This window comes from Acomys russatus, chromosome 10, assembly GCF_903995435.1.
Source record: "Acomys russatus chromosome 10, mAcoRus1.1, whole genome shotgun sequence".
NCBI lineage: Eukaryota > Metazoa > Chordata > Mammalia > Rodentia > Muridae > Acomys > Acomys russatus.
Window position 1 is genome coordinate 57,475,715 of NC_067146.1, and position 72,089 is coordinate 57,547,803.

Consider the following 72,089-nt stretch of genomic DNA (forward strand, 5'->3'; position numbering starts at 1 on the left):
TTCCATCTTCTGATATCTTCTTCAATTTATTTCTTCAGAGACTTGAAGTTTTTTTTCATACAGGTCATTCACTTGTTTGGTTAGAGTTACACCAGGATATTTTGGGTTTTTTTGTGGCTATTGTGAATGATATGCTTTCCTTAATTTCTTTCTCAACCCATTTGTCATTTGTATACAGGAGGGCTATTGATTTTTTTTTTTTTTTGAGTTGATGTTTTATCCAGCCACTTTGCTGAAGGTGTTTATCAGTGGTTGGAGTTTATTGGTAGAATTTTTGGGGTCACTTATGTATGCTATTATATCATCCTTGAATAGTGATACTTTGACTTTTTCCCTTCCAATTTGTATCCCCTTGATCTCCTTTAGTTTTCTTATTGCTCTAGCTGGGCTTCAAGTACTATATTGAAGAGATGTGGAGCGTGCAAACAGCCTTGTCATGTCCCTGATTTCAGTGGAACTGACTTAAATTTCTCTCCATTTAGTATGATGTTGGCTATAGGCTTGCTGTGCATTGTCTTTATATGTTTAGGTATGTGGCTTGTATCCCTTATCTCTCCAAGACTTTAAATATGAATGGGTGTTGGATTTTGTCAAATGTTTGTTTGTTCTGTTGGTTTTGGCATCTAAGGAGATGATCCTGTGGTTTTTTTCTTTCAGCTTATTTATTTGGTGGATTACATTGATGGTTTTCTGTTTATTGAACCACCCCTGCATGCCCGAGATGAATCCTTTTTGGTCATGGTAGGTGATATTTTATGTGTTCTTGGCTTTGATTGTATTTTAATTGAGTATTTTTTGCATCAATATTCATAAAGGAAATTGGTCTGAAATTCTCTTTCTTTGTTGGGTTTTTGTATGTTTATGTATCAGGGTGACTGTGGCCTCATAGAATGAGAAAAACTCCACTTTCTATTGTCTTCTTTTGTGACTCACTCATTCACCTAGAATTTTTTATAGTACAGTCTGCAGACATACCTTCCTCCCCCAAATTTTGAAAAAAAAAAAAAAAACCCCACAAAAAACCTTCTACACATTGTCTCAGTTACTTTTCTATTGCTGTAAGGAGAAACCATGACCAAAGCAACTTATAGAAAAAATCATTGCTTAAAATTCCAGGGGTTGGAATCTGTGACCATTATGTTGGGGACAGCAGGAAGACACACGCAGTAGCTTTAGTGCTTTTGCCCGCTTCACAAGCAGGAGGCAGAGAGAGCTAACTGGGAATAGCATGAGCGAGCTTTGAAAGCCCAAAGCTTGCCGCCATGAACACACCTCTTTTAGTAAGGCCATAGCTTCTACTCTTTTCCAACTAGTTCCACCAACTTGGCACCAACACTCACGTATATGAGCCTGCGGGGCCTCCTCTCATTCAGTTCACCACCCACGGTCCCTCCAATCTGAACTGATGAGTGAATAAAATAATGGTACTGGCAATGAGATAAGGGCTCATATTTCTCACTGTTACTCCAGATCCAGGCAAATAGAAGGGTCTGGGGTTTATTTTCCAGAGATTATACTGCTCTCCTTCTTGTGTTACATCTTCCCTAAGTCAGAAGAAGAATTGATAAAACAGCCTCACTGGAATAATTGATTCTCTGAAGCAGGCGGGTACTTTCTCAATTACATACAAAGGTCTTATAATTTCTTTATGTGGTGTGTGTGGCGTGTGTGTGTGTGTGTGTGTGTGTGTGTATGTATGTGTGTGTGTATGTGCGTGTGTGTTTGTGTGCGTGTGTGTATGTGTATATATGTGTGCGTGTGTGTACGTGTGTGTGCGCGTGTGTGTTTGTGTGTGCATATATGTGTGTGTATGTGTGTGCATATATGTGTGCGTGTGTGTGTATGTGCGTGTGTGCATATATGTGTGCGTGTGTGTTTGTGTGCATGTGCGTGTGTGTATGTGTATGCATATATGTGTGTGTATGTGTGTGCATATATGTGTGCGTGTGTGTATGTGTGTGCATATATGTGTGTGTATGTGTGTGCATATATGTGTGCGTGTGTGTGCATGTGTGTGTGTGCATATATGTGTGAGTGTGTGTGTGTTGGCATGAATGTGGAGGTAAGAGGACAACTTGCAAGAACTGGTTTTCCCTTTACCATCCGGGTTCCAGGGGTAAAACTTGGGTTATCAGGCTTGATGGCACGCACCTTTGCCTGCTAAGCTATCCCACAAGCCCCTTCAGCTTCCTTAAGGAGCAGCTCTCTTTTAGTCTTAAACTCTATAGCAGAGAGAATCTTTGCTAAATCTTCTCTGGAGGAATGAAGAGAGCTCTGTGCTCCACTTGCTGTGTTTGGATGAGGGTTGGAGTGTGGGTCCGTTTCTTCTGAGAGAATACTAAGAAAGGAAGCCAAGCTGCCAGGGGTGGCTTTGTATTTCTGCTCAGCTCAAACTACTTTGGCTCCACAAACTTAGGTCCTCTCAGGCTTTCTTCTTACACTTCCTCCTTCTTCACAAAGACTTCTCCACAATCACCCTGGAACCTTATTGTTCTTGGCTTCTCATGAACCAGATATGGATCTATGGTCACGGTCACCTAGACACCCACCTGGCCTGCCTCTCTCAGTCAACCAGGTTTCTGAAGTGGTTTCTCAAAATGTGGCTAGCTATGAGCTCAATTCCCCTCCCCCCTCCCCTTGACCGTAATTGATATAATTGATATAATTGATATCCTGCACAGCTGCAGCCAAGATCAATTGCTTCTCACCTCCTCATCCCCCCTCCCTACATCCTGCTTTTAAAGTATATAAGCAGCCTAAGAAAATAAAATTTTGTCAGCTTGATCAGATTCCTTGACTTGCTGTCCGTTCTTTGCATCTCTTGTCCCCCATTCTCTCCTTAGTTGATTGTCCGGCAGGCCTAGACAGCAAGCCATATAACAATGTCCAGAATCCCTGCAAAGATTCTGGAAACTTTTAAAGAGAGTTGGAGAGTAACAAGACCATCCTGTCTACCTTCTCCAAATGCCATAGGCCTCTCCAAGCTGCGTGCACCAAAATCCTAAATGTTATGATAACACTTTGAATACATTCAAATGCCGAAGAAAATGTTGAAGTTATTTTTACAAGGAAAAAGAGATATTAGAAGTAAAAATATAGTCAATAGTAATCTATGAGCCTACATATTATTTTGTCAATACTAATCTGGGGAAAAACAACCCTCTGGGAATTTCCCTTCTCTCCCCCAGAATACATATAGTGGACTGTTCATGGGCATCCCTGGAAATGGTCAGTAGACCTTGCATTTAGTTCTAGAAAACAGGTAAACCACTCTACAAGAAGAATTACATCTCACACTAAATAATCCTTTTTCTTAATAAAACACATATTGATACTCTTTAGTGAGACTATAGCAACATTAATTATTTATATGGTTGAAATAGCTTTGCTGTAGTTGACATGGAGTTTTAGATTAGAATGAAAGATTTTCACATTCTAATTCACTGGGACAATGTCTATGCATCAACTCAGATTTTTATCTTTGAGAAGATACTACTTACTGCATTCTTCATTACGCAAAAAAATTAAAGGTCAGGGGTCATGTGGGTCCACTAGTAAGGGGAGCAGGGGCTGTCTCTGACATGGACTCGATTGCCTATTTTTTGATCACTCCCTTCTGGTAGGGCTGCCTTGCCAGGCCACAGGGGAAGAGGCTGTGCTCAGCCTTGATGCAACTTAATGAGCTGAGGTGGGTGGATGTCTCCTTTTCTGAGGAATAGGGGTGGGGGGAATGAATGGTGGAAGAGGGAGGGAAAGTGGGAACAGGAGGAGAGGAGGGAGAGGGCTACAGTTGGGATGTAAAGTGAATAAATTAATTAATTAAAAAAACAAACCAAAAAAAAAAAAAAAAAAAAAGGAAAAAGGAAGAACACTCTAAGACAACCGACCATTCAGCTTGTAATGGTGGCAGAGAGAAATGGGTTAAAGAGCAAAACAAGAAGGAGTAGCTGTATTTAAACAAGCAAAAGACGCAAGAAGCAACAAGCCATGGATGAAGTCACCAAGCAACATGGAGGTTGCCCTACTGAAGGAAGGGAGCTGTGTGGGCTTTCACCAAACACCAGTGAGCTTTGTTACCATCTAAAAATAGGTTCCAGGTGAAAGAGCAAAGTTTGCATTCTAGAACTATCATCTAATCTAAACATTCATTGGGGCAGATTAATGGCTTCCAAAGATGGATGGGTCCCACCTGTTGGAACTTACTAACAACTTACTTTATGTGGCAAAAGAGACTTTGCAGATGTGATTGAGCTGAGAATCTCCAGGTTATTATCTTGTTAACTACTGGCTACATTACTTGAGCAGTCCCAGTGTAAGTGCAAGAATCCCCGGAAGAGGGAGGCAAGTGGTCCCAAAGGAAAAGAAGTGTAACAGGCATATCAGAGAGTCAGAGAGGGGTTTGAAAGTTTGTTTGTTTGTTTTTTTGTTTTAACAGGCTTTGAAAATACAGGAAAGGACTGTTGAGCCAAGAAGTGCAGGTTGTCTCTAGAAGTCAAAAAAAAAAAAAAAAAAAAAAAGGGCAGGAAGTGGATTTTTATCATGGAGCTTCAGAGGGAATGAAGCCCTAACATACCACTTTGAATTTAGCCAAGTGAAACTGATTCTACTTCTGATCTTGAGAGGCACAAGACGATAAAGTGGTATTGGCATAAGTTACTCCATATGTAGTCATTTGCTACAGCACAGCAGTAGGCTAATCCTTAGCCCAGGCCAGCGTGAATTGCTGATCTCTCCTCTCCATTGCAAAGGAGATCTTCTATGGACCTCTCATCTTTTCCTATGGAACAGGTACAGGTGCATATATGGGGCGATGCCTGCACCAAATGCAGATAAAAAGTAGTTGAAGAGCTGACTGCATCTCAGGCCACATCTATAGACCAGAGAGGTGAGGGGCTGAGGGCCACTGTGGGCTGCTATTACCTGTCAAATGACAGTTTCAAGATGACTTAGTGGAAACCCCAATCTAACTTATTTAACATTTTTCTTCTCCTTTCCTAGCCAGTGAAGATTTAAAAAAAAAAAAAAAAAAAGTAAAGAGACTTTTCTCCACACACAGATGTCTTTAGAAACGTGCCCAGGAATGGCTTCCTTCCAGGAAAGACAAGCGCTATTATACTCATTTCCTGGACCCGTGACCAGCATCGAGAGCCTGGAAACAAAGCAGCTATTCCTGGAAAGGCATTTAACATTCATCGAGGTCCGATACAACCACCTGGAGATCACAGGAAGCTCAGGCCACTAGGGAAGAATGGGCTAGCTGTAGCTGGATGAGGAGATGGGTGACCCCAGCATCCCATCCTGCTTCTGGGTCACACTGCTCAGATTCCCACAGTGTTGGAATCAGAAGCACCCGAAATCTCTGCCTCAGCTTCTGCACTCGACCTCCCATCGCTGAGGTCATCCTGGCCTCCAGGTAGCCAGCTCTTGGCCTGCCAGTCTCAGCCCTGAGCAGACCGCTTTCAGGCTGTTTGTTTCTCAGCTCCATCCATGGTCCCACAGTCTGCTTTGTTCTGATCTGGCTCTTTCTGAAATCCCCTTCTTGACCAGGAAAAATGTAGTAGAACTTTCTAACGGTTAAAACTGGAACCCACTGGCACGTTACATGTGATCTACTGTATTCCGAGACTAAAAAAATAATTCCTAAAATATTTCAAACATAAACATCTACAAAAAACAGTATAATGAGCAGAGGCCTAGACTCTAGAGCAATTGTTGTCCACGTCCTTCTGTGTGTGAGAGAGGGAGAGCACCTTAGCTGTAGATATTACCATTGCTAAGCATTTCCACATATGGCTCCGAAATATTCCTGAACTTGCATTCCCTAGTCACAACACCATAATTATACCCAATAAAGCAAATACTCCCTCTACCACCCAATACTCAGTTCATATGCAAATTTCTACCACTGTCTCCAAAATGTCTATTTTGGGTGATCTGTTTCAAACTAGCCTCCCAAACATACTTGGTTATGTCTGCTAAGTTTCCTCAGCTAGCCAGGTGTGGTGGCCATGCCTTCAATCCCAGCACTTGGGAGGTAGGCGGACCACTGTGAGTTCAAGGCCAGCCTGGTCTACAAAGCAAGTCTAGGACAGCCAAGGCTACACAGGGAAGCCCTGTCTCAAAAAACCAAAAAAAAAAAAAAAAAAAAAAAAAAAAAAAAAAAGGCTCCTCAGCCCTTGTCTAGCCAATGGTCAGAACATTCTCCACAGTTGAGTGGAGAGTGTGATATGACTTTCTCACGTACTCTGATGCCTCACATTTGACCATGTCCCCTGGAGGGGGAGACCTGGTGGCACTCAGAGGAAGAACAGCAGGTTGCCAAGAAGAGACTTGATACCCTATGAGAATATACAGGGGGAGGTAATCCCCCTCAGGAACAGTCATAGGGGAGGGGAATAATGGGAAAATGGGAGGGAGGGAAGAATGGGAGGATACAAGGGATGGGATAAACATTGAGATGTAACAAGAATAAATTAATAAAAAAGAAAAAAAAAAAAAAAAAAGAAGGAGATGTAACAGGGTTATAAAAATAAATAACTCAAAATTAAAAAAAAAATAAATTGAAAATAGATTTTGTTTCATACAATATATTCTGATTATGGCTCCCCCTCCCCTTACTCCTTCTAGTTCTTCTCCACTTCCCTTCCTATCCAGATCCCTTTATATCTCTTATTAGAAAAAAAAATAAGCTCCTGGGGCTAATAATAAAATAAAATAAAACGTAATAAGACAAAACAAAAACAAACTGGAATAGAACAAAATAGAAGGAAAAGAGCCCAAGAAAAGGCAGAAGAATCAGATATAAACACAGAGATACACTTGTTCACATAATCAGGAATCCCACAAAAACACAAAGCGGGAAGCCATATTATATGCACAAAAACCTGAGGGTAAAAAAATAAATAAATAAAACAAACTAGATAAAAATGATAAAAGGCCTTGACATGCTATCATGAGACAAGAAAACTCTAAAGATGCCACTGAGTTTGTTGATTGTCTACTGCTGGGCAAGCAGCCTACCCTTACAAGCAGCTTCTTTCCCCAGTGAATCTCCCTTGGAGACAACTGACCTTTTATTTGTAAGTGATTATCAATTGGAGATAGCTTCCGAGTTATTCCGAGATGGGGTATGTGTCCATTTGTCTTTTCAGCTCTAGGACCCCATTTGATGCAGAACCAAACCAGCCCTGTACCTGCTGCCTGCCTGTACATGAACTCTGTGAGTTCATGTTTGTATCGGTTCTGCTACGTTCAAGTTTTGATTCCTTGGTTTCCTCCAACCCCTCTGGCTCTTAGACTCTGCCTCCTCTTCTTGAGCCCTGAGGGGAAGGATTTTATAGAGGTATGTTGTTTAGGGTTGAGTGTTCCAAGGTCTCTCACTGTCTGCATATTTTCTGGTTGTGGGTCTCTGTATTTGTTCCCATCTGCTGTAGGATGAAGCTTCTCTGATTTTGGCCATGCATACTCACTGGTACGTGAGTATAGCAGAATGTCACTTGAAGTCATTTTATTGCCATGTTCCTTTTGTAAAACAATCATACCCAGTTTTTATCTACGTTGCTGAGCTATCTAGCCTCAGGTTCTTGGTCACTCAAGCAGCATCGGGGTATTAGTTTTATATCACAGAGTGGGCCTTAAATCAAATCAAGATTTTGGTTGGTTACATCAGAAAGCTTTGTGTCACCATTTCACTACTTTTTCCTAGAGAGGAGGACACCATTGTAGCGGAAGGGTTTGTAGCTGGGTTGGTGTTTTTCTGTAGCCCACAGAGTACCTCTTGGTATCAAAAACATTAGCCATGCTGGTCTGTGGTGGCATGTGCCTATAATCTCAGCACTCGGGAGGCAGAGGCAGGTGGATTGCTGTGAGTTCAAGACCAGCCAAGGCTACACAGAGAAACCTTGTCTTGAAAAACCAAAAACCAAAGCAAAACAAAACAACAACAATAAAAACCCCAAAACAAAACAAAACAAAACAAAACCCCCAAAAACATTAGCCAGTAAAGATGAAGACTCTAGGTAGGTAGCACCTCGACTTTTCCATGTTCACTGAATTCTTTCGGTGCTATTTTTAGCAACAGCGCCCCACTGTCAGTTTGTGAAGAACAGTCTATAGCCTTTGCAACAGCCTGAGTTATTTGCTTCCCATTTGGCCAACAACTTGATTAGATATAACCCGCGAGCAGTACTAAAGCTTCATTTGGTGATGAGAGATGTTCAGTTGGGGTGCTACCACCCCTATTATTTGTCAATTTCATTGAGAGAACCTTCATATATGTACATAATTTAGGAAGCTTCTACTGTATTAGGTTTCCATATGACCCCTGCAATGACCCTTAATCTTAACTACCTCTCCCTGTATTCCCTTCCTTGACCCCATCTTCCCTGTGGCTTCATAAAATGAGTTGGACAATATTCCTTCTGTTTATTTATTGTAGACTAATTCAAAGAGTATTGGCATTAACTCTTCTTTGACTGTCTGGTAGAATTCTGCACTAAAACCATCTGGCCATTTTTTTTTTTTTTTTTTTTTTTTTTTTTTTTTTTTTTTTTGCTTGGGAGACTTTTAATTACTGCTTTCATTTCACTTGGAGTTATAAATAATTTTCAATTGCTTATCTGATTCAGATTTAACTTTGGTAAATGGTATAAATCCATTTCTTTTTGATTTTTCCCAATTTGGTTTTTAAAGTATGTCCTTATGAGTCTTTCTATGTCTTTTAGTTAATTTGGCTAAGAGTTTGTAATTTTTACTGATCTTCTCAAAGAACTAACTCTTTATTTAATTGATTCTTTGGTTTTTTTTTTTTTTTGTGTTTGTGTGTGTGTGTGTGTGTGTGGGTGGGGGTTGAGACAGGGTTTCTCTGTATAGCTTTGGCTGGTCTGGACTCACTTTGAAGACCAGGCTGACCTCGAACTCACAGACATCTGCCTGGCTCTTCCTTTCCAAGTGCTTGTATTATAGGCATGTGCCACCGTGCCTGGCTGTTAATGTATTTTTTTTTTTTTTTTTTAATTTCAGATCTGAGTATGATCATTTTTTGCTGTCTACTCCTTTTGGCTGCGGTTTCTTCTTTTGCTTCTAGATCTTTCAGGTGTACTGTTAAGTTACTAGTATGCTTCATTTTTAAAAATCTAGTCACATAGTGCTCAGAAGGTGCCTCTTAGAATGGCCTTCATTATATCCCACAAGTTTGAATATGTTCCGTTTCATTTTCATTCAATTCTAGAAAGTTAAAATTTTTTTTCTTGACCCATTTTTCATTCAGTAGTGAGTTTTTAAGTTTCTATGAGCTTTCTGTTATTTCACTTGTTGCTGACATTCAGCTTTCATCCATGGTGGTCAGATAGGATGCAGTATGTTATAGCAATTTTCTTGTATTTGTTGAGATTTGCTTTGTGTCTATGTATGTGATCAATTTTGGAGAAAGTTCCATGAGCTGCTGAGAAGACAATATATTTACCTGTGTTGGGTCAAATGTTTTATAAACATGCTAGGTCCATTTAGTTTATGATACCACTCAGCTCCAGTATTTGCCTGTTTAATTTTTGCCTGGATGACCTGTCTATTGGTGAGAGTGGGGTATTGCAGTCTCCCAATAGCTGCGGGTGAAGGCCAATCTGTGATTTAAACTGTAGTAGTGTTTCTTTTATGAACTTTAGTGTTCTTGTGTTTGATACATAGATGTTAAGAATTGCAATGCCCTCTTAGTGGATATCCATATATATCTATATATTTTTAAATGAGCATGTAGTGCCTTTCCCTGTCTCTTCTGACTAGTTTTGGTTTGAAATGTATTTTGTCAAATATTAAAATGGCTATACTGGCTTGGTTCTTAGGCCCATTTTTTTTTTTTTTTTTTTTTTTTGGTCTATCTTTTTCCATTCTTTCACACTTAATATCTTTGATGGTAAGATATGTTTCTTAGATGCAGCAGAAAGATGGATCCTGTTTTTGCATCCATTCTGTTAGTGTGTCTTTTTATTGAGGATTTGAGACAACTGAAGTCAAGGGACTTAAAAAAATCCCATTCCTCTGTTCCTATTATTCTTAGATTTGGTTTTTTCATAGTGTCTCAGACTTCCTGGATGTTTTTGGCCTTTTAAAAAATTTAACATCAATGAGCAATGTTTGTTGATTTCTGTTATTTTGTTCTTGTGGTGTGTCCCCACATTTTGATCTGATGATTTGGAATTATTTATTCCTTGTGTTTTTTTGGGTGTGGCTAACCTTTTCAGGTTGATGTTTCCCTTCTAGTGGCTTTTGTAGGGCTGGATTTATAGATAGATACTACACAAATTTGGTTTTTATTATGGAATGTCTTTTGTTCTTTATCTATTGTTATTCAAAGTTTGGCTGGATATAGTAGCCTGGGCTAGTATCTGTGTTCTCTTAAAGTTTGTAAAACTTCTGTCCAGGTCCTTCTGGCTTTTAGAGTCTCTACTGAGAAATCAAGTCTTATTCTAATAAGTCCAACTTCATACATTACTTGATCTTTTTTTTTGCAGCTTTTAATTTTTGCTCTGTATATATAGTATTTTGATTATTATATGCCAAGGGGACTTACTTTTTTGATCCAGTCTATTTGGAGTCCTGTATGTTTCTTATATTTTGATAGGGACCTCCTTCCTTAGGTAAAGAACATTTTCTTTCTTTCTTTTTTTTTTTACATCTTTATTATGTTTTTATACCATTTACTTTTGCTTTTGACAATTTCATGCAGGTAAATAGAATGTGCTCTGCTCATGGCAACACTTCCTCATTCTTACCCATGTCACATTCCTGCTGAATGTTTGAATGAGTACACAGTCCTCCAAATTTCCCCCTTGACAGTCCTATGTTCTGTGGAAAGGGCCATGAGATCCTGTGTAGAAAAGATGAAAGTCAGTGAGTGCCTCCAAGACTCACCAAGACTTCTGAAGTGATGACAAGAGATGCTAGGTGTACGAATGCAGTGGACCACAACTGTTTCTTTTGTGTTTTTGTCGAAAATACTTTCTGTGCCTTTAACCTAGGTTCCTTCTCCTTCTTTTATTTCTATTATTCTTAGATTTGATCTTTTCATAGTGTCACAGGTTTCCTGGATGTTCTATGCCTTTAAAAAATTAACAATTTCTTTGACTGAGGTATTCATTTCTTGTGTCTTGTCTTCAATGTCTTGTATTCTCTTGGTGAGGTTGCTTCTGAGGTTCCTGTTTGAATTTCTAAAATTTTCACTTCCAGATTTCCCTCAGTCTGGGTTTTCTTTATTGATTCTATTCCCACTTTTAAGTTTTGGATAATTTCCTTTCACTATTTTGCCTTTATAGATTTCTTTAAGATACTTATTCATTTCTTCTTTAAGAATCTCTATCATATTCATAACAGCTATTTTAAGATTTTTTGTCTTGTGATTCAGCTATGTTGCTTTTCTGAGGGCCTACTATAGTAGGGTTGCTGAGCTCTAGTGGGACCATATTGTCCTGGCTGTTATTGACTGTGTTTTTACGCTGGCATCAAGGTACCTGGGTTTGGGATGATACTGAAATTCTAGGTGCTGATATCTAGTCTTGTCTTTGTTGGGTGAGTGCTTTATTCTTTGGTTTTTGTTCTCCTCTCTGGTTTTTAGGAGAGTGTATAGGCTGTGTATTGCCTAGCAGGGAATGCTTTTGGGATCCTGCTAGGTGTGGTCACCGGGATTTCCCAGCAGCACAGTATGTTTCTACTAATAGGGGAGCTGATATTTGGGAATGGAGATGAGTTATAAGGGCAAGCTGAGGAGGTCCATACGAGGGAGGGAAAAGGGTATTTCACTGGGATCTGCTTAGTTCCCTGGGAATGGAGGCCAAGAGTGAGGAGAGGCCACAGCAGGGAGTCTATTACCGAGCTGGGAAATGAGACTGGGTGTTTGGATTTGGAGAGGAGGGAGGGTGAAGATCTGAGGCTCCCCACTTGCTTGGTCAGTGAGTTCCCCAGGGAGTGCCTGTTGGAGTTAGGGTCTGGGATGAGTGGGGAGGTTGGAGGAGAAGATCTGCTTGATTTGCTGGAGGTGGGAGGGGGAGGACAGGCTGCAGGTAGTTTGCTACAGAGCCTGCCTGCTTCCCCCCAACCCCTTTAATAATGACTGACATTAAAAAAAAAAAAAAAAAAAAAAAAAAGACAAATCCAGTGTTCTCTTAGAAAATGGCCCATGTTGCGGGCATACTTGGTTTTGCCCTTAAAATGTTATTAAACTAGTAACCTATGTTTATAATTCAGGCAATTTTACTTAAAATTATAAGCGTCTGGCTTCTTTTGAAAACAAACCTGCAGTGCTCCTGAGCTATAGTTGATATCAGAGTGTAGGAAGCACTCACTGCTACAGAGAGCAGCCAGCTGCAGCCTAATGCCAGGTGCTGCTCTCACTTTCTTCACATTAATCCCAGAAGCCCTCATCCATCTGTATGATCCCCAAAGGGCAAAATTCTGCCTACTGCATGCTACGTCAAATTATTTCAGGACCTCATATTTTCTGTATTTGGGGAAAGAAAAGAATGAATTACAGTGAGATGTTGAAAACAAACTTAAAAACAAACCCAGTTTCTTAGTTAGAAAAGAAAATAGCTGTGCTAAACTACCTCTTTTCCTCTTGGAAGTAGGACAGACAGATAGAACTGTGCTAAGTTACACCATCTCATAAGGTGAAAGGGGATCTCCCTTTCTTTCTCTCCACAAACTCCACCTCGAGAGTAAGAGTTTACTCATCTTTTCCCAATCTCAACTTTACTGGCAGTTTCTTGTAAACCGAGCCCCAGTTACAGCCAGATGAGTGGGCACAAAAGACCTATGAAAGCAAAACCAGAGGTGAGATGCGGAGATGTCCTCCTCCTTTGACATTGCATTTTGAAGGAACCACAAGGAGAAAGGTGAAAAAATTTCAAGTGGGGTACAGCAACACCCAGGCTGCTCTGTGTGGGACTTGTAGTGCTGGCTCAAGTGTCTTGTAATGATTTCTCTATGTACTGCTGTTTGGCATGAGATGTACAGCTGGAGGGTATAGACGCACTGCTTGAAGAACAGGTTAAAAAAAAAAAAAAAAAAAAGCCACACCAACAGAAGTGGTCATGGGGCCAGGAAGGGAGCAACCACATTCTAACTTTTTTTCTGCATTCTTTCCAGATCATTTATCAAGAGAATCTATCCATTCTTCTGCCATGTAAGACAGCAGCAGAAAAAATATATATGTCCAATTCATTTTATGTGTGGACCTCTGCCTCTCCCTGAAATATTGTTCCCCACCCCAAACACTGTTTGAAAAGACATGTGCTTCCATTTGACATTTTTATTACTAGAAAACATGAACATATACCAACTGGAATTCATTCATAATCCCATGCAACAGAGAGTAGTCAAACAAAACAAAACAAAACAAAACAAAACTGTTTCTTGAGTATTCTCCTATTCCTGTTTCAGCTTGCTTTACCATATACTACATGTGACCATGACTCCAAGATCTCCTGAAATGATCTCTTGGAAGTCCCCTTAGGAGAACTTTTCCTCAGTGAGGAGCCACAGGTAATATCTCACTTGAAGTGATTGTGACTAGAAGAGTTTACAAGGAACTGAAATATTCTTGTGAATTTCAGTGTTCAACTTAAGCATATGTTCCCGCAGAGAAATCCAAACAGAAACCTTGCTCAATACCTCTGATAGGCAGCGAGCGAGTCATGGAATCTTCTGCCAAGTGTTCAGAGAGGCTGAGAACAAGATGGCCTCCTCAGGAAAGCTTTAGGTTGTGGCTGCTACTTTCAGCTCCTAACCTTCTGAGGAGCTTTCTATATTCTTTGTGTCTAGGGTATTATTATGTTTATTGAATGATAGGAGATTGGTGGGGCAAAGTAATTGTGGATTGCATGGTGCAATCCACAGACATGGTGGGGTGAGGAAGAGCTTAGGGAGCAGAGCCAAGGCAAAGGCCAAAAGCTGGGCAGGATCACTGATGGCACTTAGCTGTGCATTGGCTCCAACCCCAGAGAGTTCTGAGGAGGAAGTGGCAAAGGTGCCTGTTTTCTTTTTGCTTGACCTTTCATCTGTCAATAAAAGACATTTTCACCCCAGACTTTCCTTCAAGGGAAGGTGTGAATAAGAACCTCATGCATGCAAGACTTCTTGACAACATGCATCTCTTTCCAGAACCTTCCCTCCGGTGTTCCAGTGTTCTCCTGACTAATGCTTCTTGCAGTCACAGGCTGTTACCCTGCCGAGGTCTGAAAGAAAAGGTGAGCTCTTTATAGTGACACCTCCTACGGAGCACATAGTTTCTGTTTTTAATTTTCACCCATCCATTGCTTCCTTCCTCACTACACTCCCTCTTCTCCCTGCTGACGAAGAGTGTCATGCAGGTCTCCTTCTCAAGCCTTCCTGTCTTATCTCTCACCACTCTAGCTTAGGTTTACCTCATTTTTCCCTGGTGCTTTATTTTCCACTCTCAAACTAATCACCTTCTTCCTATAATTAATTATTATCACACATTAATTGCACAAATTAATGGGTATCCCTGCGACATTTCCATACATGCATACTCTGGACTTTGATTATATCCCAAACGATTCATCTTTGATAAGGAGGAAAGGAAATGAAGAAGGTTCTTTTCTTTTACTTAGCGCTGGTCTTGCCCAGCTGTTTCTTTCTCCTTATGGCAGCTCATATTCGGTAGTATCTCTTTTTTGAAAACAGTTCTCTCTGAAAGATGAAAGCACTCATTCATTGTCTTCTATGTGTCTATAATACTGAGTTAGGGGCTAAGGCAAAGTCTGGTCAGCTTGTACTGATATTTGAACTAGAAAATTCCTGTTGTGAGAAGTTGCCTTGTGAGTTACAGACTCTTTCACATTCTTTCTTGTCTCTATCAACTAGATCAGAGTAGCACCTACTTTCTCAGGTCGTGACAACCCAGTGTTGTTAAATGTCTCCTGGGGAGCTGAGTTGTCCAGTTGAGAGCTTCTATATTAAGAGAATAGAAAAAGAAATAGAAGAAAGAGCTCTCTTCCCGAGAAGCTCAAAATCTTCTGAAGACATAGACTGTTAGGTATAGAAACATCCTTATACATGATCTTGACTTCTCTCCTTATGGTTTTTAGTAAATAAAGAATGATGTGACAAGGCTTTAAGGGACTTGCTTAGTCGGTTATACAAATTGCATTAAGTTTAAACCTAAATTATGTTTGTGTATAGCACAGATATGGCGATGAGCTAAAGAAAGGAGGGAATAATGGTAGTGACAGTCCTATAAAAAAGGTAGGACTGAGCCTCTCAGGCTGAGCACTTAAAGGGCCAGATGGGTGGGTAGAAAAGGGAAGGAAGTGCCAGGCATGATCATGCATGACTGTAGCCTGGGCAAAGGCTTGAGAGTGTAGACCAGAGCACACGAGAGAGAGGCAGTTCTAACCTCGAATGGCAAGAGATGAAGCAGGAGGAATTGAGAAAATCTCATTTCTGGGGACCCTTGACCTTGATGAAGACTTAGATGTGGTTGAAAACGTCCCCAAAACTTCTGCTATCCTTTTGAGGGAGGCAAACAATGACAAAAATACTAAGCGAGAATCAAGAAACCTGGGTTCTAGGCCCAGCAACTCACTAGCAGCTGTGCAACTTGGACAAGCCCCATTTATTTCCCTTGGTCTCAGTTCCTACAACTGTGAAATGAGGGGGTAGGACTGGATGATCCCCACGGTCCTTTCCAGCTCTCATATCATATGATTCAATGCACAATCACCCCCTAAAATCCCCCCACACCTGCCATCACTTGTGATGCTGGCCAGTGAGCTGCCTGCTGTTTTCCCTGAGGCAACAGTAGGTTTATGAAGTAGGTTATAACTTCTGAGCTAGCCACACATTGAAGAGCATGACTGCAAGGTGGTGTTCTGAGGCCCCAACTACTCCTAGCTATAGGATGAAGCCTGCTACTTCTGGCCCTGACTTATACTAAATATGTGACTGCAGAGTTTACTGGGCTCAGGGGAGAAATGGTCAATAGTTGAGGGGCAAGTGAACAATTTTTTTTTAATGTGGCATTGACATAAGATTTAGTAATGTTCAACCAATACAGAAAGTATGGGTTATTATGTCTACTTGACTGGATTTGGAACCACCTAGGAGACTGTTGAGGCGCAATTCTGGGGTGTCTGTAAAGGCATTTCTAGAAAGGGCTAACTGATGGGGGAGAGGGGTTAGTATTGTTATTACCCTGGTGTCAAATGCCAGCATCCATGAACTGAGTTCTAGATGGAAGCAACATAGGAAGAAAAAGTAAAAAAAAAATCCAGCTAAGTACTGAGCAGTTTTTGCCTATCATGGTATGAATGCCACATTTTACTTGTCATGATGGCCTGAGTCCCCTGCAACTGTGAGCTGAAAAAAGTCCTTCGTCCTATAAGTTATCCTGTCAGCTATTTTTGCTAGAGCTGTTGGAAGGCTAGATAATACATCCACAAACAAAAAGAAAAAAGGAAAAGAAAAGAAAGAGAAAATAAGTTAGAGTCCATTCAATACCTAACACTATAGGCAACATTAAAGTACTACTGAAAAAGTTTCCTTGAGCTATCTTAAAGTGCTGTGAATTTGGTGGCTTAAAACAACAAATATGTATTCTTTCATGGTTCTGAAGGCCAGAAGTTTAAAACTGAGGTATGAGAGGGGCCTCAGCCTCAGGAAGCTCTAAGAAGAATCCTTCGCATACTGGTGCTCCTTGGGTATCTATCACTTTCCCCAAAACAGCTTCCCTTTGGATCTTAAATCACCCAAGTGCTCAACTCATCTTTTTCTTGACACTCTTGCTGTCCCTGGATGTGTGGCTACTCAGCATGCCTGAAAGCTTCTCCTGTGTAGTCGTCACCCGGCACATAGCCATTCAGTTCCCACTCTAGTCTCAGCCTGTGGCATAGGCGTTTATTGCAGTAATTTTTGAGACGAGCTTTGGCCAACACTTCTTTTGATTATCCCTTCATTAATCATCTGCACTGAGTTGAGTTTAACTTCATACCAAGCACTGTTTAGGTGCTTTGCAGACAATGACAGGTAAAACAGATAAAAATCTCTCGACTAAAATTTTCTCTTGGCTTGTGTAAGCTGCTTATCTGCCACTGGCATTACTATGAAGTTCCTCTTTTGCACAAGATGCCACACCCTTGAGAGCCTCCTACAGACTCTCATTCTGGAGAATACAGCGTAACGCTTTTCACTTAGTCTTTCCACCCCAGCGACTCTATCTTCTCTTACTTACCCTGATGTTCTCTCTACTCAGCTGTGCTCCTTGGTGGAGGCACCAAGTGGTCTGCCTGGTATTTCTGTCTGAGCTGTTCCTCTAATCTTCTATCTACCTCGCTTTCCCCCTTCACTTTTATTGAAATATGATGACATATTTAAGGTACACAACATATTCCTTTGACATAGGAGCACATTGTGGATCAGGCACCACAAGCAACCAAGCCAATTAACTTATTTATTGCGTCACCTCACACTGCTGCCTGCCTTTCTTTTTATGGCAAGACCATTTCAGTGCTGTTCTCCAAATATTTCAAGTACATTATACAATATTGCTGAATATACTCACCTTAATAAATATTAGCTCTTCAGACCTGTTCAAACTTATCAGCCCAAATCTCTATCCTTTGGCCAAAATTCCAATTTTTCTCAAGACCCCTACAATGAATGTTCTACTCTCAGTTTCCATGAGTCCAACTTCCACATTTGAGGGAGGTTATTTCATATTTACCTGTTTGGCTTTCTTCATTTATCACAATATCCTCCAAGTTTGTCTATGTTTCTGTAAGTGACGAGACTTCTTTTTAATGGCTGAATAACATTCCATTGTGTCCACATGTGTGCATGTGCATGTGCCTATGTGTTCTTGATTTAGTTTTTGCATATTGGCTATGGTGAATAATGCTGCAGTGTGCATGGGGGTACAGATGTTTCTTTGAGATACTGACAGCATTTCCAATGTATAGATACCAAGAATGGGATTGCTGGGCCACATGATTATTCTATTTTGGGTTTTAAGGGGATCTTTCTTACTGTGTTTTATGTTTGTACCAACTTATATCCCATCAATACTGTACCCAGAGTCCTTTTCACCTAACTGATTAATAATACTTATCTCTTAATTTTTGAAGGTAGCCATTCTAAAAAGTATGACATAAATTCTTATATGGCTTTGATTTGTGTTTTTTATTGATGATAATGATCAGTTTTCCGTATATCCGTGAGCCATGTATTTTCTTTGGAAAGCTATCTGTTCAGATCCTTTGTCTACTTTTAACCTGATTTCTATGCTTAGTTGTATGAGTTCCTTCTTTATTTTAGATATTAGATCCTGTCTGAAATTAGATTGCATGTGTCCTCCCCACTTCTCCCCTGCCCTCACTTTCTCCTTCTATTGATTTTTTTTTTTTTTAAAGAACTTCTTGGTGAGGTATAGCCTTGTTTGGGAATTCTGCTTTCCTGAATATTTTGGAATAGTCAGGAAATCATTGCTAAGTTCAGTGGAAAAGAGTTTTTCTCTATATTCTTTCTAAGATTAAAAAAGTATTGAATTTTTATTTTAGAATTCACTTGGATTCCTCCAGCTGCACACCATGACACATGTGTGGAGGTCAGAGGACGACTCGAACATGTCACTTTTCACCTACTGCTATGCAGATTCCAGGAATCAACGTCAAGTCTGTAAGCGTGGCACCAAGTGTCTTTCCTCACCCAACCACTGCTTGGCCCTCTTCTAAGATCTTTATTGTTCTGGGTCTCATATTTAAGTCTTCAACCGATCTTGTGTTTGTTTCTGTGTTTGCTGTAAGATAATGGTATAGTTTGTTTCTTTTCGTTTGTAGGATGCATAAGTGCACGTGTGCAGGTTGCATACCCCTATGTTCACACGTATGCCCACACCCTGGCAGTAAGAGGACACCCTTAGGTGTTTTTTAGGAGCAGTTCATCTCCCCCACCTTGTGTTTGAAGACAGGGGCTCTCACTAGCTTGTAGCTATGCTGGCTGGCCAACAAGCTCCAAGCGCTGGGATTATAGTCACGTGACAGGAGGCTGGGCTTTTCTCCATGTTCCAGGGGTTGAGTTTAGGCCCTCATGCTTGTGCTGTATCCTCAGGCCTGCTTTTTTTCATCCCCTTCTCCCCCTTTGCTGCTTTCTTTTCCTTTTTTGCTTCCTGTAAGAACAATCAGTTGCCCTAGAATCATTATTTTTATTTTTCATATGTTTATTTAAACATAATTTATTATTTATTTTATTATATATTCATTGGTATTCTGCCTGCATGTATGTCTGTGTAAGGGTGTCAGGTCCTCTGGAACTGGAATTACAGATGGTTGTGAGCTGCCATGTGGTGTGGGCATTGAACCCAGGTCCTTTGGAAGAACAGCCAGTGCTCTTAACCACTGAACCATCTCTCCAGCCCCCATATACACATACATACATACATAATACATATAAATAAATAAACATATATATCTAAATTATTTTACATCCTAACTGCAATGTCCCCTCCCTCTTTTCTTCCTAGCCTCCCTGACTGCACTCACCTCTGTTTCTCTTCAGAAAAGGGACAGCTTCACTGGATATCAACCAGCCATGGCATATCAAGTAAGACTAGGTACCACTTCTTCTGTTAAGGCTGGACAAGGCAATCCAGTAGAGGAGGAAGAGTCCCAAAGGCAGGCAACAGAGACAGAGACAGCCCCAGCTTCCACTGTTAGGAGTCCTGCAAGAAGACCAAGCTACACAACTGTAACGTATGTGTGGAGGGTCTAGGTCAGTCCCATGTGGGCTGGAGAGATGGTTCAGCTATTAAAGATTAGGCCCACAGCCAAAAATATGAGTGATGTCTGTTTATCAAAGATGTTCATATGTCATCTTCTTGTAGGCCTTGTTTTGCTGTGGTATCAAAGGAATGCTGTCATCACAAAATGAGGATGGAAATGTTCCTTCTTTAAATTGAGAAAGATTAGTACTAATTAGCCTTTTAAAGTTTGGTAGGAAATGAAAGTTTGGTGGACTTCATCCATTGAACCATTTGTTCCTTAGATAGCTCTTGACAGGCCAGTCTAGTAACTGGCTCAGTCTCATTATTTGTCATCAGTCAGTACAGGTTTTCTACTTCACGGTTTCACTTTGGTAGCTGGTATGTTCCTTGGAATTTATTGTTTCTTCTAAGTCGTACAGCTGGTGCACAATTGCTGCTGCAGTCCTTCCTGTTTTTCTAAGTATACAGCTGGTGCATAACTGCTGCTGCAGTCCTTGTTGGTCTTTTGTATTCAGGTGGGATCAGCTGTCATGTCTCTGCTTTCAGTTTTCATTTTGTCTGTCTTCTCTTTTTTTCTCAGTTTAATTAAAGTTTCTCAGTTTTGTGTATCTTTAAAAAATAACCTGTGTAATATTTTCACAGGACCCTGCTTAGTAACTGCATCACCACACACGTAAGGAATCTTGTTCCATAAAGAAATGTAAAGATTATAAAAATAAATATAAAAAGCCTTGATTTTGTTCTTGCTGGGTTTTCCCTCCATTTTACTTATTTCTGCTCAGGCTTTTGTTATTGCTTTCCTTCTGGTAACTATGGGCATTTTTTTTTTTTTCCTTCATTTCCTGAGGCATGAAGCTCTCTCTTAAGATCTTCCCTCACTAAAAATATAAGTGTTTATTATTATAAATTTCTTTCTTCGGACTGTTTCGGCTATGCCTGATTTAGGAACATTGTGAATCCATTTATTTTTCTCTGAAGCTGACTCTTATTTCCTTTGAGTTCTTCTTTGAGCCATTGGTTATTCAGGACTGCGTCTTTGCACACGTTTCAATCATTTTGAATCACTGAGACTTGTTTTGTGGCCTGGCGCGCCTGTGCTGGAGTGTGTTCTGGGTGTGCTTCAGAAGACTGTGTGTTCATTCTGTTGTTGGGTGTAAGGAGCTGCACGTCAGGTCCCTGGGTCTGCAGCACTGTTCACATCCTCTAGTGTCTTTACTGATCTTTCTTCTGGATGATCTAATTTGAGAACAAGACAGTAAAGTCCCATTTTTATGTTGCTGCTTATCTCTCCCTTCATTCCTGCTGCACTTCGTGTCGTGTTTAGTGCAACACCATTGGGTGAATACATGATATTCACCATTGGATCAATGCATGATATTCACCATTGGGTCAATACATGCTTTCTCGGTGAATTGATTCATTTATATTCTATTATAAGTTTTCTTTTGGGGGAAGTTTTGGGCTTGAAATCTATTTTTTTTTTATATAAATATGGCCACTATTGTTTGTTTTTTGTTACCATGCACATGGAATATCTTTTTTTTTTTTTTCTTGTACGGAAGTTGGCTTATACATTTTAGTAATGGGCAACAGTGCAGAGGCTACAGGGAGAATAAGAGTTCAAGAGCTGAGGTTTGGCATAAATTTTACAAAGTGTGTAAAGAATCTGTGCTTCTCGACAATAACAAAATCCAAAGGCTATAAGAGCAGCTGTACGTATAAAACAGGAAGATATTGCTTCACTTGTAGACAGGTTCCTGACCATACAGGGAAAGGACACAAGGGACGGGCAGGGGAGAGCACTGCCTGCAGAGGAGGATGGAGAAGGGCAATGGTGTCTTCTTCCAGCATATACCTACAGGCAGGAGCAGCAGTGTGCAGGCCTGGAGGCTCCCTGGTGTCTGCCATGGAAAACAGGCAAGTCTTGCTCACCTCTGGCTGGTCCTATCCATCCTACCAACCTCCCTACTCTGTCAAGATGCCCACAATTCCCAAGAGTAGGAACAAAAGCAAGGGGCTTCTAGCTTCTCTCGAGCAGGCAGGGCAGGAGAGGCCCCTTGACTCCTGCTCTTCCTGGGCCATCAGGCTGGCAGGAAGAGCTCACTTGGAGGGTGGGAGCAGCCTGTCCTACAGCGACAAAGCAGGGGCCGGGAGGACACTGGTGAGGGGTTGGCCAAGAACTGAGGAACTAGGATGTACATGCACACTGGGTGGGGGCGCAGGGCAGTCACAGATTCTGGCAGCACAGCAGCTGATTGGGTCTCTCTCCATCACTGGTGGGTGGCACACAGATGTTCACCACATTGTTGCCAGGGGACTTATCATGGGCCGCAGGTCAGCAATTCGCTTCTGTGACATAGTGAGGTAGATTTCTGTAAGGGTGTTCTTTTATTTTATTTTTCTTTTTTTATTTAATTAATTTATTTAGGTTACAACTCAATTGTTATCCCATCACTTGTATCCTCCCGTTCCTCCCTCCCTCCTGCTTTCACCCTTTTCCCCTCTCCTTAGGTCTATGATGGAGGGGACCTCCTCCCCAACTATATATGGTCATAGGCTATCAAGTCTTATCCTGGTAGCCTGCTTATTCTTTCTCTGAGTGCTACCAGGCCTCCCCACGCAGGGGAGGTGGTCACATGTGGGGCACCAGAGTTCATGTCAGAGTCAGTCCCCGCTCTCCACATAACTGTAAAGAATGTTGTGAGGTTGTTTTTGAATGCTTCCTCTACATTGGTAGAATCCAAGGCTGAGTTCTCAATGAAGGACAAGCTGTTCTTTTCTGCAAAGGCACAACCCGAAGGTGGCGCAGGTCGTTCTTGTTGCCCACCAGCATGATGATGATGTTGCTGTCTGCATGATCTTGTAGTTCCTTCAGCCAGCACTCCACATTCTCCTATGTCAGGTGCTCAGCAACGTCATATATCAGCTGTGCAGCCACTGCGCCATGGTAGTAGGCGGAGGAGGTAATGTCACCGTAGCGCTCCTGGCTGGCAGTATCCCAGATCTGAGCCTTGATGTTCTACCTGAAAGCTGCGAGTGGCAAACTCCACACCGACGGTGCTCTTGCTCTCTAGGTTGGACTCGTTTCTGGTGAAGCGTGACAGCAGGTTGACTTTGCCCACACTAGAGTCCCCAATAAGCACCACTCGTCGTCCCAGGTCCCATTGTCCTAGAATATCTTTTTTAGATCCCCTGTCTTTGAGCCTATCTGTGATCTGTGAGCTTAGCATCATGCTAAATTCCCTGTGCTCCCAGTAGGCGGGAAATCAAGGGGTCTAATGCAGGGTGGAGCTACAAAGCAATAGCCTGTCAAACAAACAAACAAACAAACAAACAAACAGGATAAAATGAACTTCTGGTAGGTGACATACAGTTGGACATTTAAAAAAATTTAAAATCCATCCAAAGCCAGATGTGGTAGTATAGACTTAAAATTCTAGTGCTTGGGTGGTAGAGGCAGGAGGACCAGGCACTCAAATTCATTGTTGGACTAGAGAGCAAGTTCAGAGCTACTCTGGGCTACATGCAACCCCGTGTCAAAAGAGGTGGAAATTCATTCACCCACATCACAAACTTGGGTGGAAAATTTTAACCCATTTTACTTTAACATAATTTATTGGTAAATATTATTCTCGTTTCTATTTTGTAATGTCTTCACTGTTGTATTCTTCTCTTCCTGTCTTCCTCGGTGTTTTGAGACGTGTGTGCTCTGTGTAGGGCATAGCTCTTGATTCTTTTTCTCTTTTGAACATCTATTAAAAGACATATTTTAGGGGGCTGGAGAGATGGGTTAGCAGGTAAAAGCACTGACTGCTCTTCTAGAGTACCTATGTTCAATTCCCAGCACTCACATAGCAGCCCCCAACTGTCTATAACTTGACAGCCTAATAAACAGGCAGCTACACATGCAGGCAAAACACCAATGCACATAAAAATGAATAAATTTTTAAAAAGACATATTTTAATTTTTTTACACTTGTATGTTTTTGTATGCAACCGTGTGTGTGTGTGTGTGTGTGTGTGTGTGTGTGTGTGTGCGCGCGCCATACATGAAAAGAGGTTCGAGAACAATTTAGGGGAGTTAGTTCTTTTCTTCCATCATGTGGGATCCAGGAGTTGAGCTGAGGTTGACACGCTTGGCAACCAGCTCTTTTACCTACTGAGCCATCTTACTCACCCCTTCCTTATAAGCAAACTTATAATTAAACCAACCTGTTTAGTGCTCCTAACAGTTCAGTCTCAATGCATGCAAAAGGTAAATTTTGTTTCTCCTTGCTCTCAAATTCCATGTGTCTATATCACAATCTGTAACTTCTGTGCTTGGGAGATGGCTCGGTGGTGATGCAGCTTCCATGCAAACATGGCGGCTTGAGTTTTGATCCCCAGCACCCATGTAAGTAGTTAGGTATGGTGACACAAACCTGTAACCCCAAGGCTAGGAAGTGGAGACAGGAGGATACATGAAAATAATTGCAGGTTTGGTGAAAGGCTCTCCACGCCCAATCTCAAAAATATTTGACTACATTAGGTGGAATCCACAGGAGCTGTGATTACTTGCAGACGTCAAGCCAGTTTAAAAAGCCGTGGCAATGAGGCAGCAAGGGCTCCCTCAGCGTTAGCCGAGGAGCTACTGGCAGTGAAGTAAGTGCTCCTGAGGGAGAGTCACTTTTCTCTCAGGGTTGTCATCGCTTGTCCATGTCCTGGTGTATGCCCAGGGGAGGCACTAATTGGATTCAGTGGAGTATTAAAGCAAAGGGAATGTAGGGCAGGAAGGGGCATGTGCTCGGGCCCCTTGGCCCCAGGAGTCGGTGTGACGTGGTTATGATTAAGATACACTGTACATATGTATGGAATTCTCAAAGAATGGATGAACATATTTTTTTTAAAAAAGAGAAGTCAGGTGGGTAAAAAAGAAGGGGAATAATTGAGGAAGACACCTACCTCCCCCTGATCTGTAACTTTATAGAGTGGATCACTGATGAAATACTGTTGGAGTTTTAGAAAGTACTAAACACTTGTCTTTTAAGTTTTATGCTAGAGTTAAAAGCGACTCTCACACTACCATTATACTTTAGAGTATTAAGAGCTCAGTTATATATTTATCTTTGCCAATGAACTTTCATACTTGTTTTACTGTGTATTCCACACTGGCCTTGAACCCCTGGCAAGCCTGTTGCCTCAGTCTCCTGAGTGCTAGGATTATAGAGGTCAGCCACCACACAGCTTTCCAGACATTTCAAGCCTATCAGGGAAACCCACCAGGCAATATAAACCTGTAGTGCCAGCTGCTCTGAGGCTGGAGCCATCGGAGGAACTCTGAGGAGAGTCAGAGGCTGGGAGCTAGTCTGGGCCACGCAGCTTGACTTTCACACAATGACATGCCAGTAATTAGTGTTCTTGGAAACAGTACCCACCAGGACTTCTACAGCAAGTCGGCTTCTGGTGAATTCCTTTGACCTTTATTTATCTGGGTCTCTCTCTCTCTCTCTCTCTCTCTCTCTCTCTCTCTCTCTCTCTCTCTCTCTCTCTCTCTCTCTCTCTCTCTTAGGAATAAAGGAGAGCTTTGCTAGACTAGTTGTCTTGATTAGCAGCTTTTCCAGCAATTTGAAAGCCCATTCCATACTTTCCTGGATTATACAATTTCTGCTGAGAAACATACTGATAGCCCTTTGGAGAATCTTTTATTTGTGGCATGTAACATTTCTTTTGCTACTCCCAAAATACCCAGAACTTTGGCACTTGGAAAGCAGAGGCAGGCTTCTGTGAGTTCCAGGCCAGACTGGTCTCCATAATGAATTCTAGGACATCCAGGAATATGCAGAGTGACCCCTGTCTCAAACAAAGAACCAATGAAACAAACAAAAACTTAATTTAATGATAAAAATCAGAATCTATTACAAATAAGATATTTAAGAGTCTCAAGTCGTAGCATGGCAAGGTCAATTAAGGAATTTAGTTGGATCCACTAATCTATGTGACTGCTAATTATAAACAAAAACATTTGGGATAAATGCACTTATATAGAGAAAGCAATGCCTGTACAAAATAGCTGTAATATTCCATGGCAGGAGGTGGTGGAGTAGCCAACTGAGTACAAAGATGACACAAGCCACAGATGCTTAAAGGTGCCAGGACCAGCGGCAGAGAGAAAGCTGTCCTCTTTTTCCCTCCTTCTTCGTTTTCATGGATGGTAGATGATAGCCACCCCATACAGTTTTTCTGCCCCTTGCTCTATTTTTTTTGTCCTGGGGCTTGAACTTCATATTAGATTGGTGCTACATGGTAAGCAAGCACTCTGTAGCTGATCTGGATCTCCAGCCCCGCCCCCTTTTGTTATTTAGAGAGAAAGTCCCACCAAGCTATCTAGGCTGGCCTTTAACTTACTTTCCTAGGTAGGTCTCAAATTTGATATCCCCCTGCACCATCTCCCTGAATATCTAAGACTGTAGGCTTGTACCATGAGGCCTGGCTCCACAGCTCTTATAGATGGTGCCACAAAGAACAGTTGTCTCTCATAGTTATGATTTTAAATTTCAAAGAAAGAAAAGGATTTGTCTGGTTCTGAGCAGCTGTCTTCCCCACCACTAATGAACTGAGGCCAGCGTCTGTTAGTATGCCTGACTGTAAGAGTTCATATCTATGGACCATATGGAAGACAGGAATCAATCTCCTGAGATTGTGGATGAGAGCTTATCCATCACCAAAAGGTGGTCGTATATCAGTGACTTGATTGTCATTGCACTTTCAGAAAAATATTATGGCAAACAGAATAACTGCCAACCAAGAGCAGACTCCAGTCCAAGAGAGTCTGCTCATCAGGTACGGTGGAGCAGCTGTTTCCCAGAGACTCACAGGACAGGAGTCTCCTCACATTCTTAAACCTCTCAGCTCTACAGCATCCTAAATCCGGTCTTGTCCTATTACTTTAGTGCTGTTTCTGCAAACTCCTTCTGGCTCTCCCTATAGCCCTAGGCATCTCCGCTTACAGCCTGGGCTCTTGTTTCCTAAGCAAGCCTATTGAGGCCAGTATCAGGAGTAAAACATTGTCTAGACTATGATCAGCTTTATATTCCTCCATCTTAGTCCCTGTGAGAGGTTTAGCAGCTTCTTCTTCTTCTTCTTCTTCTTCTTCTTCTTCTTCTTCTTCTTCTTCTTCTTCTTCTTCTTCTTCTTCTTCTTCTTCTTCTTCTTCTTCTTCTTCTAGTTAGAAACATCTTTATTTTTAAACTCTGATCTACCAAATTAGCATTTTCTACCAACTTGGGGAGCAGAGACCTTCACAGGTTTCACCATCTTTTGTTTAGGTGCTGCCTTTGTGGGGCCTTGGCAGCAGCCATTGCTGTCTTCTTTGATGCCTGCTTAGCCTTTTTTTGCTTCCTTGGCAACCGTGATAACCTGCTCTCACTGAGCTTTCCTAACTTCTGGTTTCTGGTTCCTCTTGGCCATTATATCAGCAAGAGACACACCAGTAATGGCCCGCTGGAATCTGACTGCACGGCGGGTTCTTTTCTTTTGAATTTCTTCCGACTGTCCTTTCTTGTGTTTTCTTCTGTAGAGGACAGTCCAGTTTATCTGCCCAGGGTTCCTTTTGGAAAGGAATGCGGACTCGCATTTTGCATTAAGAAACTGGAAAACCTTCCCGTTGGTCCTGCCGTAGCGCCTCCGTGTCCGGGGTAGATCTTGTACCCGCCGAAATTGCACAGCTCGACCTTCATGGTGATAGCTGCCGGCCGGCCGGAGGGAAAATGGCGAAGAGCGAGGTTTGGCTGCTGAAATAGGAAATGATTCAAGTAACAACTACATGTCAAAATAAGTACCACTGTGGCTTGAAGCAGGTAGGGTTTGAAGTGAACATAGGTCATGTCCTAGGTCAAGTCTAGCAGTATAGCAAGGGCATCATACAAAAAATGTGCTCGTTTATGTAAACTATATGCTGGTTCTAGGTAACAAGCTAGACTGTCAATTCAACATTGTACATACTTGGTTTTAATTGTCCACTGTTTAATATAGCTGTGTCAGTTATAGCGAGATGCTTTTAGCTGTAGGCAAACAGAAAACAACTTAATGCAACTTACGTAACAAGTTGTTTTAGCAGGCTGGAGAGATGGCTCAGCAGGTGAAAGCATTTGACAGGTACACTTGATGACATAAATTTGATTCCCAATGGAAAGAAAGAACCAATTACCTCTACCATCATAGGTGTTCAATGGTGTATGCATGGACACGCGGGCACACACACACACACACACACACACACACACACACACACACCAATAATAATAAATTAAATAATATTTTTAAAAGACCAGGTATAATGTTGCATACCTGGAATCCCAGCACTCAGGAGGCGGAGGCAGGAGAATCATGAGCTCATGGCCAGATAGGAGTACATAAGAGATCCTATTTAAAAGGGTGGGTGATTGGGGGAAGAAGATTAAGGTCCAGACTCAAGAGTCTACTTTCCCTTAGCATCAGCCAGATCTGACCTCCTGACTGGCTTCTTTTAGGATCCCAAAATGGCTACCATGGTCCTAGCAATCACAGGGAGATTGCTCTCAAGAACTGCTTTTCATTACTAATCAAAATATTTCCCCAAAGCCTTTGGCAGATATCTTGCCTCCCTGGATAACTGAATCATGTCCATGCTGATACTAATGTAAGTGGGATAGCACCCACTTACCATTAGATTAAATTCAGGGCTAAGGTACAGCTGGTCTCCCAGGAACATCTGTCTGTTTGCAAAACTTTAGTGTTCTGTTAGCAATAGTTTAGATAAGTAAGTGACATGGCCACCCCAGCTCCCACATCTAAGATAGCATTTCCATTCTTAAAATGAAGATGCCAGTCCTATTAAACCAAGACGAGGCCATAATTGCAGCCATTTCCACTTAGCCAGCAGCCCTATTCCAGTGGTGAAGGAAGCTCAGCTGTGTTGAAATGTGCAGTGGTCATAAAAGCAGCAGTGTCAGTAGCAGACAATTAGCAAGCACTCATCTTTGCCAGGCCTGGGTTAAGTGCCTTGAATGCTACAGGGAATGCTGTTCCTGGTGAGGCAAGCAAGACACAACATCTAAGTAGGCACTCACTCTGAGAGTTGTATATGTGCAGTGGGCATCTGAAAGTAGATGCCCCTTAAATTTTGTATGTTATAGTCCTAGCTTGTCTGGCCCACCTTTCTAGACCTCAAAACACTCAAAAGCACTCAAAACCAATGTCTCTGCAGTGCTGGGGGAGTAGGCCTTGGTACTCACAGAATCTCTCCCAAGGAACTGCTCTCAGCAGTTATGTCCAAAGTCTTAATCTTTTCTACTGGTAACTTCTATCTAGTGACTGCTAAATATAAGGTATGAAGTCTGAATATTTGAGCATCAGCTCAAATAAACTCAGATGCAGAGATGTGGGGGGAGGGTTGGGGGAAGGGGGGCGGTGTCATATGTCATGTTCTACATGGCTTCAGGCATTGACTTACCTGGGGCAATGAGAGAATGAAGAAAGGACCAACACATGGACACACAAACAGGAAAGCTGGCACTGGATGCACTGCAGTTACTCTGATGGAGGTCACCAATTGCAATGGCAGTAATGGGTAACCTCAGGGCATTTATTTTATACATCTGAGTCAAAGAGACATGTTTACTATGTATAGATGATAAGGATGCGCGTTCAGCTCGTCACAGTAGTAGATTTCTGTAAGGGAACAGTTTCAGGCTGCGGTAGAGGAAGTTGTGGTTGATGGTTTCTGCATTGTCAGCATTTATACTCTGACCGGAGGAAGGCTTTGCCATCCCTCCACGCCTCATTCAGGGAAGGCTTTGCCACTCTCATGGGTCTGTGGCACTGGGGTCCTTAACATGGCTTTGCTCATATCAACAATGTATATTAACTCAGGACTTCATCCACTCCCTACAGTCATCTTCCATCAAAAGCAGCTCGCAGTGTTGGATGAGGGCTTTCCTGTAGCTATGTTACAGGTCATCTTCTTTTGCCCCATGCTTTCCCTTCACAGGTGAGGGTATTCACCAATACCATCTAGCATACCATCTAGCATTCAAACCTCCAGGACGGAGCGCTCCCCTCTTCTCAGAAAGGGTCTCACTATGGTAGCTCAAAGGAGCCTTGAACTCGTGATCTCGCTGCGTCAGCCTCCCCAGTGCCTAGCACAGACCCCCCACTTCTTAGTGAATTTGTCCCAGCTAGAGTAAGTGCAGAAATAATTCCAGAAGCAGATAGTAAAATTAGTGTCTCTCGTGGTAAAAACGGAGTACTGATAGACCCAAAGAGCAAGTCAGTTCAATTTTTAAAATCTGCCCTTGGGTGCTGAAGGAAGGGAACAGTAGAAATGAGCACACAGGAGCGTAGTACAGCTAGCATGTGAGAGATAGAGGAGAGACTAGTTACAAGGAATTAGATGACTATGCTTGGAAAAAGAGACGTGCTCCAGAAAGACAATGAAATCTGTCTGTGATTACTCAGATATTGAAGCCAAGCATAAGGTTTGACCTTTATATGATGTATATACACATTGAAAAATCTCCCAGCACCACACAGGTATGCACAATTTTAGCTGTCAGTTTTCAAGTGATAAATGTGAATTATGGATGCCTTTGGACACCTCGGCTACACTGAGAGACTAAATTCCCGTTACATAGCCCAGAGCTCTTTATAGTCCTATAGCCAAGCCAGAAGAAAACTCTGAGTACCAAAGCCAGGATTTCACTGGGAAAAAAGCAGAGTCCTTTTGGAGACTAAATGCTCAACCAAAAAGAATCCGTTGAATTTTGGTCTCTGCTTTGTTATTATTGCTTTGTGTCTTAGTTCCTTTTTTATTGCTGTTATGAGATACTGTGATCAAGATAACTTTTAGGAAAAAAAAAAAAAAGTCTAGCCCTGGAAAGATGGTGGCCAGCAGCCTTCGCCGGCTGCTGCCGTCAGTACCTCGGTGAAGCCCATTTTCAATCGCGACCTGAATGAGGCCAAGCAGAGGGTGTGTGAGCTCTACCGAGCTTGGTATCGGGAGGTACCGAACACCGTGCACTCATTCCAGCTGGATATCACCGTAAAGCAGGGACGGGATAAAGTCCGAGAGATGTTCATGAAGAATGCGCATGCCACAGACCCCAGGGTGGTTGATCTCCTGGTCATTAAGGGGAAGATGGAGCTCCAGGAAACCATTGAGATATGGAAGCAGAAGACACACATTATGCGGTTCTTCCATGAAACAGAAACACCAAGGCCAAAGGATTTTCTGTCCAAGTTCTATATTGGCCATGACCCATGAGGTCACCTAACGGGAAGGTGCATGTTAATATTTAATTAGAGTATAAATAAACTCATTGATGGTTGCTTTATGATTAAAAAAAAAAGTCTATGAGGGCTTAGAGTTTCAGAGGGTGAACCCATGAATATCATGGCAGGGAGTAAGGTGAGTAGGCAGGCATGGTGCTGGAGCAGTAGCTGAGAGCTTACATCCTGATCCCCAAGTTGGACACGGAGAGGGAGGAGAGAGAGAGAGAGAGAGAGAGAGAGAGAGAGAGAGAGAGAGAGAGAGAGAGAGAGAGAGAGAGGAGAGCGATGAGAGAGAGAGAGATAGAGAGGAGGAGAGGAGAGGAGAGAGAGAGAGAGAGAGAGAGAGAGAGAGAGAGAGAGAGAGAGAACACTAATTGGGAACGGAATGGAATGGAATGGAATGGAATGGTATGGGCATTTGAAAACTTAAAACCTACTTCCAGTGACAAGAATTCAAACACATGCGCCTACGAGGGCTATTCTCATTCAAACCAGCAATATTTTTTTTTTTTTTTTTTGCTTTGCTTTGTTTTATTTTTGAGACAGGTTTCATGTCGCCCAAGTTGGCATCCAACTTGTTATTTAGCTAGGAAATGTACTTGAACTTCTGATCTCCAATTCCAACTGCTTGAGGGCTGGTATTTCAGGTGGGTAACCACTACACCTGGGTTAATGTGGCGTTAGATGTGGGATCCTGAGTTTCCTGCATGGTAGGCCAGCACTCTACCAGCTGAGCTGCATCCCTAGCCCTGGTCTGTGATTAACAGATGACACCCTTATACTTGGCATAGGGACATTTGAGCTGGTGGACTTGAAAATCTCAAATGTCTGTGTTCAAACCCTGAAGATCTAAGCAGGGGCTTATTCTTTCCTGGTAAAGGTTAATACTTGCCCACTCCTTACCCGAAGAGAGGCGAGACTTGCTGCAAAAGCTGTGTTAGGCAGCTTCAAAAATAGCCCCCATATTTCCTACTTCTGATAAACCTATGTTTGTGCAGTTTCTTTCTTCTATTTTTTACTTTCTTTTTTGCGGGGGGGGGGGGCAGGGAGCAGGGTTCTCTTTGTCTATACCCCTGGCTGTCCTGGAACTCCCTCTGTAGACCAGGCTGGCCTCAAATTCACAGAGTTTGGCTGCCTCTGCCTTCCGAGTGCTGGGATTAAAGGCATGTGACAAGCACCCCCCTATTTTTTTTAAAGATGTATTAAAAATACATATTTATGTGTGTTTGTTTGTGTGGAGGCATGTGACTGCAAAGATCAGAAGAGGGTGTCAGATCCCTGTAGAGTAGAGATATAGGCTGCTGTGAGCCACCTGACATGGGTGCTTAGAACCCAAATAGGGTTTCTTATAAGACCAGATATGCACTCTTTTCACCAATAAGCCATCTTTTCAGCCCTATGAATTGAACAGGGCTCACTGTGATCAACAGATTATTTCAGAAATGACAAGTGTGACTTCTGAAGTGAGGCCATAAAAGACATTTCTGCTTTCCTTATGTTTATGTTTATTTTTATTTTTGGACTACTCTTTCTAGGGAAAGCTGTTTTCCACTTTTCTGAGATAACCAAGAAGCATTGTGAAGAGACCCATAGAGCAAGGAACCGAGGCTTCTTTCCAGCCACCAATAAGTAACTGACATGTCTGGCAATATTTATGTTATGAACTCTTGGAAGTGATTCCTCTTCCTCAGCTTTCAAGCGACAGACAGAAACACCAGCTAACACCTTCACTCTAATTGTAGAGCCTTGAGTCAGAAATTGTGAACCAATTCATCTTGTTTTATACTCAGTTTTTAAAAGCTGTATAGCTAATATGCTATACAGCAATAAATAAGTGATATATGCTCTCAGTAGCAATTCCTACATCCCAGTTTGATCATGAGACATCTAACTAGAACTAAATCAGAACATAATGCAGTTGAGAATGCTCTGGGCCATCTAAGAAAAATAAATTAAACTTCCCCAAAGTAAACTTCACTATCCAGCTAGCAACATATGCAGTAGTAACTAGTATACTATATTTTTTAAGGGATAATTTATACCCCAGAAGACAGGTCTAAGATATAAGTAGGATGGATCCGGGAAATGATGGAAACCATTAAGTACAGGGGTCAGAACCTCTATGGGAAGTCTAAAAGGGTGGACCACAAAGATCAGAGTAAGTGTATCAGAGTATGTATGCTACGCACGATGAGGAAACCCACCAGCTGGATTTGCTTCACAAGAGGGACTAGAATAGTTTCCGTCTACCAAAATGACAAGGAATGGCTATATATCACCAAGAATTCCCACAGGAGCTATCCTTTGGGGGACCAGGCCAATGATAGCAGACGTTCTAGAAACTCTTTGATAATAATAGTGATAGTAGGAGCCTGAAAATAGAAGCAAGCTGGCCACAAGTGATATACTCCATAGATAGTAAATAGAGTGCAGGACAATATGACAATGTCCAACTGTATGAGCCAAAGAAGTGAGAAATGGGAATCAAAGCTGCGAGTGGTGGCATGCGCCTTTAATCCCTCAATGCCAGCATGGTCGAGGGAGAGACAGAGACAGAGAGAGACAGAGAGAGAGAGAGAGAGAGAGAGAGAGAGAGAGAGAGAGAGAGTGTTCCAGGACAGCCAGGCTACACAGAGAAACTCTGACTCAAAAAACCAAAACAGTAAAGAAAAACAAACAAACAAACAAACAAACAAACCCAAGTAAACCTGTGGAGTACTACCAGATTTATCAGTTCTTTCAGGGCCTGAGAAGACATTTCTTTCCCTGTTATGAGCAGTGTGGCTAGCAACTGTCAAAGGAACCCCTCTCCTGGTACTATCATCTGCTGAAGAGATTCTTTACCCAAGATCACACTTCCTTTCTAGGCTGAGCCTATGTATATCCAATGACTGACTAACGTGAGGATGCAACTCCCCCTCAGCTCAATTCAGGAGGGCTCTGAAGGACGATTTGCAACTGCAGCCACTGTGGGATTGATGAGTTCTTTCTTACAACTATACCATGACTTGTGTTATCCCTCAGCTCAAAAATACTGTCTTAGCTTCCTAAGAGGACACATACCAAGATTACCTGATCAATGGACTCTTGGCATGCAAATTTTCACCTCATAAACTGTGTCTTAAGAACTCATCCTGCACATACACAACTTGTTAGGCAATCTCCTTTTCCACTCTGAAGCACCAGTGCAGGGTATGTTCTGAGGCATGCTCTCAGCCTTTCTGCTGGAGCTTTTCTGAAGTAATGGGAATAAAACTTTAGGTACAGCGATCCCCATCCCTTACACACACACACACACACACACACACACACACACACACACACCACCACCACCACCACCACCACCACCACAACCACCACCACCACCACCACCATTTTACAGAAGCAACTCAAGTCCTATGAGGCTTAGCAAACATTCATATAGCTTGATTCTGGAGGCTATGCACTTAACTAATAATACACACAGATTCTGTCCTGGAATTAGTCACCTTTCCCCTGATGAGATGCTGCATTCAACCAACTAGGTTCTCACTTACAGAATGTACCTTTTGATTTCATGTTTGCTGGAAACTACCAGGAGGTTTCAGAGTGAGAAGGGGAAGATTGGCTCACCAGCAGAGGAATGGCCCTGACGTGTCAGCTGCAGCCTCAGCTCCCAGATCTGCACTGGGATGGTTCGAATGCACAGTGACCCTGGGTTTATGAATCCCATTGATTAACAAGTGATTGTTGGTTAGGAACTTGCATACCTGTATAGATCAGGCTTGTATCAAGTCCCACTTTCTTGCTTGCCTGGTCTCTTGAAGGTTGTGCAGTGTCAGTACCGTAGATACAGGAAATTCTCAGTGTCAATGGGACTTAAGTGATCTCCACTATGGCAGAGAGGCAGAGCATACTCAGCTGCTGAAGGTCACCTTGAAGCCTCGATCTCTTTTTTTAAATAACTTTGTTCTCGATTTTCTTTCTCTGAAGTTTCTTAGTTTCTTAGTGCCGGGACTCCCATAACTTCTGTACACGTAACATTAAGTAACACATAGGGCAATGGAACATGTAGTCACTTTCCATTAAGAGCTCCTGTATCACTTCTGGATATAATGCACCTGTCTCCCCCCCCCTTCTACTGTAAGTGCAGCGTGTAAGTGCACTTCTACTGTAAGTGCAGAACTGAGGAATGCTCACAGCCTCTCCACTGGTGACTTCAGAGGCAATGGAAAGAAAGAAAACTCTAGGTACTACTGTCCCAACTCTGACACATATGGTTCCCAGCATCTCAGGACTTACCCCCCCCCACCCCCCTCACCACCACCCATGGCTCCCAACAATGGTTTTCTGCTTTAGAATGTCTGTCTTCTTCCTGTGACTCACTTGGCAAGTTTCAGTATTGTCCTTGTCCTTCCTTGTCATTTCCTGTTTTTCTCACCATGGCAGATGATCCCTGGACCATCTTCAACAAGAAATCGTCCCTGCATCCTCCCTGAAGTACCACCTGTGAGGACCCCATTCCACCTAGACCATTCTAGAAGCTGTGACGCAGTGCCTCTCTATAGACATTGGGCTGTAGTCACCAGCCCTCAGTGCCATGTGACCCCACTACGGAGTACTCTTAGATTCTCCCACATACTGAAATGTGATCCCAGGAAAGTCCCTTTTCTTCTCCAAGCTCCACTGTTCTCATTTGTAAGGATAACAGTGCCTAGACAATGTTCCTTCTGAGAGCTGAGGGGGTAAAGTGGGGGAAACTGACCTTTATGATTTAAAGAGCAGTCTGAAGGTCAGCTCCCATTATTGTATGGTTCCTCCCCAGTATGCTCTCTAAGGCTACATCTTTTCCTTCTTTTCTCCCTGGGTCATATCTAGTACCAGTAAGACTGCAAGCTAATATTAGACACCAAGTTAAAAACAAGCATATAGAACCGCTGGCCTTTCAGAATTAAAAGTGTAATCCTAAGTATATTATATATCTTGTGAGCACTGTGCCACAGAATGAATCTGAGACATCCTCTTCAGAGGCACACCCTGGAAAAGGCATGAGAACCCATGCCCAGCCTGTCTCTTCAGTGGAAACCTATCCCTGCAAATCTATGCTTAGTGGAACAGGAGTGTCAAAGCATATCAGTCCTCTCAGCGTGGGACAACATAGATACAGGAGAGCAGATTCTAGAACATCCACTGGCTTCCTGTCCCTCAAAGCTTTTGAACCTTTAAACACCCAGTTTTTCACAAAATTTCACTGAAGTCCTATCTATTGCTTGGTACGATTAGTTCCTCTTCAGTATCTGATGCAACCTAGTGTTTTCCACTGCTTTCTAGTGCGCAGGGTTCCCTAGAAGACAGAAATGAAAGTGATGATTAAGAAGATTGTACTCCGATTTCAGATCTTTGACCTAAACATTGATTCCCCTACCCACCCTCCCCTCCCATTTCTGTCCCCTGGCCCTCCAAAGGGGGAAATTACATTTTTAATACAGTGTTAAACCTCCGGTTTGCACTACTACATGTAGGTTTGCAATCTTTAGACACAGATTTAGTCCACCTCCTTGGGACTACACAAAGCAGAACTTAGAGAAATCATATTTTGTCTCCATCTTTTGAAAAAAAAAATAGGAAGGCTAAGAGTATACCAATTACTGTTAATATCACCTAGAAATAATTATCCATATATCCATCTCATCTGGGTTGACTCATTTTAAAAATATCTAATCTTGTCTTTAGGTTAAATTATTCCAAGCGTCATGTCTGGGATAAAGAAAAGCACAGGGAGAATTAAAAACAGCAGTAGGGAAAAAATAAAGATGCTATGGAATCGTTTGTCAGGCCTTCTCATTTATATACTCACATTTCTCCCCCAAACAGCATTAGAGTTCACAATAGAATTTTTTCTTTGTTTTTGGTAAGTGACTCAAACTTGAATAATATAGACAGGACTTTGACAGACTCAAAATAAAAAGGCTACATGCAATTATCAGTGCTGGTATTTTCTATGGCAGTCTGATGAAGACATGGTCACTTTGAAGCCAAGGTCTGCTAGAGTGTGGCAGATAATTCAACATGTAAATTCACCATTGGGGCTTGTTTTCCTCAAACAATATATAACGAAATCTACCAAAAATAGTAGAAGGCAGATTCTCAGACAAATCTACTCATCCGTGAAGGGTCTTTTGCATGGATGATGGGGACCGCTGGTACAGCTGAGGGCTTGATGTATGAGCTCTCTACTACCTTGATGTATTTATTGAGAGCTAGTCCTTATAATCATTAAACTAAGCAAAGCACTCACAGATCAGAAGTTTGCAGACTGCTCATTAGCTTATTGTGCGAATACAAATCAGATTAGCGAGACACTGTGCTGGAGGGTGGAGGGGCCTTCCAGGAAAGAATTGCCTTATCAAGTCTTACAATATAAGCAGAAACTGGACAAGAAAAGGGAAGGAAAAGAATCTGGCAAGAGAACAGCTCATGCTCATAACCAGCAAGCGCTTTCTCACACAGTGTGTTTTCACATACAGTGTTCGCAATGCCACTGCATTCCCCTGTGGCTCTGGGTTCTGCAGAGACTGGCTCTTTGGGGGCCCTGTAGCCTGTGAAGTCTCCTTCTAACAGTCAGTGTCACACACATTGCATCTCAGGCTTCACTACCTCAGGGTCTCTCCATCACCACGGAGAGCACCTGGAGGTCCTGGGGGCCGAAGTGAGCCGAGAAAGGAGGTGTTCTCTCCACCCCTCCACGATGGCCTGCTGTCAATGCAGAGAGATTCTGAGAGGTGCTCAGCCTCTCCTGAACCGGTCAGAGCACGAGCCTTTGTGTGCTTTATCTCTTGCCTCTGTGTTCCCTTGAAACCAAATCACTCGGGATCCGATTGTGTGAGGTACTGGGGGTGAAGGTAGACTGTTAAACCATCTTAGAAAACCACCTCACCATATTCTCAGAATCCCCCACCTTTTCAAAAACCTTCCACTTTGTAGTTCAGCCAAGTTCTTTCTTCCCAGGTATGTTCCTTTCCAGGCAGCTGCTTCCTTCATCACCTCTGACTTTTGGCTGGCTTTGTGTACATTTTTTGCAGAGACCCTACGTGCCTCATTCCTACATGGGACACGGAGGAGGCCCTGCTACTTCGTTGCTTCCTACGGTCAGCACAAATGAATGGTCCTTCAACACCCAAACTGATAACACTAGGTGCTAGAAGAGAGGAAAACAGAGCAGTTAAGGATGCGGGCTCATCACATAGGCTAGTAATTATGAGTGTTGTACTGTGCACATGGATTGTTTATTAAAGAAGTGTACTTTTTTAAGGGCTAAAAGTATAGCTCAGTGGTAAAGCATTTGCCCAGCTTGCATACAGGCCTGTGTTAGATTCCCCAGCACCAAAATAACTAAACGCTCAGTGGGTGTAATAGCAGCCATCAGGGGTCCATATCAGCTGCTGGTCATTCGTCACCTTCCGCTGCTATGTGTAGTAAGAAGAAAAGCTTCAGGAAAGAACAACTCTCTACGATGATGAAATGTGATCTTGGTCAAGTGGAACAAGCTATCAATGCTAAGATAAGGAAGCTCTGGACTGTGACGTGCAGCATGATGGCCATGTAGCATCATGGGGGACCAAACACCAGTTTGGTGAGAGAGTAGATCTTTCAGTGCCTGTATACAAACTCCCAGATGAGGTTTGTGTTAGGTGATGACTGAATTAACTCACCTTTGCTAATCATTTACAATGTGTGTGCATATTGAAATTTCACATTGTATCCCTTGAACTATATCATTTCTATGAACTGTTTCTTAATGAAGCTGGGAAATATAGTTGAGGGCTTTTAAGACCTAACCTCTCTTTCCAGGTCACTAGAGAAACACCCCCTTTCCCACGAGCCACCTGTGGTCACTGGACTAGAAAACAAGAGCTGAGTCAGAGAGCCAAACTCAAGCCCACACTCCCTCTTTACTTGCCAACTGACTCATAGATGAACCACCTTATGCTACTCAGAAATGTCATTGGGCCAAGTACTGTTTTGTGTGAAAGATTTGCACCCTTTAAAATATTTGAAGTCTGAAGTGCACTTGTCCAAAAAAATACGGTACCCAAACGACCACTTCTTACTGTGCAGAATAACACAGTAAGCAACAACCACCCCAAAGTTTCTCAAGCACCACAGGGAGAGTTAGCTCTTTGGTAAAATCCAGCAGTGGCTAAACCCACCTCTGAGGAGAGCAGCCCCTCATAATGGGGTTACTGTCACACTCTACCACTGTTCTGAGGGGAACCCTAAGCCTCCGACGGCTTCTCTTATTCTTACAGACATTTCCTCTGGCATCTGTCTGCACTGTGGGCCCCTCCTGTTCTCTTGAAATGGCTTGTTTCCTTCAAATCCAAGGCAACAACACACACCCCGGGTTCCTGTAGTTCATCCCACAGCTAGTCTTTGAATCAGCACAGAGAAACCTCAGGGACACACGCACATTATTTCTATGACTCCAAAATAAGAAGCCTAATCTCTCTAGGCCACAGCTTTCTTATCAGGTGAATTAGACCCCAAATTCTAAGTCATATGAGTTTGACAAGAATGCAAAGAGGTTCCCTACTACTTCCTGTCTTTCTGTTTCTTTTTTCTTTCTTTCTTTCTTTCTTTCTTTCTTTCTTTCTTCCTTCCTTCCTTTCTTTCTTTCTTTCTCTCTTTCTTTTTTTTCCTGGTTAGTTCCACAACGTCCACTCTAAACCCATGTTGAAATCTATGTAATTTTAGCTCCTTCAATGGATGCTGTCCACTCCATGCTACCCACTTGGCCAGGCAAGGCCACTCTCGCTCACACCTTTTGTTAGTAAATTCTTGCTTAGTGAAGAGACAAAGCAAAGAATGTGTGACTGAATGGATTAGTTTGCTCATTCATTCGGCAAACATTTACTTGATATCTCTTTTCAGAGACTGTGGTCCCTTAAGAACCTAATCTAGCTGTTACGTAGAGATAGAAGGTGCCATGGAAACTTCCATGGGGTAATGAGGTCTTATTGAGCCCTGAATGGAGGATAGGAAGTAATAGGAAAACAGAAGAGAAGCCAAGAGAACTGGTTCGATGCCCTGCAGTGAAAGATAATGAAGGCATGAATGACTGAGTGAGTGAATGACTGCATGACTGGATGAATGAACAAACAGAGCATCAGTGAACAGGCATCCTTGCTAGGTACTCACGTTCTGCCTCTCACGGAGGGTCTTGTCAGCCAGCACATTGCCGTTGCCAAACCCTCACAGATGCATGTCTCATCTAATGTCTGCATGGATAGTGAGATTCCTTCTGTGGCATTTCTGAGCTTGTTCTTGTTCTATTTGTTCATTTGTTTGTTTGGTGGCCTTGTTCTAAACAAGGCCAGGAGCCTTCAGAAGCTGAAAAACACGTGGTGGAGCAGTTTGCAAGCTTGCTCTGTGGAGTCTGGCGTTCCTGCTCACCTTAATTACAGGCTGTTGGGTGTCCAGGAGCTCAAATCCTTTTTTTTTCCCCCCAGAGGAATGCCACCTTTTAATCTAATTTGTGGAAAGCCCTGAGCCACACCCCCTCCAGAGCTCTCAAACATAGATAAAATTACTCAGTCTTGATATCTACAGGGTTTTCCCACCCCTCCCTCTCCTCTTCTCAGAAATGGCTAGTATCCTTCCTCAGGTTCCTGGGTGCAGGGGTTGATTCTAAACTTATAACATCACGTCCAGCTGATCCTGTGAGGTTTCTATAAACATATGCTTGGTTCCTGAGGCTTCAGTTAGATATCTCTGACTTTACTTTACCAAGGAGCTTTTCCTTTGGCTTTTCACAATTTCACCCCAAGTTCTTAATTACTAGCTTTGGATTTAGCCTTCTCCATTCTCAACATAACTGCAACATAAATAAATGGTCTGTAAGAAGCTAAGGGCTTCTGTTGTTAGCTAGGTTGTGCTTTTCTTTGCGTGTGTGTTTCTCAATAAAAATCTAGTAAATAAAGTGCAGAATTTATCTATGTTTTTCTTCCATTGAGGTGAAAATCCTCAAGGGAGGTAACTTTATCAAGCAGAAAGAAAAAGAAACACTTTAGCCATTTCTGAGAAGGGGAGAGGGAGGGGGGAAACCCTGTGGATATCACTACTGACTAATTTTGTCTATTTTTGAAGGCCCTAGGTGGGAGTGGTTTAGGGATTTCCACAAATTAGATGAAAAGGTGGCATTCCTCTGGAAAAATAAAATAAAAAGATTTGCCCCTGAACATCCACTGGTGAACAGGAATGCCAGACTCCACAGAGCAAACTTGCAAATGGCTCCACAGGCCTTCCGGGTCCTGCAGGCTCCCGGACCATGGACCATGATGGTTTTTCAGCATCTGTCTCTCCTATTAGTCCCATCACTATGAACTCTATTCACAACTGACTTAGAATAAGAGAGCTGGCAGTTCACAAGAATCCCCAGATGCCCGAGGGTCCATTAACCCGGTGTCGGCATCAGCAAACAGCAAGAAAGACTGTGGCTCAGATACGGTGAAGGCGAAGACAATGCTAAAAGTTGTCCTCTGACTTCCAAGGAGCATCACGGCAGACACGTGATCACACTCACACACAAGAATTAGCTCTCTCTCTAACACAGGCGAACGCAACTGTAGTATGGCTAACAAGAGTAAATCTTACTCTTATGCCTAAAAGATATATTAGCAAATAATGACGTTATAGTGTTTGCATTTTATAATGCAGTAATAGAATGTTGCAACCATCTGATGTCTAAATTACAATACAGATAAGTAAAACATTGGAAATGTATTCTTTAAATGCCACTGATACAAGCAAAAACTTCATTGACCATTTTCGAAATTACTAAAATTCAGAGTAAGTTTCTGGGAATCAGAGGCAGCTTCTGAGGAAATGTAACAAAAACTTACCCTAGCCCTGCGTTCTACCCACACTGCTTCTGGCTCCGAAGGGGCATTCTACTGACACCTGAGAATGGTTCCTTTAGCAGATGCTTTCTCATACATTGGGACCAGGACAAGTTTGTCTTGTCTTTTCCTCTCATCTTGCCTGCTTATGAATGCTTTGGGGCACCTAGAGGAGGAACTACAGAGGCCTGAGGAGAGAGCCTCAACATTAGTCCCTCCCTTCACACTAAGCCATCTTCCTAGGTTCCAGATGGGAGCCAGAAGGTAAGTCCCTAGGCTTCAGTAAAGTATCCGCAAGTCAGTCAAAACAAAACAAAACAATAAACCTTACAATATGCTTGAAAATATGGAGAGCTAATCAGATGATAGTTGGAATGCACCAATTCTTTTAGGCTAATGTGATTTATAAGATGTTTTTAAAAGATCACTTATATTTATTTCAACTCTAGGAAAGACTAATATTTCTTGCTTAATGACGAGGTTGAAGAGTTTCCAGGAACCACCGAGTTTTAAAATGTCTGTATACAGCTTAGAAAACATTTGTTCTTTTAGCCTTTATGTTTCTTTTAAAGCTTTTTGTAAAACTCTACTCCTATTCAAACATGAACTGTCAGATTTGCTACTGGTCACTATTTTTTTTTCCATCTTTAATATAGTGTTAAGGACAGGAAAAAAAAGGGGGGGGGGCTCCATCTTTGCCAGGTAATCACCTGCATCAAATTTCTGCTGTCTTAATGCTGTCATTCTTAGGCAATGAGCCCTGGTCTCACAGACCTTATACACAAAAAGGACAGCTGTATCTCTCTGATGAAACCAGACCTGGGGGTTGTGAGTGAAAGTGCAGAGTAAATCACAAACCCTAGACACTGAAGCAACTTTCCAGGGGTGAACAAACATTGCCCCGGGGCCAGTACATGTGCAATGTTGTTTCAGCCTGTGTGGAGTTCCTGTGATCCCGTATGCCTGGCTTGTTTCCACAACACAGTGAGTGTGCCTTATCTTGTGTAAGTCTCCTGCCCTAGAAGTTGACATCTTAGTCATCTTCCAGAAAGCAGCCTAACTCAACAGCCTGAAGTCAACCACCTGATGCTTTCACTTTGATATTAAGTGACAGAATCAAAATCTCAACATGCTGTGTGTGATCTAACAAGATGAAAGGAATGGAGTCCCATTTAAACGTTCACACAATCCCAAGACTTGGGCAGAATAGGTGCGGATACAGATGAAGAAGGTAATTCTAGTTTCCTTGAATAGTTACAGCTTCATGTCTGTCTTCTCCAAACTCACGGATGTGATGTTACATAAAGATTTTCTCAGAAAATTATTACAGCCAAAGGACTCTGCAGAAAGGTAAGATGTAGGCCACAGGAATGGCAGAGTAGCGGGGCAATAGAAGACAAGGCTGGGGGAGAGCCACTCTGAGTGGGAGGGGCACACATGCTCCCACCACAGGGCTGCTCATAAAAAGCATAGAGAGCAGCAGGTGCTCATCCATCTCTCTCTGCCCTTGACTATGGATGTGGTGTCAGCAGCTGCTGAGAGCTCTTGCCACGGTGACTTCCTTGCAACGAAGGACTGTAACCCGGAAGTGTAGTCATGTAACCCGGAAGTGTAAGTCGTGTAAACTCCGTTCTCTCCTAAATTGCTTTTTGTCACAGCAGCAGAAGTGCAGCTAGTTCACCTGGAGTACAGGCATCATGGACAATGATACCAACGTTATGGTGGATTCACAGAGGACTGTAACCCCATTGCGAGTTATGTATCTTTAAAAAGATAACTTGGGACTTCAGAATGTGATCACATCTATAAAAGTTCAATAAACCCTGGGGGCAATGCTGAGGAAAAAGGGTTTTGAGTTTGAGGTTCATTTTTTGGTTGTTTTATTTTTGATTTGAGACAGAGTCTTATTATGCAGCCCTGGCTGACATGGAACTCACTCTGTAGACCAAACTACCCCTGAACTCAGGCGCCTCTGTGCCTCTCAGCTTGCTGGGATTAAAAGTATGCTTTATACTATTCCCTGCTTGCGACCAAATCTTATAAAATAAAAAAAAAAAAAAAAAAAAAAAACCAAAACCAAAACAAAAACCAAAAATCCTCACTAGAAAGGCCAAAGCCCAACCCAAAACAAACAAACAAACAAAAAAATTGAATAACTCTCCTGAGAAATGCAATTTTAAAAGACACAAAGCATACACTGCTCTTCGAGAGGACCGGAGTTGGGTTCCCAGCACTTGAGTCAGACAATTTACAATCATCTATAACTTCAGCTCCAGGAGCTAGCCTCTGGACTCCTCCAGAACTGCTCAAGTTCATATACCCACACACTGGCACACACATAATTAAAGATAAACAAATCCTTTAAAAAAGGAGAGAGAGGGGTGGGGGTGGGGGAGGGAGACAGGTGTCATCCTGGTATACAGTGCAAGCTGAAGGTGTCAAGGGCCAATGTAACTAACTTAACTCATCTCAGAATGTTGAGTTCTAAGTCAAGTGTGAAAAATAACAGTGCAGGGTCTCCAGATGGCTCAGAACTTGGCAAGCTCGAGTACTCCTAGTAGGGTGGACTAACCTACAGAGCACTGGAAGACAACCATGAGTTCAAGTTTCAGCACTTCTCTGCTCCACCATATGGAGCTTTCTTCTCCTTCCCCTGAAGAAGAGAGGAGTCTTATTCTTGCAGGGATTCTTTATTTGTTGAAGGTCAACTGGCACAGTGACTAGTTTGAGAACAGTGTGGCAAGTCAGGGCATTTGACAGCTACAAAATGCCAAGACCCTAGCTTCTGATTCTCCAGCCTACTTCCCCACTTGGCTTTCCAAACACTGATAATTTTGGCAGGAGATAAGAAATATTTCTTTCTGGGTAATCAGATTAGCTCAAGACAAAAGATCAAAGAATAAGAATTCCCCTAGCTTGCTTTACATCTTAACTCAAAGTTAACAGGCATTGGCTGAGGATGTGTGGTGATGACCCAGTGCTTGCCTTACCATATGTGAGGCCTGCATTTGCTCCCTAGCACCAAAGTGGGGGAATCAGACAAAACAAACAAACAAACAAACAAAATAATAACAACAAAAAGCAAAACAAAACACAACAACAAAAACTTGTCATCTACCAGTTCAGGGCTTCTAACCATCCATTTATACTTATCCTCCAATTCTTGATAGACACCTAGAATTAGTAGATATCTACAGAAAGCCATAAACAAACAAATAAACAAGCAAGCAAACAAACAAAAAGTATAGAACAAAACAGATAAATACAGCTTGGATGGAAGAAATACAATGACTAGAGCTGCAAAAGAGAAAGACAATTCTATGCCTTTGATGAGGAATCCGGCATATAAACATCAATATATGAGGCATATAAATAGGAAGATTAGGGATTGATAAAGACTTAGTAATGATGACAAGCTCAAGAAGGATCAGAAAATGAAGCCCAAAGTATTTCAGGAAGAGGAGCAAAACAAGAAAAAGGAAACACAGGAAATTAGAGGATAAGTGCAGGAACCCCAACATTTCCAACAAATCTTCAGGACTGGGCAACAGAGAAGCAAAGGGGGGCAGGAATCACCAATCTGATGATGCAAGGCAAGTTCTCAGAAATGAAAAGTGAGAGTCTAATTTTCCTGAGCAAGGCCCTGAGGGTATAGAATAGTGGATTAAAAATAGATGCTTGCCCCAAAACACATGAAATTTCAGTACACCGAGGACAACAGGAGTGACCTTTAAACATCACAACATGAGAAATCTCTATTAAGACAAGAGGACAAATCAAAAGGCAGGAAGAGGAATGGACCAGGGAGGAAAACTTAGGGAATCCTGAGCAAAGGGGAAGCTGGTGGCTCTCTAAGAGCCCAAGAAGTGCTCCCACTGAGAGGATGAAGGGTAGAGTGGTGAGAAAGGCAACGATTAAAGTGGGAAGGAGGAATAATAGTTTAGTCTCTTAGAAGGTGTGTATTAGAAGAAAGACAAAGAAAATGAAACAAATTGGGTGGGTGCAATAATGCCAGGGCAGGGAGAAGAACTAACCATAGACCAAAATATTCAGTTGGATTGTATTTGCATAAACAAGGTGCATCACATAGTTTATTCAATACAAAAATATCTGTGAGTAGGGCATAGGGATACAGAGGGTGGTGTAAAAGGGTTGGATGCTATTATGCCAGCCTCACATGGTGGCACACGCCTTTAATCCCAGTACTTGGGAGGCCAAGGCAGACTATTCTCTGTGAGTTTGAAGTCAGCCTGGTCTACAAAGTTAGTTCCAAGACAGCCAGGGCCACACACAGAAATCCTGTATGAAAAAATAAAAGAGAGAGAGAGGATGGCGGGGGGAGATAATTATGTCTAAAAAAAAAAAAAAAAAAAAAAAAATCACAGTTCTACAGGTGTAAACCAGGCATATACATACCAAAGAACTGGCCAAAAGATTGAAAAGTGATTGCCTCTAAGAAGGGAAAACAGAAATGTAAGAAGTGGTATAGCAAGACACTGTAGCTTTTGCTTTTGTTTTGCTTTGTTTTTTGTTTTGTTTTGTTTTGTTTTTTTTTTAAGACAAAGTTTTGAGGGATAACTTCTCTGGCTGATCTGAAACTCTCTTTGTAGACCAGGCTGGCCTCGAACTCAGAGATTCGCCTGCCTCTCCTTCCCAAGTGCTGGAATTAAAAGCGTGCACCACAACATCCAGCTGACAGTGTGTTTTATTATAAATTTATAGTATTGCATAACTTTTTAATTTAAATTTTTGTTTTTTTTAAACAGGGTCTCTCTATGTAGCTCTGGAACTGACTATGTGGACAAGGCTGGCTTAGAACTTATAGGAATCTACCTGCTATTGCCTCTGTTCCTGCCTCCCAAGTGGTGGGACTAAAAACATGCTCTACCACACTTGGTATTTTATTTAACTTTTAAATAATGTACACATATACCTTTGATAAAACAATTAATTAATTAATATTTCATGTGCATTGGTGTTTTGCTTGCCTGTATGTTTGTGCGAGGGTGTCAGATACCTCGGAACTGGACTTACTGATAGTTGTGAGCTTCCATGTAGGTGCTAAGAATAGAACCTGCTCCTTTGGAAGGGTACCCAGTGCTCTTAACTGCTGAGCCATCTCTCCAGCCCTAAAAATTTGTTTGGTTTTTTTTTTTTCAAACTGAAAAATTAAGACAAATATGAAGAAGTTCAGCTCCTTGCAAGCTCAGTGTGTCAATGTGCTAACACAGTGTAAGGGCTGTTTCTTTTCTCCTCTTGAGCATCTAGCACAGAGCAGATGCACCGTCATCGTTTCTTGCGTAGCTGGTTACATCATCCATTACTTGATCTGTCTAAAATACTAATGGGTTTCTGGGATGCAGAGATGGCTTATTGGGCTCTTGCCATGCAAGCATGAGGACCTGTGTCCTCGAACCCATTTGAAGCACATTTTATGGTAAGATGGGAGATAGAGACAGGTGAATTCCTAGAAAGTCAGGTTATAAAGCAGTAAACCCAAGAAACTATTTTGAACAAGGAAGGACTGACATCTAAGGTCATCCTCTCACCTCTGTATGCGTGTGTGTGCTCCTGTTCACACTCCCCACCCCTCCATGTGCACACACAGAGTTTCTTGGGCTGTATTAAGAAAAAATGCTTTTAAAAAAAGGTATAGGGTTGTTGATCAATGGTAGAGCACTTGCCTTACATGCAAAAGGTTCTACGTTTCACCTCTATAAGAGCAAGAGAAAGACTTAGGAAAAAATTCACAGCTACTACTGTATATTGGTTTCTGTTATAAGCGTAAAGTGTAAAGTGTGAAACACGTATCCATTGTTTAATTTTCACATTAAAGATATATCTAAACTCTGATTCTGGAATCCTCTTTTCAGATCTCAGCTACCATATTCTGTTACCTTCTGAGCACCTCTCCCCTCCCCCACACTCACACATTCCAGAATTTGAATGAATGCAGCCATCAGAAATTGAACAGGATACGAGAAGACAGGCACAAAGCTGTGAATGTGGATGGTCTTCAGTGGCACTAGTCTAATCTGATAAGGAAGCATTGGGTTTGTTCTTTATATCTTAGGTAAGACAATTCTAAATAACCCAAAATTAGTGGAAATGTACTTCAGTTAAGGTTTGCATTATGACCAGGACACACTTGAGACATATTAGTTTTACTTGTGTGTGTGTGTGTGTGTGTGTGTGTGTGTGTGTGTGTGTGTGTGTGTGTGTGTTTTGAAGCAGGGTCTTATTAGGTAGACTTGGATCCCCTGGAACTCTCTAGGTAGACCAGGCTGGCCCCAAACTCACAACTTAACACCTGCCTCTGCCTCACAAGTACTGGGATTACAGGGATATACCACCAAACCTGGCCTCAGACTAAAATGGCCCATAGTTTTTGGAAGTTCAAGGACATGGTGTTGGCAGCAGCTCAGCTCTCGAAAGGAACCCTCTTGACTTTATCACATTATGGCAAACCACTTGTGGGGAAAAGTGATTATATTATAAAAAGTGAAATCAGAGAGGACAGGATCTCACAGTCCTTCCCAAGGGCACATCTTCAGTGCCCAGAGGATTTCCCATTGGGCACTATTTCTTAGAGATCCACCTCTCAATAACCCACGAGAACCAATCATTTTAACACTGAACATTTGGATGGGAGCATCCGCGTTGGAAGCAGCCATTGGAATTCAGCGGCTTTGCAAACAGCCTCCATCTTGCAGACCGTGAGCACCACCCCCTTATGGTGCTGGCATTTCTTTCATTGAATCCTCCTAAAAGTCTTTTTAAAGGTGACCCTGCCTTTTTAAAGTCAATGAAGCACATGCACACAGTCGGAAGAGTTAAATATTATAGAAGAGTCTTTAAAAACAGAAATTCCATGCTGGTGTGTGTGTGTGTGTGTGTGTGTGTGTGTATTTAGAAAGATTTACTTCTATATTTAAAAATATCATTATACTGTTCTCTTGATTTTTCAGCATTAGGCATAACCCACAATGTTAGATAAATATTCTGTCCTTTCATCCCCAACTGCGGTATTTACATATACTCTTGTTATACCTTCATTACCCCAAAAGACACTATAGATGGTTTGCTTATGTCAGCCACTCTGCACAAATCATCATATCTACATAAACTCTAGTCAAAAGCTGGGTCATGAGATCAACCATGATTATTTTTTTCCTTCCTACACAACTGCATGTTTTCCCTTTACTCAATTTTCTATGACTGACTTATCAGTCACCCAAAACCTCAATTTTTTCGTCGAACATCTGCATTTCCTTCCAAGACATTTAGACATACCAGATGTTTTAGTTGCTTCAGCTCTTTGAAGGTACCTTTCTCAACGCCTTCTGACTTATCCTAATGGGGACTACTTGCTCTTTAGGCCGGCAGTTCCACTCTGGGACGTCAGTGCACCATCCCCTGGCACTCCCCTCACTTTTCTCCTGTTTGCTTTGCTACTGCGTTCTCTCTCTTGTCTTGTTTCATCTATTGTTTGAACAATCTCTCCTCCCACAGTGGCTTCTTGAGAAATGTTGTGTGGAGGCAGACTTCTTCTATCTTTTCATGACTGCATGTCTTTTTGCCACCTCTTCAGGCTTCAGATTTGTACTTGTAGCTTTGAGTGTTCCTGGGGTGATGCCGAGAGATACCATGCTATCTCTTTGGATATAAACCTTTTTTGTCCAGTTCTGAAAAATGCATCTTAAGTACTTTGATGACTCAATTACTCTTCTTCTTTCCACCCTATCAACAGCGTACCTTCTGGGCTGATCTTGCTTCATCTGGCTTTTCCTCCTGTTTTCTCTTTCTTTCCTTCCTTTCTATTCTAATTTCTGACATGTTTCTCCACCATTATCTTTCTAAATATATTCATTTTTTTATGTCATCATTAATTTACAAGACTTTAAAAATGGAAGTCTGGTAACTTTTTTTAGTCATCTATTTTACCTTTGTGGCTAAAATATTTTCTTTTGCATCTCTGAAAATCACTTTCTTCTTACAAGCCTATTTCGCCATGATCATTTTTCCTTTCCCAGAAAGCGATCTCCAGTTATTTGACCATTTGGTCTTTAACTTTTATTTGCAGCTGGTCTCGGAAGCCTGATGTTCTGTGGTTTTCAGCTTTTGGGAGTGTCAAAGTTAACTGCGAGACCTGTGTTCTGAATATGGCTTGCCCCATTCTGTTTACTTGTGAAACAGTCTTGAGACATCTCCAGCCTCAGCAGCAGCAGGCGTGGCACACATAGCTGACTATAACCTTCCTGTTTGGAAGCTGCGGTCCAGGCTGATGGAAGTCGAAGGTTCTCACAGCATTTTGGGCAGCACCTTTCTGCCACAGCCTTTCCTCTATATCCCTAATCCAAAGAATTTGTTTCATTATCTCACTGGAAACAGACATTCTAGGCCTCTGCAATGGCGTGAGCCAGATGAGGCAGTGATCTGCCATCACTGAATCCAGTTCTCTACCTGCTTTTCAACTTTTCTTTTTTATTAATATACATATTTTATTAATTTATTCATATTACATCTCAATTGTTATCCTGTCCCTTGTATCCTTCCATTCCTCCCTCCCTCCCGCTTTCCCCCTACTCTCTTCCCCTATGACTGTGACTGAGGGGGACCTCCTCCCCCTGCATATGTTCATAGGGTATCAAGTCTCTTCTTGGCAGCCTGTTATCCTTTCTCCGAGTGCCACCAGGGAGGCCTTTTCAACTTTTCTCTCAGTCACCTAGTTGTAGGCCTTCTTCTTCATCCAAATTCTATAGGTAGTTAGTGTTTCCATTTTCCAAAGCCTCTAGGTTTTAGAGTCTAGAAGGTTCTGACATTGCGATCAGGAATGCAATTTTTCTTGCTACCAGTTTTGCACCCACTGTTCCCAGGTCTCTAAGCCACTTACTGCTTGCTTGCATCCTTTCTACTTCCAGAATGTTCCTGCTTGACCTCCTCTTTTCTTCTTTTGTCTTTGTGAGTTGATGTATTTTTTTAAAAAACACTCTGCATTGTAAACCTAGTGCTTTGAAGGGAGAGCTGAAGACACATGTTCACATGCCCTCTTTACAATGAAGTCTTTCCATTCTGTTTGGGGCAGCTCTGATAGAGAGCTGGTACCTGCTCAGAAATGCCAAAGGTCCCCCCATTACATTCTCAGAAAATATACAAGTGAGTAGGATTTTTATGGTTGCTAGTATAAATGACTGTGACTTCTTAAAAAAGATGTTATCCACAGGCTGGAGAAATGGTACAGTTAGCACAGGCATTAGAACCCGAGTTTGAATCTCTACATTCCAGACAAAAAGCTAGGCATTTCAGTACATGCACCTCATAATTCTATTCCTGGGTAGCTGGAGACAGGGGCATCCCTGGAGTTGGGACTGGCCAGTTAGATTGTCCAGCTAGCCTAGCCAAATCAATGAGAGATCCTGTCTAAAAAAATACAGGAGAGACTAAGGCTGACACGTAGCTTCAACTTCTGACCTCAACATGCATGTGTGCACTCACACCCACCCCCTACACACCCAAACATAAATAAATAAATAGAAAAAACATATGGTACCTCAAAACTGCTGCATAAATAAGGTATGAAAAACTTTTAGGTGCCCTTCACTGTGTTGGATTCTGATAATTGACCATCTAACCCATTGTTTTATGATTGCTCTTTTTTTAAAAAAGTAATATTATTTTATCATGTTTCTTTTTTAACATATACATTTATATTATTACACATGGGTAAAATAGACTACATACAGCAGGAAGAATCGTGAGACAACCAGGAATTATATAAATGTTACAAGTTATAGATATGAGATATGATAGATATTAATCTCCATTCAGAAATTTAGACCCAACAAGATAGGAAAGATGTTTACTTCAAGTTTGCCAAATACAAATAACCAAATCAATATGAATGTAACATTTATATAATTCCTGATTGTGATTGCTCTTAATCAGGCAGCACACTTAGGAGCCAGAAACTTTCACTTAAACCCCCAATTTTAGGCTAGAGCTTTAGCACCAAAGCTAGTCAGAGTCAGCAGTTACTTTTTTTTTTTCTTCAGACACCGCATTGGGCTAGATGCTTCAGGAAAAAAAAAAAAAAGCACTTTAAGATGTGCTTCCAGTGGGCTTCCGGTTAGGTTGGGGTGAATGAGATGAAACTATCAGGGATAAGAAACCGAGGCAGGGTACAACGATGGAACAAATTTTTTCTTCCACCAGTCATACCCTTGGCTGAGGTTTCCATGCTCTCTAAGTTTTCCACTTGGAATCACAGTTCCTTAGAGATAAGGAACATGTCCCTTCCATGTATGACAATGGAGAAGGATTCTGATTGTTTTGGCTACATCAGATTCCAGCTCATGATCAACAGTCAATCTACCACCACTAAATGTCAGTTGACTTTATACCCACACATATTCAAATATCTCTGGGGGGTGGGGGTGGGGGAGAGACTACTTGAGATCAGAATTTTATAAACTCCTCTTTTCCCTTTCCCCTCTCCTCCTCACCCCCTCCTCACTATTCTCCCCCTTTCCCTTCCTTCCTTTTCTCTCTCTTTCTCTTTTTTTTCATTCTTTCTTGTAGAAGGATCAGCAGAAGGGAATTTGGGGTTAGAATTATAACTCCACACAACACCTGCCATAGAGGCGGTACATATGAGGCTCAGTGTGCATCATTCATCTGACGTTACTCTGGGAGCAACAGTTCACCTCTGTAATCCTCAGTTGTTTCTGGTAGACGACTCTAACACCACTGGAAAGTGTGCAGACTTGGTGCTTTACCCGATCTCAGCACATCCAGGTTTATACACTAAGATGCCTTTCATTCCAGAAGAGAACAGTGGAGAATTAGAAATGTCATCAAATGGCCTTTTCCAAAATTGTCTCAAATATTATGATCTACATTCTTTCTGAAATGCTGTTAATATATGTAGTGTGTGTGTGACACACACACACACACACACACACACACACAGACAGAGAGAGAGAGAGAGAGACAGACAGACAGACAGACAGACAGAGACAGAGACAGAGATAAAGACAAAGACAGAGAGAGACAGAGGAAGAGACAGAGACAGAGAGACAGAGACAGAGAGACATAGAGAGAGAGAGACAGAGACATAGAGAGAGAGAGAGAGAGAGGAGCAGAGAGACAGAGCGAGACAGAGACAAGAGATAGAGAGACAGAGGAGAGAGAGAGAAGAGAGACAGAGAGGAGAGAGAGAGAGAGAGAGAGAGAGAGAGAGAGAGAGAGAGAGAGAGAGAGAGAGAGAGAGAGAGAGAATCATTTGGGTCTTCCTGACTCTTGGAAGTGGCCTTTGGGGAAAGAGAAGTCATCTAATTTGTAGTTATACAAATCAGTCCTAAGAATATGACATATGAAATAGACTTGATTCCCCAAGTTGGACTATCTCATCACACTTGAAAGTAACTCCTCCTAAGCCAAGTGAGCTCTGAGTTCTGTTGATGAGCCCTGAATTATCTCATTCTTCTCCCTTCCCTGCCCTGCCTGCTGCTGTGCAGGAAAATGTCTTGAAGTGTCCTCCTTAAAGCGGTCTCCTCAAGCACAGCATCCCAGGAGCCTCTTCCAAAACCCAGACACACTCTCAGGAGAGCCCTCCCCACACTCTAGGCCAGCTGCCTTGCTACTATTCCAGCTATCCAAGTCAAGGATTCACTGATTAATCCGAAAGAAAAGGTGGTTTCCTGGAGCCTACCACACCCATGGAGGGCACAGCTGTTTGTTGTTTGCTGCCCTGCCTTTTCAGCTTTTATCATTTGTCCCACAGCTGAGGGTAGACATGATGTCCAGCCTCCTCACTAGTGCCCCACCAATACTACATTCTTCATTTGTTCATTCACATGTTTGTTCATCTATTGATTGATTGATTCAACATATAGATCCCAGATAACTTCACAGAGCTAAGAGGCTCCGTATCCTGGGAACTCACTGAAGAGGAGCTGCAGGAGAACGGGTGTTCACGGAGTTGCTTTAGTGCTCACTCCCATATCTTTGCAAATTCCCTTTCTTGTGTGTGGAGGACTGAGGAGGCCATGGGTAGCAGCTAAGGAGTTGGAAGACTCCACCAAGGAGAGGCACTGAGGTCTCTCACTTTCTTCGGACAGGCAACACGGAAGAGTGGCTTGTGCACAAAGGCATAGCACAAGGCCTATGCAGAGTCTACCTGATGAATCAATCCTGAAGCTCCACCGTGGTCCAAGGGAAAGGGGCAGGGCACAGAGTCTGCACAAGTGGGCAGGAGCAGCAGGGCCAGAAGGCTTGAAGTGGAAAGGTCTTGAAGCATGCTGAATATTTTTGATTAATTAAAAGTAATTTGTTTTAAAGTGACAATAATGTATATATTTATCATGTACACATGTCTGTATGCACTATAGAATGATTAACCTGAGTCGATAACATATACATTATCTCACACTTAATTTTGTGGTGAAGACACTTAAATCTATTCTGCAATTTTCAATAACCTCTCTGTTGCTATGGGCAATGGCCATACAGTGCTATACAGCAGAGCCCTTGAGTTTATTCATTCTAAGTAAAAACCCTGTATCATTTCATCAACATCCCTCCTCAGTTTCAGGGAATGGCATGATTTTATCCTCTGTCAGGAAGTTTATCCTTCCTATTCCCACTGCTGGAAGCAGGAGTAGAAGAGATGGTAAGGCAGTGAGAGGGGAGGGTTTAGGGTAAAACCAGGCAGGTGGTCACAGGTTCTGACCTTGGGCAGTAAGCACAAAACCAAATGAACAGATCAAGGAAAAATTTGATGCAGTAGACCACACAGGCCCTGAGGCAAGAGGAGACTTCATCTTACCAGTACACAGACTATAGCAAGATGAGATTTGAGTGAGACGAGTGTCTCAATGGAGTTTGGATCTGCTGGCTTGGACGTCGTGCTACGGGACATTCAAGTGCAAGGGTACATAAGATTTAAAACACTCTTCCAGAGGATGGCAGCCACCACAGAAAACTGAAACCCTCTTTGAGAGGATGGCAGCCACCACAGAAAACAGTGCTGAGGAATTTCTGCAGAAAGAGTGTGTGGGGCAGGACAAATGATGAACTAGATGGATTTCTGGGAACACACAAAGACGTCTTGAGACTAAAAAGAACTAAGAAAATCAAATGTGGTCAGCTTCTACATTGGCTCCAATGATTCTTCTCATACAACATGGATCTGAGCAAGTATTTGCACCTCCCTATGTTGAAGGACCTTAAGGAGTCTGGGCAGTGAGAATCACAGCAAAGTTTAGTCTTGGGGAGGGGCTTTGTAGTAGAGTTCACCTAGCATGCATGAGGTCTGATCCCTAGCACCACAAAACAAAAACAAAACAGCAAATCTGGGAATACTACAATTTCCTTGCAACCACTGTTTGCTTAGGTGTTGGCTTGAGCCTAGCAGCGTTAGTTACAAGGGGAGAGTCGGGAAAAAAACAAAAGGACTATCTCCCTACTCTACAGCTGCACAGGGGGAGGCGGGAGGAGAGAATCTGAGCACCAACGTCAAACTAATGATAGAAGATGTCAAGATTCTCCAGGGACAGGCAATGCTGAGGGAGGGACAAAACATTTAGTGACAGACGGGAGAGTAACCTTTTCCCTCTCCCCTGTAATAGGGATGTGTGTATGTGTGGGTGCACGGGGAGTGGGTGTGTGTGTAATGGAACAGAGTTGAAATCCTAATCCCTATCATGTGGTGACCCATAACATATAGAGATAGTATTCTAAGAAATAGAGAGTTTCCACTTATAGGAAACTTGATAGACAGATCCTGGTCTATGTTGACTTATGGTCACGATGTGGGTTACATGTGGAGGGCACTTACACCGGAAGGCAGCTAGGCAGAGTTCCATGGCACAATGAAATCGTTCTTGTATCTTGATCTGAGTGGTGATTACATAGTAAGTACATATGCAAAAAATTCTTCTGTTTGTTATCTAAAACTTGGACACATCATACAAAGTCTACATCACTAAAAATAGGTACTCTGAAGCCTGTTGACTATAGCATGCATCAAAAAAAAAATAAATAAAAAAAAAATTAAAAAAAAAAAAAAAAAGAATATAGCATGCATCTTACAGAGACACCCCAAATATACACAGGATAAGATGTCTATTACTCAGGGAGGAAAATGCAATCATTTTCTCAAACTAAAAAAAAAAAAAAAAAAAGCAAACAGAAGAGCCAGTGAGATTCTAGACCTAATGTAAGGAAAAAAGGAGTGATATAGGCGGGACAATGAGGAGGTGTGATCAGGGAAAAGTAAATCTGCTAAGTAGCAATGTTCAAGGTGAAACCTTTGGTGTGAAAGCTGAAATAAAAAGGAAGTAAGTGCCATTAAATCTGAGGATGCGTTCAAGGGAATGAAATACGGGAAGCATATTTTATGTGGTTACTAAGGCTCTTGAACAAGATGGCAGGTGGTACAGTCATAGTGTCCCGGCAAATGGCCAAGTAGATTAATACGTGAGTGGATGGCAAATCACTGAAGTGATTTGTAGCTATTTTACTACATGTATGTAGGTTGTGTGTGCCATGACATGTATGTGCAAGCCAGAGGACCACTTTGTAGAGTCTAGTCTCCCCTTCCATCTTGGTGCTGGTTCTAGGGATTGAATTCAGGTTTCATTAGCTATATAAGGCAAGCTCCTTTACCTGATGACCTGTCTCTCAGGTCATCATGACTGCTTTGTGGAGAAAATAAAAGGGAAAGGAGGTAAACAATAAACAGTAGTGGTACATGTTGAGAAATGGATTTTGTAAGTGGGAATAGTTATAGCTATATCTATGTGTAACAGGTATAGTTTATTTTTAAAAAGGAAGGAAAAGTTGTTGATGTTGTGTGTCCTTTTTCCTCAAGCGCATTCTATGCTCTCCCGCCTTAACAGGCTAGCTGAGACTGCTTCTAACACATCTTCATTCAGTGAGAGTTCCTTTAGAGCAATGCCTCACAATGCCTGAGGTACACTAAATGTTTAGGGATGGAAGAAAACAAGGAAGGAAGATGGCAAGGACGTCAGAAGTCTAAAGATAACACCAGTTAAAAATTTAAAGAGCCACCAAACAATGCCATAGTCACCGTGGCATAGTGAGATAAGTGGGGTATAAATAGCTGAATGCCCCTAAAAGATCATTGGGAAATGTTGTCTTAACATTTAAAAGCCCCTGTATTTATTACATGTGTAGGCAATTAACCAATAACTGAACTGTCTAACTGTCAAATGACCAAAAGAATGACCCTTTCTAGCCACTCCTCCAAAGATGATCGCTGCAATGAACCTGCTTCTGCCCTAAGAAATAGGGCTGAAGGAATGAAAGCCAACTGGTGATTGTAATATACTCAATGATGGAATCTTTCCAAGTCTTAATGAACTAAGTACAGCATGATTCAAAAGTTATCATCTCTTCCATTACCACCATGACACATCCATGCAAAGAACATTCCACAAAGTTCCCAAGTGAGTTAGATGGAAAGCAAAAGTTGCTTCTTTTAGGAATTCAGATCACCTCTCCTAAATGACCAACTGGCTTTGGGAAACATAGAGTGACAAGATGGAGTGAGGCTCACAGAGGAGACAGCAAGTGCCAGAAGTCTGGCTGGGAGAAATATCCTCAGTTCAAAATGGTCTTGCATTCTTTCTTGGCTGTCACATCCTTTTGGCCCTTTGTCTTTTGCTGCCATTTCCTTGTTGGTCTCACCATGGTAATCTATCAGGGAATTAGACATTAATAAAACTATCTGCCCAAGGAACTGTGAAGGGAAGCTCATTTTGTGAAGGAAAGTCATCTCCAAGGTTGTTTAGCCTCCAAGGCAGCTGGGGTCAGAAAGTTTCCAAGAGCCTGTATGTCCTAGGTACCTACTTGTCCAGGGGTCTCATAAGGACCTCTGTAGTCTGGCCCCTGCAGTTTGGAAATGAGTTACCAACTGGTTTCACAGCTTAATAGTCTATATTTCCTGCTTTCCAACCCATGTGAATTAAGATACAGTGTTTTTGGAGGATGTTGCTTGAAATGGGTGTGGTGGCACATGCCTGTAGTCCCAGTATTTGGGAGGCAGAGGAAAATAGACCTCTGTGAATTCAAGGCCAGCCAGGTCTGTTTAGCAAGGTCTAGGCTAGCCAAGGTTACAAAGTAAGACATCACACACACACACACACACACACACACACACACACACACACACACACGAGAGAGAGAGAGAGAGAGAGAGAGAGAGAGAGAGAGAGAGAGAGAGAGAGAGAGAATGTCCTTTGAAGTAATTGAAAATATCATTTGATGAAGCCCCATCAAGGTGAAAAACTTTTACTGTCAGAAGCTCCTTCAGTTTGTTTTCAAAAAGTTATATTAAAATCTGTTCCCATCACTGTTGGGTTTCAAACAAACCTGGGACAAATGACTAACTGAGGTGCTTATGTAACATCAAAGTGGACACTGGCCACTTTTATAGAGGCCTGGCTCCTCAGCACTTCTCACCCCACCCCCTACCCTAAGCCTCTTCAGCCCCTGGGCTTCACTTCCCTTCCCCTAGCTTCTTTTCCTATATAACCTAGCCATTTGGCTAAGGTCTCCCCTTGGCTTCTTGGTTGCCATGTGCTTTCCTTGCTCCTTCTCTTTCCTCTTCTCTCCCTCTACCCCCGATCCGCTAGTTTCTGGACCCTTCCAAATGCCTCTGGCTGTTCTCTTATATCTACAATAAAACCCCTCTCCTCAACCATACTTAGGAGCAGTCATCATGTCTTCACTTTCATTCAGTTATAAACTTTGAAACCATGAGGACTGGGGCCTAAATAGATGGCCCAGTGGGTGCAGATGGTGAGTAAAACTGTTTAAGTATGGAAAACTGAGTTTGGATATGCTAAAGACACAAACAACTCCAGCTTGGAGTGAGGAGCTGGAGGTGTGTGGGGTATAGTGTGGGAGGGGAGCCAGGGTAGGTGAAGATAGCCTAGTCCCTAGCTAGCCTTGGCAACTAATGAACACCAGGTTCAGTGATGGACCCTGTCTCAGTAGTAATAGACTACTACTACTAAACAACTTTTAAAAAGTAAAAACTTATATTTAATGTTTAAAAATATGAGATATATATAGAATAGAAGATAAACCAAATCCATCATGTATATAATGATGAATTCTCCAACAGAAAATTGTAGTCTGAAATAATGAAGGGTAAACCAGGTAATTAATTTAAATTAAGCAGTCAATGATTTTCACATGTACTAAAATGGTGTCTGTTTAATGCATCTAAAGTAAACAAATTCTAGATATAAATGCAAACATTTAGCCTTAATCAAACTGAAGATGTAGAGGACTTGTTTTTATATAATCTTATAACTAAAATTATACTAATTTTCTTTTAAAAGTTTCCATGTTTAGAGGCTTAAATCACGTGGAGAGATAAGAATAAGTTTGAGGGAAAGACCTGCTTGAGGTAGCCATAAAACTGGAGGAACTCTGAATACATCTGAATGAAATGAAATTCTAACAACATTTTAACAGTTCCTTTCTATGCATCATAGATGTGGTCAACTGCTCAATAAACTATTTACTTTTCCACTTTGCATAGAGCACCAGTTTCCATGTTGTCTAGTCAGATAAACTTAGCCGGCTTTGGCTTTGCTACCATCAATAAGAACAGAGAGTGAGTTCCAGGCTAGCCTGGGATACACAGCAAAAGAAACGAAAACACCAGTGTCCCTGACAAGGAGTGCCTTACTATGTTAGCCTAAGGCAAATTGTAGGCACAGATATGGATATGTCCTTGACTGGCCTAATAGCCAACAGTTGAGTTGTTACTTAAAGGGTGACTAGATTGGATCTTTTAAAACCACAGATCCACCCAAGCCCTTAGGAAGTGGAAATTAAAAAAAAAAAAAAGTTCAAAAAATCTACATTTAAAGATATTTCAGGGGGTCCATATGGCCATTGAAATTTTAGATGTGGTATCAAGACTGGGGTCCTCCTCAAACTAAGGCACCAGCCAAGGAGAACATAGGCAGTAAGCTTCAAACCCCTACCAAGACCTAGCCGACGAACATGATACTCTCCACCGTTGAGTGGAGAGTGAGATCTGACTCTCACACGAACTCTGGTGCCCCTTTTCTGACCATGTCCCCCGGATGGGGAGACCTGGTGGCACTCAGAGGAAGGATAGCTAGTTACCAAGAAGAGACTTGATATTCTGAGAGCATATATAGGGGGAGGAGGTCTCCCTCAGTCACAGACATAGGGGAGGGGAGAAGGGGAGAAATGGGAGGGAGGGAAGAATGGGAGGAAACAGGGGAAGGGCTATCAATCGAGATGTAATATGGATAAATTAATTTTAAAAAAAGACTGCACAATTATTTCACGTTGCCATTGGATTTCATGGGGTAAGGGACTTTGTGACTTCCATTATTCATGTTAGTGTTTAGATACTAGGAAAAAGCAAATAAAATTGTTCATTTGCTGCTCTGTGGTGGCTGTATGACTGGGGTGACAATAATGTCATAGAGTTCTTACAAGAATTACATCATATAATAAATGCAGATTAAGTCATGATGAAAACAAATATGGGAAATAGTTCCACCCTTGATCTCAAAGCAGCCACAAGGGACATGGGGACAGTTTTGCACGAATAGCAGTAAGGCTGTAATGATTCTGCTCAGTGGAAAGTCTGGTCTTAGTTATCCACGGAAACTGCACCAGTTACCTCTGCTCAGCAGCCAATATTCTCACTACAAACTAGAATGAGGCAAAAGTACTAGGCACCACTGCAAGTGCTTAGCCTCCTAAGTGCCTCAATACATAAGAGACAAAAAATAGAGACCACAGTAGTATAAATCCTGGAAAAACTCAGGCAACATTCTTGAGGATAATACTGAGGTGAAAATGTTATGAAATACACAACAAAAAAAACTGTCTTATTATAACACAAATTTTAGTAACAGCAAATTTTGAATATATTAAAGGTATATTCTAAGAGCACAACAGACTTAGAAGTACACAAACATTAATCTAAAAGGAAACATATAGGACCCGTGTGTTTGTTTAAATTATGTTTTTATAGTTTTTATAACGACAATTAAAAACAATCGTCCTTTCCTGAGCATCCGCTGAGATGGCTGAAGTGAAGCAGAGGAAGAAGCAGACTTTCCACACATTCACCTACCTTGGCACGAACTTGGACCAACTGCTGGACATGTCCTATGCAGCTGATGCAGTTGCACAGTTCTGCCAGAGGCGGCGCCTGAACCGTGGCCTGTGGAAGAAGCTGCACTCACTGCTCAAGCGCTTGAGAAAGGCCAAGAAGGAGGCTCCACCCATGGAGAAGCTGGAGGTGGTGAAGATCCACCTGAGGGACATGATCATCCTGCTCGAAATGGTGGGCAGCATGGTGGGCGTGTACAACAGCAAGACCTTCAACCAGGTGGAGATCAAACCAGAGATGATTGGCCACTATCTGGGCGAGTTCTCCATCACCTACAAGCCTGTGAAGCATGGCCGCCTGGTATTGGTGCCACCCACTCCTCCCTCTTGATCCCCCTCAAATAGCCGTGGCCAGTAAAGACTCGTGTTTCGTCCAAAAATATATTAGTGGCAACAACACAAAAGTCTACTGAAATATATAACGTATTTTTAAAAATAGGTATAGGAGCTACGGAGAGAGACTCATCAGGAAAGAGCACTAGCTGTTCTTCAAGAAGACCTGGATTTGGTTCCCAGCACTACGTAGTGGCTCCGAATACTCTGTAACCCAGTTCTAAAGGATCCAACCCTCTTTTCTGGCCTTCATAAGTACCATGCACATGTATCCTGCACAGACGTATATGCAAGCGAAACACCCATACACGTAAGCTAAAAGTAAAATTAATTACATTTAAAAATAGCAATGAATACTTAAAAAAAAAAAAAAATTAAAATAGGCACACGTTTATGGGCTGAGAAAGTCAACATTGTAAATATGTCAGCTAAAACCATAGTAACTTATACATTGTCTGCAGATTCCAATTAAAACTTTAAAATACTTTCTGGAACTTGAATAAATGATGCTAAAGTTAGTAAGATATAGTGGATGAAAAATAACGACAGAAAGTGGTAGTGAGGAGGCTCATTTAAAAAAACTGATTTATTTTAAAAATATTTTAAATGGTTTAAGTTGATTCGTTTTTAAATATTTTTTAAAAATTTTCAGAATTTATTCACTTTACATCCTGGTTATAGCCCCATCCCTCCTTACCCTCCACTCCCACCCTCCTTCCCTCTCTCAACCCCCCTCCCCTATTCCTCAGAAGAGGGGAGCCTCCCCTTCCCATCCACCCCAGTTCATCAAGTCCTATCAGGACTGAGTGTGCGCTCTTCCCCTGTGGCCTGGAAAGGCAGTCCTGCCAAGGGGAAGTGATTGAAAAGCTGGCAGGAGTCCATGTCAGAAAGAGCCCCTGCTCTCCTTAATAGGGAACCGACATAAAGCCTGAGCTGCCCAGCAGCTACATCTTTGTAGGGGTCCTAGGTCCACTCCATGTATGGTCCTTAGTTGGTGTTTCAGTCTCAGCAGGCCCTTCTGAGACTCTGTTGGCTCTGTTGATCTTATTGTGGAGCTCCTGTCACCGCTAGGTCCTTTTCTCCTTCCCCCCACTTTTCCGCAAGGCTCCCTATGCATTTCCCAATGTTTGGCTGTGAGTCTCAGCATCTGTTTCGAAGCACCGATAAGTGGAGTCTTTCAGAGGGCAACTCTGCTCCACTCTCATCTGCAAGTAGAGAAGAGTATCGTTAATAGTGTCGGGAATGGGTCTTGGGTCGAGCCAGGTGTTGGTTGGACCGTCCCTCAGTCTCTGCTCTATCTTTATCCCTGCACATCTTGTATGCAGGGTGAATTTTGAGTTGAAGTTTTTCTGAGTGGGTTGGTATTCCTCTCCCTCTACTAGGGGTATGACCTAGCTACAGGGTTTCCTCTTCAGTCTCTATGGCCCCTGCTACCAGAAGTCTCTGCTAGAGTCCCTCTCCCTCTCACATCCCTCTGGGAGCCTACCCTGGCTTGTCACAGAGATGCCCCTGTCCACAGTTTTTCTTTTCTCTATAGGACTTTTGTTCTTCCCCATCTCCCCAAATCTGATCTCCGCCCCCCTCATATCTTTCTGTGTTTCCTGTCCTACGTTGTTCCCTCTCTTTAACCACTACCTTGATCTATTCTATTTCCCCTTCCAAGAGAGGTTTAAATTTCCTCCCTTAGATCCTCCTTGTTACTTATCTTCTTTGGGTCTGTGCATTGTAGTATACTTATTATTTACTATATGGCTAAAAGCCACTAATAAGTGAGTACATACTACGTGTGTCTTTCTGGGTCTGGGTTCCACTCATTTGCCTGCAAATTTCGAGACTTCCTTGGTTTTAATAACTGAGTAGCACTCCATTGTGTAAATGTACCACAGTTTCTTTATCCATTCTTCGGTTGAGGGACATCTAGGTTGTTTCCAGCTTCTACCTATTATGAATAAAGCTGCTATGAACATAGTTAAGCAAGTGTCCTTGTTGTATGGTAGAGTTCTTTTGGATATATACTCAGGAGTAGTTTGGCTGAGTCTTAAGGTAGAGCTATTCCATTTTTTTTTTTCTGAGAAAGCACCAGATTGATTTTCAAAGTGGTTGTACAAGATTGCACTCCTACCAGCAATGGAGGAGTGTTCCCCTTGCTCCACATTCTCGCCAGCATGTGCTGTCACTTGATTTTATGATCTTAGCCATTCTGATGGAATCTCAGAGTCATTTTGATTTGCATTTCCCTGATGACTAAGAATGTTGAGCATTAAAAAAAATGTATTATTATTATTTGTTTTTATATATACATTTATATTAAGTGATTCTCAGCCATTTGAAATTCCTCTGTTGAGAATTCTCTGTTTAGCTTTGTAGCCCATTTTTTAATTGGGTTATTTTGTTTGTTTGCATTTAACATTTTGAGTTCTTAGTATATTTTGGATATTAACCTTTTGTCAGGTATAGGACTGGCGAAGATCTTTTCCCAGTCTGTAGGCTGTCATTTCATTCTGTTGACAGTGTCCCTGGTCTTACAGAAGCATTTCAGTTTCAAGAAGTCCATTTATTAATTTTTGATCTTACAGCCCAAGCTGTTGGTGTTCTGTTCAGGAAATCCTCTATGCCAGTGAGTTCAAGCGTCTTCTCCATGTTCTCTTATAGATGTAGTGTACATGACATTATGTTGAGGTCTTTGATACACTTGAACTTTAGTTCTATGTGGGGTGAGAAATATGGATTTATTTGCATTTTTATATATGTAGACATCCAATTAAACCAGCACCATTTGTTGAAGATCTGTTTTATTTCCATTGTACGGTTTTAGCTACTTTGTCAAAAATCAGATGTCCATAGGCTTCTGGATTTAATTCTGGGTCTTCTATTTGATTTCATTGATCCACTAGTCTATTTCTATGTCAGTACCATACAGTTTTTATTATTATTGCTCTGTGGTATAGCTTGAAGTCCGGGATGGTGATACCTTCAGATGATCTTTTAGTATTAGGATTGTTTTAGCTATTCTAGTTTTTTGTTTTTTCCATATGAAGTTTAGAATTTTTCTTTCAAGGTCTGTAAAGAATTGTGTTAGTATTTTGAGGAGGATTGCTTTGAATCTGTAGATTTCTTTTGGTAAGATGGCCCTTTTTAATATGCTAATCCTACTGCTCCATGAGCATGAGAGATCTTTCCATCTTCTGATATCTTCTTCAATTTCTTTCTTTAGAGACTTGACGTTTGAGTCATACAGGTCTTTAATTTGCTTCATTAGAGTTATACCAAGATACTTTATATTATTTGTGGCTATTGTGAAGGGTGTAATTTCCCTACTTTCTTTCTTAGCTGGTTTTCCATTTGTGTATAGAAGGGCTACTGATTTCTTTTGAATTAATCTTGTATCCAGCCACTTTGTTGTAGGTGTTTATCATCTGTAGCTCTCTGGTGGAATTTTGGGATTACTTATGTACACTATCATATCATCTGTAAATGGCAATACTTTGACTTCTTCCTTTCCAACTTGTGTCTCCTTGATCTCCTTTAGTTGTCTTATTGCTCTTGCTAGGACTTCGTGTACTATATTGAAGAGATATGGAGAGAGCAAGTCTTGTTTTGTTCCTGATTTTAGTGGAATTGCTTTGAATTTCTCTCCACTTAATTAGATGTTAGCTATTGGCTTGAGGTATATAGTCTTTATTGTGTTTAGGAATGGGCCTTGTATCCCACATCTCTCCAAGACTTTCATCATGAAGGGGTGTTGTATTTTGTCTGAGGCCTTTTCTGCATCTAATGAGATGATCATGTGATTTTTTTGTTTCAGCTTGCTTATGTGGTGGATTACATTGATGGATTTTTATATATTGAACCATCCCTGCATCCCTGGGATAAAGCCTATTTGATTATGGTGGATGATATACTTCATGTGTTCTTCGATTCAGTTTGTGAGTATTTTGCATCAATGTTCAGGAGTGAAATTGGTCTGAGATTCTTTCTTCATTGAGTCTTTGTGCGGTTTGGGTATCAGGGTGACTGTGGCTTCATAGAATTATTTTGGAAATGCTCCTTCTGTTTCAATATTATGGAATATTTTAAGGAATATTGATATTAGCTCTTTGAATTTCTGGTAGAATTCTGTGCTAAAAATCATCTGGCCCTGGGCTTTTTTTTGAGTTTCATGACTTTTAATGACTGCTTCTATTTCATTGGGGGCTATAGGAATGTTTAAAATGTTTACCTGATCTTTATTTAAGTTTGTTAAGTGAAATCTAATGAGAAAGCCATCCATTTCTTTTTATACTTTCCAATTTTGTAGAATATAAGCTTTTGAACAAAGACTTAATGATTTTTTAAAATTCCCTCAATGTCTGTTGTTATGCATTCTTCTCCTTTCTGGTTTTGTTAATTTGGGTGCTCTCCCTCTGCCTTTTAGTTAGTTTGGCTAAGGGTTTGTCTATCTTGTTGATTTTCTCAAAGAACTAGCTCTTGGTTTTATTGATTTCTTTGTATTTTTCTCTTTGTTTCTAATTTATTGATTTTTTTTTCAGCCCTGGGTTTGATGATTTTCTATCAACTACCCCTCTTTGGTGTTTTTGCTTCTTTTTGTTTTAGAGCTTTCAGGTGTGCTGTTAAGTTGCTAGTATGACAGCATTTAGTGCTATGAACTTTCCTCTAAGCATTGCTTTCATTGTGTCCCATAAGCTTAGGTATATTGTGCCTTCATTTTCACTGAATTATAGAAAGTCTTTAATTTTTTTCTTTATTTCATCCCTGACTCAGTGGTCATTGAGTAGGCATTGTTCTATTTCCATGAGTTTGTAGGCTTTCTGTTGTTATTGAGTTCTGGCTTTAATCATGGTGGTCTGGTAAGATACAATCTTCTTGTATCTGTTGTGGTTTGCTTTGTGGCTGAGCATATGGTCCATTTTGGAGAAGGTTCCTTGAGGTGCTGAGGATAAGGTATATTCTTTTGTGATTGAATGAGATGGTCTATAATATCTGTTAGGTCCATTTGATTCATTAGTTTCATTATTTCTCTATTTAGTTTCTGTCCTGATGATCTGTACATTGGTGAGAGTGGGGTATTGAAATCTCCCACTATTAATGCATGGGGTTTATGTGTGATTTAAATTTTAGTAATGGTTCTTTTACAGATGTGGGTGTGCTTGCATTTGGGGCATAGATTTTTAGAACTGAGCTGTCGTCTTGGCGTATATTTCCTTTGATGAGTATGAAGTGTCCTTCCCCATCTCTTTTGATTAATTTTGGTTGAAAGCCTGTTTTATCAGATGTTAGAGTGGCTATTACAGCTTGCTTCTTGTGTCCATTCGCTTGGAAAACCTTTTTTGAGGTCTTTACTCTGAGGTAATGTTTATCTTTATTGCTGAGGTGTGTTTCTTGTATGCAGCAGAATGATGGGTCCTGTTTTCACATCTATTTTGTTAGCCTGTGTCTTTTTATTAGAGTATTGAGGCCACTGATGTTGAAATATGTTAAAGACCAGTGGTTGTTCCTCTTATTTTGATGTTGGTAGTAGTAGGGAGTATATGTGTGCTTCCTTTCTTTTGGTTTTGTGGATGTGGGGTTATTTATTTCCTGTGTCTTTCTGGGTATAGTTAGCCTCCTTGGGTTAGAGTTTTCCTTCTAGTATCTTCTGTAGGGCTGGATTTGCGGCTAGGTACTGTATAAATTTGGTTTTGCCATGGAATATCTTGTTTTCTCCATCTATGGTAATTGAAAGTTTTACTGGGAATAGTAGTCTGAGCTGACATCTGTGGTCTTTTAGGGTCTGCATGACATCTGCCCAGGCCCTTCTGGCTTTCAAAGTCTCTGTTGAGAATTTGGGTGTAATTCTGATAGGTTTGCCTCTCAGGGATGGAAATGGTGTCTTCTGTTCACCACAGTGGAAGAGCTAGAACCACCTTACTGAAGAGCTTATCAAAAGCTGCACAAAGTGAGATTTCTTTCATGCTACAGTTCCCTTTCTAGACCTTCATTTTGAAGAAAGTGTCAAATGAGGGAAAATTGTGGTCATGTTCACCGTAGCATTACATGTGAAAGAAAATACAAATATGACTTACTATGAAATTGAGATAATGTAATATATACAACTAAATATAAAACTATCAGGGATTATTCTGGAACACTGACAATAATTTGTTGGCAAATTTAAAAATTGATATGACAGGAAGTGAGAACAGTATTGTGTCTCTTTTGCAATATAAAGTGTCAAGAAAGATCAGATACAGGGATAGACAGATTGCTACAGAGAAATACACTTGTGCAACAATAGTGGTGACTTCAGAGTACCAGAATTACAAATGGGTTTTCCTTTGTGCTTTTTGGTGTTTTCCCAATTTTCTCTACTGAACATGTTTCATAGGCAAGGAGGCTAGCACTCCTTCTAAAGAAAAGGAAAAAAGAAGTGCAGTGTATCTCTCCATCTTAGAACAATAAATGAAATTCAATGTCATATTGCTAAAAGATGGAGCAAATAATGGTGGGTGTGTAAAGAGGAGAGACCGTTTCTTCAAGGCCTTCTCTGATGGGAGCTTAGCCTTTTTGGTTAGGTCGTCAGCAAACCTTTAGAAAGGGCTTTGAAAGGTCAGAAAGGGAGGATTAGAATAAAACTCTCCCCTCAGCACCTGGCTGTATTACCCTGACTAGGGCTATGTAAACATGGCAACTGTAAAGAAGGGATCTGAAGCGGGCAGGAAGGAAGGCGGCATTCATAACTGTGCTCGTGTCAGTGCTGACTCGCAGATGCTATAGGCAAGAAGGAACAGGAAGAGGGTGTTGTCATCCTGTTAGAAACCATCAATTCTGTTTCAAACATAGGTCTGGAGATAACAGCCTTGTAAGTCTCACGAAGCTCCAAGTCAGTATTATATGTTCCTTCAGTTTCTAGTGACTACTCACATTTATCCTCTTTTGTCTGCAGAAACCCTATCAGATTTCACATCGAAATTCCTGTGGCTGGATTGGCAGAACTTCACAGAATGCACTTAGAATGGATTATTATACTTTGGAGTATTAAAGGAAAAAAAAAAAACCCAGCTGAAGTTTCTGATACAATGCCAACATCCCTACATCTTGCTGAATTTATATTGCTTATCTGGAGTCAAGTAATAAATGCTAGTGACCAGAGATGGAAGTTTGAGGGGGCTGTAAGTAGGAAAGAAAAAGAGGAAATATTTCAACAATGACAAAGAGCATCACTTTCAATTTCTATGATGTTAGAATAATTGAATGGTTAGTTGTAAATTTCAACATTAATGGAGAATGGGTTTGGTGTCATAGGGAGAAAAAAAATCAGGAAAAAGTTTTGAATTTTTTTATGAAGGTGGAAGAAAGCACTTTGACACACAAGTGGTGCCTCCTCCATTGAGGAAGCCCGGGAAGATGTCAGTTATGTGTAGTGGTTGGATCTCTTTCCCCATTTGTAATAAGATAGAAGAGGAATTTATCTCAAGTTACTGCTACTCAATTACTACTACTGATGCTTTACTACTAACTTGGTAATCAGGGAATATACTTAGGCAAGTAATTACAAACTGCTTCTGTAGCAAAAAACAAAACAAAATAAAAACCAAACCAATCAACAAAACAAACAAATAAAACCAAAACCCAAAACCAAAACACACCAAAACACTTTGTTTTTCCAAGCAAATTTTGACAGCGCCTGTACACGTCCCTATTCCAAATGCACATGTACCATGCAAACCTGCCACTGATGCAGTGGATGCTCCTCAGCACAAGCCGTGAAGGGGGCAAAGGAAAAGATCCAGGAAGGGAGAACTCATTTTGCAGCTTTAGAAAAAAAAAATTTAAACATGGAAAAAGCTGGGCATGGGAGCTCATCATGGGATCCTAGCAACCAGGAGGCTGGAATAGGAGGGTCACAACGAATTAATCTCAGTCTGAGCTACATAGTGAGTTCCTTGGTACAGAGTCAGACCTTGTCTCAAAAAACAAGCAAACAAAAAAACAAACAAACAACAACAACAACAAAAAACAACACAAAGCAAACCAAATAGAATATGAACCAAGAGGAGATTTCCTACAGATCCCTGCCCCCCAGACTTGTTAAGAACTAACACCCAATGTTCCTCAAGCTATTTCACCAGCTAGAATGCAAAGAACGTACCAAACTCCTTCCTTGAGGCCAGTATTACTTCAGTGCCAAAACCAGACAAGGACCAATTTCCTGATGAACCTAGATGCAAGAAAAGGGGAGAGATACGTGCATATACATGTGCTAAATCTTTGGACTGGGCAAGGCACTGCTTTTAAAAGTTTGAATTTAAGACAACTCAAAATGATGTTAGACAAAGAAATAAGGAAAAAGCTAAGAAAGATCTAAGAATTAAAAGTTCATTTGCTTCTTGCCACAAAATTATTTTCCTCCAGTACCATTTTTTCATTTTCCTGGCCATTAGCCATGATTTTAGCAGGCCTGAGTGCGGTTGTGCTTTTTGTTTTCTGGGACATGTGCAATTGTGTTTTTTTTTTTTTTAAAAATTTGCTTGTCAACTACAAAATATAGCTAAGATAGGCATATTCTCCTATTTATCATCCAACACTTCTAGTTTGTTCTTTCCCCTCATGAGGCTGGCCTTGAACTTTCCATCAGTACTTCTGCCCCTGTGTCTGGAAAGTTGGGATTACAGGTGTCCATTATCACACCAAACTGGATTGGTCTTTGGAAGACAAAAAAGTCTTTGCCCTGTATAACAGTGCTCAGAATCCATAAAAAAAAAATTGTCTATGTTCACTATAGACCATTTAGAAAAAGACTAACAATCTACAAAGGGGCCATCAGGTCCCTGGCCCTTTCATCTTCTTCCTGATTGCAATGGGGTGACAAAGCTTTGCTTCACCAGGCCCTCCTCACCATGATATTCTGCCTCACCATGAGCTAGAAGTTACAGGGCCAAGCAAACCATACTCTGAAACTTCTAGAGTCACGACTTCAAATAGACCTTTCCTTCTAGGCTGTTTAGTGAATATTTTGTCATGGCAATGGAGAGCTGACAAGTGTATTTATCAAAATAAGAGTATTTACAACAATCATATGGTAACTTCATGTAGTGGAAGAGTACACATTTCTACAAAGATTGGGCAGTTCTACATGGACCAGCAGAAAACTGGCCCCAAATACATTTTAATTAAACTCTATTTGGTAGCCATATATGCACTTAGAACAGCACAACGTTCCCATCCCCTTCCTCCATCTCCCAGCTGTGTTTCCAGAAACAATTAATTTTTAGCCCTTGTTCATTTACACATCAGCCACTGTGTTTCCAAGTTGGTGCTGCTATTTTTGGAAGACATGAGGTTTTATTTATTCAAACAGCTTATTTATAAAATGCAAAATATAGAAATATAATGCAGATTGCATGTATAGTTTCAAATCACTTAATATCCATTTTTAACATTTATAAGAAACCAGGCGAATAGTTTAAAAATATCTTTCACTTATCACAATATATTAAAATATATCATTATAAAATTTCTTAATATTTTTTTGGTTTAAATGTCTCCTCTAAAATTTGCATTTAAATTTAACTTCCAGTGTACCAGTGTCAAAAAGTGAGACCTTTAAGAAATGGTTAGGTCAGAGGGCTTCATCTTTATGAATGAATTAAGACTATTCATTTGTGCAGGGGATGGACTCTTTTTTCTTTTTCTTTTCTTTTTTTTTTTTTTTTTTTTTTTGGTTTTTTGAGACAGGGTTTCTCTGTGTAGCCTTGGCCATCCTGGACTCACTTTGTAGACCAGGCTGGCCTCGAACTCACAGCAATCCGCCTGCCTCTGCCTCCCGAGTGCTGGGATTAAAGGCGTGTGCCACCACGCCCAGCTCTGGGGATGGACTCTTTAGAAAGGTGAAAGTTCAGCCTTCTGACTTCTTGTTATGAGTAAATAAAATCTAACTCTTCGAGAACTTTGTCTTTCTCTATTACTTCAAAATATATGTATTTGTTGGAGACAAGTCTTGAAGGCCAGGTTGGCCTTGACTTTGCCATCTTCCTGTCTCAGCCTTCTTAATGCTGGAATTACAAATGTTTGCTACTACAATCAACTATACTATACACATTTAACTAACTAACTAATTAATTAATTTTCTCTATCGTGTGTGTGTGTGTGTGTGTGTGTGTGTGTGTGTGTGTGTGTGTGTAGGCGCGTATGTGTCTATGAATATGAATGTGCTCATGAGGACCATCCTACAGCATTTGCTCTCCTTCCGTTATTCTGCCTCACTGGTTATGCCAACAGAACAGCTGCAATTCCCGGTAGTTCCTCATCTTCTGTTCACTTGGTTTATGACTTTTTGTCAAATACCCTCTCTGGCAGATTCATTCAGCTTAAGTCCCTAAGATTATCTAAAGATTCAGCGTACCATATATAAATCCCAATGGAACGAATGCTTTGTAGAAATAGGAAATCTATCAATGAATTTATGTAGCACATCAAGGGTAGGTTTTGGAAAAGAGGAGCAAATCTGTAGGACTTCTACTTCTAGATCTGAAAAAAATAAATGTACACTAATCAAAAACCTCCAAGCTGACATCAGACAGACATGTAGACCAGAAAGATAGACTGGAAAGCCTAGGAACAAGCTATTGTACCTATGGCCAAATGATCTTTGA

At 41.5% G+C, this 72,089-nt stretch overlaps 2 protein-coding genes and 2 pseudogenes across 2 annotated transcripts; 2 read left to right on the forward strand and 2 right to left on the reverse strand.

Moving 5' to 3' along the window:
* Window positions 1–21,992: 21,992 nt before the first annotated feature.
* Window positions 21,993–22,995, reverse strand: LOC127194153 (ras-related protein Rab-11B-like; annotated as a pseudogene).
* Window positions 22,996–27,036: 4,041 nt separating this feature from the next.
* On the reverse strand, window positions 27,037–27,515 carry LOC127194279 (60S ribosomal protein L24-like; annotated as a pseudogene).
* Window positions 27,511–31,103, forward strand: LOC127194154 (NADH dehydrogenase [ubiquinone] 1 alpha subcomplex subunit 6-like). The gene is made up of 2 exons (XM_051151491.1): window positions 27,511–27,525; window positions 30,651–31,103. Exons 1-2 carry the CDS (start codon window positions 27,511–27,513, stop codon window positions 31,041–31,043), a joined length of 408 nt encoding a protein of 135 aa, XP_051007448.1. The 3' UTR covers window positions 31,044–31,103.
* Window positions 31,104–61,036: 29,933 nt separating this feature from the next.
* Window positions 61,037–61,456, forward strand: LOC127194280 (40S ribosomal protein S15-like). The gene has a single exon (XM_051151585.1). It carries the CDS (start codon window positions 61,037–61,039, stop codon window positions 61,454–61,456), a length of 420 nt encoding a protein of 139 aa, XP_051007542.1.
* The last annotated feature ends 10,633 nt before the right edge of the window (window positions 61,457–72,089 follow it).

What these genes read in the sequence shown, in the direction of transcription:
- LOC127194280 (XM_051151585.1), top strand. Translation starts at nt 61,037, where the DNA reads ATGGCTGAAGTGAAGCAGAGGAAGAAGCAGACTTTCCACACATTCACC.